Here is a 72,089-nt window from a genome sequence, read left to right as displayed (position 1 = left end):
CTCACACAGTGTTCACTGCACACAACAATATTCCTGCTTTAATGCAGTAACCCATAAGTCTTTGTCAGACATCTGTGAGAAAATTATTCACTGTATCAAATCATATATTTTGTTTACTGCCCACAACAATATTCCTGCTTTACTATATAAACAATTAGGTCTTTAACAGACATCAAAGTAATCAATGAGAAAGTATTATTAGCTGTACAGACACGTATATATTCTGCTGTCTCTCCTGTTGTCACTGAGTTTAATGTGTTGGAAAGTGTGTTTGTTGTTCCAATGATCAACGTTGGCATATTTCATTAGTAATCTTGCCTGAGTCCTCCACCACATAACAGGACCTCTGATTAACTACATCTGTGTGTTGTGATCACAGAATGACTACTGACGGAACGGAATCAATACCGAGGTGCAACTAGGCAGCGACTCACTGAAGCAGAGTGTTGGCCTTGCAGAAGAACGTGTTAATGATGATTGCATTCGTGAAAAACACATGGTCTCAGCATACAGCATGTCCCCCTGCGCAGATCGATATAGGGTTCTAATAAGTGCTTAAGTTATCCTCAATACCTGTTTGCTAAGTATTCAGTGTTTCAGTTCTGTAATTGGTACTACTCAGAAATCAGGAAGCGTGTTCCAAACTTTAATGGCTGTAAAAGAAAAACGTCGTGATTTTTGTCACCAAGTCCTCCACACCGTGAAATGTAATGTTTTTACTGCAGAAACATGACGCTTTGATTGGAATGAAAGTGCCTTTTGAGCTCTTGAGGTTCAGCCATCTCTGATAAATGTACTGCAAAGGAACATAATGCGTTTCTACCTTATTTCCAAATCAAAATTGTCGATCGCCCAAACAGTTAAAACAGTGATCTTACAAGGCTTCAAAGCGCAGTAATTACTATTGATGTTGGTACTTTTTGTTGGTATTCCTGAAGTGTGACAAGTTTAATGTCAGCTTTATGCAACGCCAGTGGTAGATCCGATGCAGGTCCAGCGGCCTGAATGTCAACATGCCACTGGTAATCTGTATTTACACATGAACACGCTGGCAACAGCCGTCATACTGCTGCAGTGTGGATGAAGATCGTGATGCTCGAGACTGAGATGCGTGTTTCACTATTGGTGATGAAAGGCCATGGCAATTACAACGGTGATAACATGGTTAGAAAATACAAATCGACTTCCCGAAAATCAAGTGATATTGAACTATTTTATTGAATACGACAAGACTTTGGAAAGAAACCTGCTTTTCACTCTCGTCAATGGCCGAAAGAATCCACTGAGGCCATTAGAACTGTCATAAATAAGGACCTCGCGTCACAGTGATGAAGGTATTAAACTTCTTATACCTGTTTAATCTAATTTGCTGATTAAATTGGATCAATTGCTAAAAAGGAAGGAGTGTTAAAGTGACAATATGTGATCATTCTTTTAAATGGAATAAAATTTGGGAAATTATCAACTTTCAAAAATTAGAAAATACAGGGCTTCTTTGGTTGTAAAGACAAACGTGTGAAAGTCACGTTGATTATCTGATTGTCTGAAGAAACTGCCTACAATAGAGGTGGATATTACTTTGAGGGATTAGAGCATACTTAGAAAGAAACAGTTTTCCTATCTTGGTTTGAAAACGTTTCCATTATTGATACGAAAGAGTACTATGGAAAGACGCCAACAAACGTGATCTGCGGTGTATTACATTTTGTTTAATCTATGTTGGTTGTTGAAGGCACCCACGCTAATGCAATACATGTTAACACTGTCGTATACTACAATAGGTAGCTTCTGGAGACCAAATGTTTTTTTTCGCAAAAGGGGTTTAGGTGATCGGATGTTATCTCAACAGTAGGAGTTTCTGGTAATAGATACTGAGGTACTGGGGGTCAGATGGCATCACCCAATTTCCGAGGTATTTGGGTGCGATGGTGTGTCAACTGTAGGTAGATACTGGTGATCAACTGTGGGGATGGGTGAGGGATGCAATGGTGGCGTCGGAACAATGGGGACTCTGAGATGTGATGTTGTCAGTGGAGAAGGGAGTTACCAGTGATGAGCAGTCTGCAATATTTTTAATCTCATCAACAAACGCTGACATAGAGATATAATGTTTATTTTAGAGATAATGTTTATTTAAGTCTTACTTTCTGTACATTGTCATATAATATAAACATTTTGGTGAAGTTAAAAGTACAGAAACCACCCGTTAGGTTATCCCACCCGTTAGGTTACCCTCCCTCACTCACTAAGTTTGGAGCAGCGAATTCTTGGCTATCTGTAAACACCTAATGAGATATACGTCACCCATTGACATGGAGATCTTTAATTGTGCGCACTCAAGTCGGTTCTGCCTTTGACATTACTAACAATATCATAGCTAAATGATCTTGGACGGTGCAAGTTCCGGTGTAAAGGTCCGGATTATCAGCATATCTTAAGGCATATATTTTGCTAAAAAGTAGAGGAATTTGAAGTATAGACATATGATTTCGAAATGTATGCAACCCTGGAGAAGTGTTTGTAGATAAAAAGGATACATGTGGAAATGGTAAATTTGATACCAGGTTTAACGTTACATATTACCTAAACACATACAATCTGATGATGAAAACTTGACATGCAAACGCATCCACTGTAACATGCCTGACACGTACAGAACGTAATGTCAACCTTCAAATTTGGGTCCAAGAGTCTACACAGACTGTCGGGAATCACCTACATGTAGTTCACTTGAGGTCACGCCGAACTCATGTTCCTCTACCAATAATCGAACATCACCGCAGAGCCGTCGTTACTGAGGGTGGTGGTGAAACCCCAGTGGTTTCAGTGTCATATTCAGTAACGGTACCAAGTAGACATTATAGACGGACGTGTAAGGTTATGGTGACGGGAAGGTGAACGTAACCAGTCACCTGCTATTGTGCAACATGGTTGTGTGGGGAGGTATGACAGTGCAAATCAGTTCCTTTTAACAATATTCAAAAACTAATGATTTTGTTGAATCACACGGGTATGTTTCGACAACAGTAGAAAGGTCGACTGAGATTGTTTATGGTATACCAGCAGCGAAACGAGAACGGGCCATTAGATTGCCACAAAGGGGAACTACGAACAGCCATCTTGCCAGAACGTTCGGATGTACCCTCATCAGACTAATGAGACGCAGCAAACAGACTGATCAGACATTTGACAGTCCCAGAAGTGACCACGCAAAATCACCATCAGCAGTGTATTCTCCATCTGTGCACCTGGATGCTGACAGTCTTCAGCACCAACAGCCCTTAAACATAAAGATGCCTGATGTCACGTCCGAGCATGTGATTAATTGTCAACATCTACGTCCTTGATTCGTCCACGTTGGGCAAGGAACGTGAGGCGCTGACAACGTCGCAACTATGAAATATGATTTTGATATGATGAACCAATAATGCAAATAATGCGAACATAATGCAAACCAATTAATTGGTTGTATTAATTATTACGCACAAAAGTTGTAGAATGGTTTACCTGAATGGACAAGGAATCCTATTGATAAGAAAAATCCAATACAGTGAAGTACAAATTCAAATTTAAGTTTATAGATGTCAGTTGGTGTGGACATTAAATACTTCAACTGTGTCGTTCCTCTATCTGATAAAGCCTCAATAACATCGACTGGAATGAAAAAGAAAACATCTATTATTCTGTATCTTTAAACAGTGCACATTTCGACGCCCAAATCTCTTAAGTTATTTTATCTTTTAGTCGATATAAAAGAACTGAGTGTCTCTCTTTAAGTCTGGGTCCTGCGACAGGTCGATAGCAATCGCTATATGAATGTTTGATACAAAGTGCCAACACGACACATTAAACCGCAGAGTTCAGTAGTGGAATGATGTTACAACCTGTCATAAAACGAAGCAACAATGTAAAAAGGGAAACATGCGTGTGGAAAATATCTCTCAGGAGAAATCTGCTGTCAAAGTGGCAATGATTGTGACATAAACACCATTCGCTCATTCACATTAAATATAACGGGAGGTCAATATAAAGAGATTGACAAGAAGTCTGTACTAACGTACATGTAAGGAGTGGGTAGATGGGTGGTTGGGTGGTTGGGTGGGTGACTGTTTGAGAAAGTGAGTGAGTGACAGAGTCTCCATCAGTCTTTGCCAAGATGTCCAAATCAAGGGATTGTTCCCAACTACTGTACAAGAACGTTGCCAGGTTTGCTGTTTGTTTGTTGTTTTACACCACACTCTGTAAACTTGTGATATATAAACGTATTGTCTAAATACATTTTTCCATAACTATAAGGCAAGTTCCGGAGGGTTGGAAAAGTTAAAAAGGAATGCGAGTAATCAAACTGCAGCATCGTAACAGTCGAGTTAATTATTTCGTTATCGAAAGACGGGAGAACTGTCTGAAAGAGGAAATTGGTTGGCTTTGGAGACTTAACCGGCATCAGCATGATTCACTCCGACGTGACGCGTGGAGCAAATACTTCACCTACAACGGCCATTTGATTTTTGTACTCATGTCGAAATCCGTGATGTTAAATTGGACATTTGTGTGTCTGTTACTGTTTGTTCCTGAAAAAAGTGATATTTTTGATATTTCACTTCAAGAGGTGATCTTACTAAGGATTTCATATCAGACTTGGGGTAATGCACGCTTGACAAATTGGATAATGACGGATATGAATTGCATTTGAAGGGAATGGACTATTGACAGTACACGGATATAAATCAGTTTGTTATGAAGCCTTGTACAACCTTATATTCTTCAACTTAGACATGTTGCTGATGACATGTTTCCTAAAAAAGAAACATCTATTCGAGGAATCTTTATGAATCAAAGGTACCTGAAACAATGGGATCATTAAATGTTGGGAAGGTGTCCAGAATAACAGGCCCATGTCACTGACGTCCACACCCATGTTTGATTGTTGCTGCATTTGCGAGTGTGGCAGCAATGGGTTATCCAGAATAGAGGCAGAGCCGTGGTAAATTCCTTTGGTCTTGCAGGATTGCATCATTCTTCATAATTATTCATCGACTTCGAAACGTTGTGGTATTTTCTCCAGATTCAGCCAGGTTGCATCAAGAACACTGATTCGTCAATGCGGATGTGGAAAGTTGCAATCAATTTCCACCAATCAGCCGAACTGTGTTTCTTTGGATTAGTGACACAGTTCATCTTATAACTAATGGCATTGTACAAGCAACGAAAACATCATGATCGTAGCAGTAAACAGGTTTGTAAAGTTGTTACAATATTGCTCGACATCAAACGAAATCCAATTAAGGACTTTAAACACAAATTGCTTTTACAAAGATAATACCCTCGTTTCATTCAGCTAAAATGAACGCAGATGAATTAAATTTGTTACACTTGAGGCCTAATGATATTAATCATTTTAATCACTCAGTATTTCAGAGACCTTTTACCAGTGTATTTCGTTGATACTGTCATTATATGGCGCAAATATTTGACAAATTAATATAAAACGACAAAAAATGCTTATATTTTTCGCTAATTGCTGCATACTGTTTAACCAATCACTCACCCTCGTCTTATTGTGCTAATATTGATCCAGATGGATGGAATGTGTCGGTATTTATAAAACGGGAATTGTGATAGCATTAAACATGTTTTGTGTGACAAAACATTTTACCAATGTATTAGTATTTGTGGTTCATATTGTAATTACACTGAGCAAATATTACACATGTCAAAGGACAAGAAATAGCCAAAATATAGTGCAAATAGTTTTTAGTGGTTTAACTGATCACACTGTAACCAACGTTTCGTCTGCATGTACAATCAATGTCAGTGAAAATTGTAAAGTCTGTATAAAGGTATGATGTTAGTAGGATTTGAAAGCTGCCATTAAGATCTGAAAGCAATTCTTCCTTGTTTTATTCCTATCGAGGGAACGTTCGTGAAAACTTTCTTTTAAGATTCCAATACTTCGTGCTGCTTTAGTTTCAACAAAATCAGTACTAATGCGCAGAGTCAGACCCATTTTCAAAGAAATAGGTTGCTGCTGCTGCCGATAGTACCTTCTACTCACAGAATATTCGATGCACACATCAATTCTCTTGATCGTGTAAATTGAATCGTGTAAACACTTACATCTTTATCAGACATTCCAGCAGTATTCGCTGCACACAGAAATCGTAACATTGTCCGTTTTCTTTCGTGTTGACACTGGGTTTATTCTGTCTGGATGTGCGCCTGAATTTACAGGACCTCTGATAAAATCCATCTATGCGCTGTGATCACAGAACGGCTACTGACGGAAGGGAATCAATGTCGAATTGTTAGCATGCAGCGACTCACTGAGGCAGAATGGTGACTTTCAACAAGAACGTGTACAATGATGATTGTATTCCTGGAACAAAACACACCATCTAACTATTCAGCGTGTCCCATGAGCGGAAGAATCAAGGATACACATAATTAACCCTCAAACGTATACCCTTTTTAACATCCTATTCCGTACACCATGGGCCTCAAAGGCCCAGTCATACCATACTTCAGGAAGGTGAAAAATTCAGGCATTCTTTATAGTGTCATGCACTTCCACTTTGGCAACATAATCATGGAGCATCTTGAACAAAAGATTGTGTCCAATGGGTATGTAACATGATGTCTAATTGTTATTTTGATGTGTAATGTGTCATTTTAATATTTAAATCGAGAATGTTTTTAGGCTATACTACATATATTGTATGAGTGGTGAGCATAGGATAGGAATTTCAATTATACATTGGAGGACACGTGTGTGTGTGAGTGTGTGTGTGTGTTGGATGAATGTGCATTGGGGTGTGTGTGTGTGATGGATGCATAGTATTGTATGTGGTGGATGTATGTGTATTATGTGTGGTGGATGTATGAGTATTGTGTGGTGGATGTATGTGTAGTGTGTCGTATGTAGTGTGTGGTCGATGTATGTGTATTGTGTGGTATGTAGTGAGTGTTGGATGTATGTGTATTGTGTGGTATGTAGTGTGTGTTGGATGTATGTGTATTGTGTGGTATGTAGTGTGCGGTGGATGTATGTGTAGTGTGTGGTGGATGTATGTGTAGTGTCTGTGTGTTGGATGTATTTGTAGTGTGTGTGGAGGATGTATGTGTAGTGTGTGTGTGTGTGGTGGATGTATGTGTAGTGTGTGTGTGTGGTGGATGTATGTGTATTGTGTGTGTGGTGGATGTATGTGTAGTGTGTGTGTGGTGGATGTATGTGTAGTGTGTGTGTGGTGGATGTATGTGTAGTGTGTGTGTGGTGGATGTATGTGCAGTGTGTGTGGTGGATGTATGTGTAGTGTGTGTGTGTGGTGGATGTATGTGTAGTGTGTGTGTGTGTGGATGTATGTGTAGTGTGTGTGTGGTGGATGTATGTGTGTAGTGTGGATGTGTGTGTGTGGTGGATGGATGTATATGTAGTGTGTGTGGTTGATGTATATGTAGTGTGTGTGTGGTAGATGTATGTGTAGTCTGCGTGTTTCGTGGATGTATGTGTAGTGTTTGTGTGGTGGATGTATATGTAGTGTGTGTGTGGTAGATGTATGTGTAGTCTCTGTGTGTGGTAGATGTATGTGTAGTGTGTGTGTGGTAGATGTATGTGTAGTGTGTGTGGTGGATGTATGTGTAGTCTGTGTGTGGTGGATGTATGTGTAGTCTGTGTGTGGTGGATGTATGTGCAGTGTGTGTGTGTGTGGTGGATGTATGTGTAGTCTGTGTGTGGTGGATGTATGTGTAGTGTGTGTGTGGTGGATGTATGTGTAGTCTGTGTTTGTTGGATGTATGTGCAGTGTGTGTGTGGTGGATGTATGTGTAGTCTGTGTGTGTTGGATGTATGTGTAGTCTGTGTGTGGTGGATGTATGTGTAGTCTGTGTGTGTTTGGTGGATGTATGTGTAGTGTGTGTGGTGGATGTATGTGTATTGTGTGGTCGATGTATCTGTGTCTGGTGGATACATTTGTGTCGTGTTTGGAGGATGTGTGTGAATTGTGTATGATGGATGTGTGTGTATTGTGCGCAATAGTGTGCAGGAACATCCGATCCATAGTCCATATCTCTCGAAACTTCAATCCTCATGCTGTGTGTGAAGCTATGGCAACCAGATCCAACATATTCAGAAACATGACCAGTGGCCAGCGTTTGATCTTTCTTTTTGTGGTGAAGCAATGTACTTGTCTGGTTTTGCTGGCATGTACTGGATGAACAAACATCTACCACGGAACTGTATAAGTTTCTCGTCTACAGTGAGGTTTTCACCCCGTGTAAAATGTTTCCTCAGAGCATTTTCAAACTCATCCCAGAAATCTCTGATCGGTGGTAGTTTGACTTTTGCGCGTCTGAAACTTCCTTGTAACCAAACTTCAATTTACTCATCAAAGACTTGAATCTGTTTTGAGACATGATACCTCTCACAATAGGAACTCATTACTTTTTATACCATAAAACATTGGTGTCACCATGTTTTGTTTCAGATGTCCACGTGTCAGTTGATTTCATCAACATTTCTGTGCTGTCTGTACTTTCCATTCTGTATCGCCTGTGAATGTTAATACATTTCAGGGGCGGTGGGGTAGCCTAGTGGTTAAAGCGTTCGCTTGTCACGCCGAAGACCCAGGTTCGATTCCCTACATTGGTACAATGTGTGAAGCCCATGTCTGGTGTCCTCCGCCGTGATATTGCTGGAATATTGTTAAAAGCGGCGTAAAACCAAACTCAGTCAGTCAGTAATAAATTTCACAATGGTGTCCACCATGTGTCCTGTAGTATACTTTGTGAACATGTTTTCTTCATGGACAGCGTTGTCAGCATTGATTACTCTTTGGATTCGACCATGGATGATATTTCGTTAAGAAGTACGACTAGATCCAGGACTCGGCCATCTTCCTTCATCTTTTCCAGGATAAAATTCTTGGTCTTCTGAATGAGACGAATGCATTGAATCATCATCAGATGTTTCTGCAGATTCAGAATCAGAAGAGTCCAAAGGAACAAAATCCCTATCGGAAGAACTGTCGTCAAAAGAGAAAATATCACTTTCCTCAACGTCACTTTTAACTGATCATCTTGCACATGGACCGGTTTCACAGTCCGTAGTTAGCAAATAAACATTTACCTGGGACCCCCAGGCCCAGGGTATACCTCACTGTTATTAAAAAAGTTTTTGCTAAATAATTTTAAAACGTTTTACGTCTACTGCCAATAGTTTTGAAGAATTAAAGATTTTGACTTTTTAGAGGAATACATGAACCAAAATTAATGTGCTTCTAACCTTAAAGTTTTTGTATACATGAAAACACCTAGGTGGGCCTGAAAGGCCCAGGGTATACGTTTGAGGGTTAAGGTAGTTATATTACCCTTAAAACCTGTTTGAAATGTATTCAGTGTTTCAGTTCTGTAATTGGTACTACTTGGAAATCAGGAACCGTGTTTCAAACTCCAGTAGCTGTTGAAGGAATTAATATCCTAAACTTCCACACTGTGAAATGTAAAGTTACTCCAGCAGCAGCTTTAAAGTTTGATTGGAATTAAAGTGGCCTTTGAGCTCCTGAGGTTCCCTGATGGAATGAAGTGAAAACAAAACTAAAATGCGTTTCTACCTTATCGCAGTTAGTGACCCCTCACAATGATAAAAATGTTCCAGTAACAAGATTCCTAGGCGTAATAATTACCCTAGGTGACATTTCGTAAGTGTGACAAGTTTAATGTCCACAGGGAGTGGAAGATCCGAAGCAGTTCCAACCGTCTGTATGTCAACACTGGTAATCTGTATTTGCACAGGATGGATATGGAAACATGACTTTTTACACTGCTGCAGTGTGTATGGAGGCACTGGTAACAGTTGTTATACAGCTGCAGTGTGGATGGAGGCACTGGTCACAGTTGTTATACAGCTGCAGTGTGGATGGAGGCACTGGTAACAGTTGTTATACAGCTGCAGTGTGGATGGAGGCACTGGTAACAGTTGTTATACAGCTGCAGTGTGGATAGAGGCACTGGTAACAGTTGCTACACAGCTGCTGTGTCGATGGAGTTCATGGTGATGGAGACGGAGACGCGTGTTTCACTATTGGTGACGAGAGGTGATAACAATTGCAACCACGATGGTAAGTTTAGAAAATAACTAATCAACAGATTTAAGTATTGGTGACGACGACCTGAGTAGGACAAGAACCCACTTCTTACTCATTTCTGTGACAGGAAATGTAACCCTATATTCCCTAAAACTGTTATAATTAAGGAATCCACATCACAAGTGTACCCAGTGATGAAGCTATAAAACGCCAGATTCGTATCAGGTCTAATTAGCTGACAAAATTGGATCAAGTGAAAAAGGAAGGAAGTTCCAAAGTGATTTGAAGTAAAAGTCCAATACGTGACCATTCTATCTCTGAATAAATTCGTTAAACAATCACCTTTTAAAAAATAGATTATTTTCTCGGACTTCATCGGCCGTGCTAAGGAGGAAATTCTAAAATGATGTGTGCCGAACACGAACTTGACTCTTAAAAGAATGTTATTACCCGTCTAGCCTAAAGCCACACATATGAAGTTGGTCGTGATCTGTCCAACAGGAAATTACAACGCTGGCAAAAAAAAAGTGATTCCCTCTTTCACTCTCCCCGCCATGAATGCGGTGCTGATTGCTTGAAGAAACTACTCATGGCACATGCGGAGATTACTGCGATGGATTAAAACATATTTTGATTGAAAGTAACAGTTATTTAGTAATCCGAGTCTTGCCTTGTAAACCTTTCCTTGATTGATATAAAGGATGTATGGACTCACTCGGTACCAGGGAATGATGCCGAACCATTTCTGCAAAACATACGATGTGAAAATATAAGGCGTTTTGAATTTCTTGTCTCTAGAAGGTCCCACTTTGATGAATGAAATGTTATTTTCCCCTTCAAATGCGTAAAACCGTACGTTTTAGATGATTGCAAGAGGCAGCACATTGAAGTGCGCGTAAAATAGAGTGGTTGCCTACTGGAAAGTTTGTCACGTTCTTTTATGAGCTCCGTGGTATACAACAGGCAGGTCAGGATGTACAGTCACCCAACATAATGATACATTGAAGATTGTGTTTTGTGCTGCATACATGTTTGCAGAAGAAACTTTATGATAGAGAGAGCGCATGTACTGACCTATGTAATAGTATTTTTGCTGCTGAGCATAATATGTGAAGGCTTATATTATTGTCGGAAGCGTAGTACATATATTGGAAAAATAATTTTCGTCGGTTTTATAACATGTACTTATCAATAAATATTAAATGTTCATAGATTAACATGATTCCTTTCGAACATTTACCGCAGAACGTTTCAGACTTTGTTGATAGCATTGACATTTCTTTGATTCTGTGGTTAAAGTATCAGCAGGAATACAGATATTCATTGACGACATTGTAATTATTCCACGTAAAACGATACTTATCCTATTGAAAAAATGTGTGTGGATGGGACTGCACTTAAAAACACTGCTTAAACAATACTGCTGTCATGATGAAAGTTGTTTCGAAATCAACAATACTCTGGCCGGATTACAGCCCACGACAGCAGACATACAGACAATTAACAGATGACTAAACCTCATTGAACGTGTGAAACAAGTTTATCAAATTACAGATACAACTAGAAAAACTTTCCAAGAAAACGATTAAATGTCAGGTTGTTGTTAGTTTAATTCTTCTACTCCACTACGTTGTATTATACTTTATCAGGCTTGACACAGTTTCGCTTTGTCGACTTTAAAAACTTTAAAAATAATCAGCAATCAGCAATCAAAATATTCATTGTTGAATAACCCTCAGGGATAGATTGCTTTAGCACTTACAAATAATTCAGTTGAATTTCAAGGGTGGTGAATGCAGTATTTATTGATTTTTTGATAATCCTGGAAGAAAGACACCTTTAGCACAAAAAATAATCCAGATTAATTGTACATATATGTATATAACTAAACCACATATTTACATGCCATATTTTGTGTTTAACATATTCATGAAGACAGAAACCACTGATCCAAACAAAATTTTAATGGGATAGACAATGTACAATGTATCGAAATAAATTCAACATTCCGCTTAACAATTTCAAAATTGGCAAAATCCGTGAACTAAAAAAAGAGTTCAGTATTTTTCTAATGCACTGTTTTACTGTGAAGCTATTCAATTTTGTGTTTAGTAATACCTCTATTGCTTTAAAGTCAATACCTGTACAGAAGGTATCACCAGAACGAGTAGCGAAACGACGAAACTAATACAAACATAGAACTCAACAGTCCATTGCAAATGTGATGTTTAATCATTGTCTGAATACTTACTTCCGTAACGACTAGGAAAGTTCGGGAGAGACGGAAAAGTCGAAAACTTAAGTAATCAAAGTGTAGCATCGTGAAAGACAGTCGAACAAATTTTCATTATGGGAAAGACGGGAGGGCTGTCTGTGAGAGGAAATTGGTTGGCTTTGGAGACTACTTCTGCATCAGCACGAGTCACTCCCACGTAACACGAGCTTCCAATACTTCACCTACAACGGTTTTCTAATTATTTTGTACTTATGTCGATCTGTTTGGTATCAAATCCCAATCATTTTATACCGGTCATTTCTCTGTCTGTTACTGTACGGGAAAGGATTTGTTTGTTGAACACTACATCTGACAGTACCAATCGGTAGACAGCACGACTTACTTTTCTAACCTTCCGATAAACATTGATTTCACGGACTGGGGTAATGTATTTTTATCACACTGGACATAAATGAAAAATGCTGGTGTTGAAATGATTTTCAGGACCAAGGAACACTGAGAATACAGGGATACAACAGAATAGTTAATATCGAAGCTTCGTGTTATCCTGCAGTCATCAGCTTAGATGTATTTGTTGGGGGCTAACAATGACACAAACATTCCATGTGAAGAAGTGTCATGAATCAAAGGCAGAATTTCTGCTTGCAGATGGTGATGTCTGCACCTGACATACTGGAAACATTCTGTGTTGTGGAAGTTTTCAGAACAACTTGCCCACGACGTTGATGTTCATAAACTTTCAAGAAAATTGAAAGTATGCACTTGTGGTGGCAGAGCATAATTGCGACTAGTAATAGTATTTAGCTTGAGATGTATATGATACGAATACCACAGTTGTGCTTTCCATCTTTATTTTCGCAGTCGTACTCAGTGTGAAATTTACCCTAGTAACGTTAAAAATTATGGTTTGTACTTTCGTGGCCAAGTCCATTGTTCAAAAGACGTAAAGGTTCGTTAGCCAGTTAACTGAGAGAGTAAGTCTTAGCACATATCTAAGACAAGCATTTTGTGACTGAATGCAGTAGCTAAATGGATTTATCTGAAGAGGATTAGTCAACAAGTAGGAGCCAATAAGGTGTAGGAATATACAATTATGCCATGTTTGTTTGGAAAGTAAAACCACATCACGTAAATCTGGAATGGTATTTTCTCTTTATATTTTTTTCATAATATTTGAAACACGACATGTTATTTTCAGGAGGATTTTAGCAACTTGAGATTAGCATAAACTTAGGGAAATGTACAAAATGTGCAACTTAAATATCGTGTTTTTTGTGTATGTATTTAAACTCAAAAACACACACTTGTATACGACATCATCATTTTCCATGAAGGGATAATCAAATACTAGTTAAAGAGTGGTCTTAACAGTGGTAGGTTAACATTGCTGGAAAGTGACAGACCTTTGAGTAAAATACTCAATGTCACGTTCAACAATAACCACCATGTATTCATGATGGGACAGGGGTCGAAAGAACGAAAACTTCTGGCAGATGTTCAGCTATCCCCCATATCATGGAACACCTTCTTGGGGGTTCTGTCCCTACTATGACATGGAAAATCTTCTGGTAGGTGGTCTATCCACTATGTAATGGAAACTCATGTGGCAGGTGCTCTATCCACTACATCATGGAACATCTTCTGGCAGATGCTCTATCCACTTTATTATGGAAGCAGCTTCTTTCTGAATAAAGGCAAAGCTAGTATTATCTTGCCTCCCACAAGAATGTCGTTTTCTGATTGGCTGAGCGCTCTTCTGTTATTTTCAATGTACCCCGCTTACAAGCGAGTGACATTTTCTATGTACCCCGCTGGGAATGCCGATCTCATTTGGTACTTCGTAGTGGTACTTCTTTATCTCGAATAACATTTAATCACGTATGATGTACGGAAATTACCGATGTTTTGCGAATGCAAATCGATGAAAGGGAGTTAACTCTAAATTAATTTTTCTTGTCATCTGGTACTCCATACTATGATCCGCTACTCGTGCCTCAAACAGTTCAAAATTACCATTGAGGTGTTCGGTAAGATAAATACGTCGTTCACTAGTCCCTCGGGGCCCATAGGTTGATGTACCCCTCGAGACCAGTGAACAACTTATATCATGACACCTGTTTCTTTGTTGACCTAAATATTGAACCTATAGGGAACCTGCATGCATACATTACTGCGGTATTTTCCAGGTATGCCCAACGTTTGCATCCCTCATTCAAAAGGATATTTTATGCCCCAATTTGAACTCATGACAAAGTAAGCCGTATCTGCATTATCATGTACTGTTTCTTGCTTAGCCATGTCTTTCGGACCCATGCGAGCTTTTATCCGGCCGTGGCATTCAAGAATTCCACCTTGGCAGCAATGGATTGTCCATAATAGAAACAGAGAGCCGGGGTAAATTCCTTTGATCCTCAACGAATGCAATATTCTTCGTATCAATCTACTTCCAATCTTTGTTTTTCCCTTGACATGTGGACGTCATTCTCCAATTTCTCTCTGATTGCATTAAAATCACTTGTGCTTCAATGAGAATATAAAAGGTAGCACTACAATCAATACCCAACAATCAGCCGAAGATTGAACCGTGTCTCTTTGGATTAGAGACACAAGGTTAACCCTGTAACTAATGACTTGTGCATGCAGCGAAGACATCATGATCTTTGCAATTAACACGTTTGTCGTGCTGTTCAACATCGAACAAAATCACATAAAGGATTTAGTACACAAAGTACCTTTTCAAGGACGATGTCCTCCTTTTATCGGCTAAAGTGAATCCAGGGGGATGGAATGTTAAGCTTGTGGTGTATGTTACCTAAACATATTAACGTTATGTACGGGCATGATGGGCGAGCTGTCTTAGGCGCCGACCTAGTAAGCGAAAGAAGATCTATCCCCACTTCTGACCGGGTGTAAAAACCTTGGAGCTAACATTAATTGCAGGCAACCCCTAGTGTGCAGTACACATCCCTGTGGACTTAACAGAACGCACTCATCCGACGGCAGGTGACTAGATGGTGGCCACACGAACACGTGCAGCCACCTAGTTGCGGATATAGTAACGTGCAGTATCTGGGTACCATGTGAAGATGAGGCTGTGTGATAACTCGCTGCGCCTAACAGGCTGCATGAGTTGAACACTCGCCAGGGAGTTGAAATGGTTAAAAGAATGCCAGAAAAAAACACATCCGTTGATCAAAGGAACACTCAAGCGCCTTGAGCATGTACTAGTTGCGTGGATATGTGCTCTATATGAATATCCTATCATCATCATCAACGTTATAAGCAGATATTGGGATTATACGGCGCAAATATTTCACAACAACATAAAGCTTGTATTCTTCGGTTTACACCGTTTAACCAATCACATCTTTATTCATTCAGCCAAACTGAATCCAGATGGATGGAATGTGTTGATATGTATAAACGGTGAGGTAGGATGATATTGAACATATTAAAGATTCTAAGTGACAAGGTATTTCATCAATGTATATGGTTGATATTGTGAATGCAATCCACATCGCAAAGTACGAGATGCTAAAACATTTCGCCAAATAGTGTCATGAATTCAACTAATCACATTGTTGCCGTCATTTCACCTGCATGGACAATCAGTAGCTCTGAAGGCGCAATTCCATGTGAGGACACGAAACAATATACCAAACAGCAAAATGTCGTCAATGTTATCCTTTAAAAGCTTGTCTGTAATTAACCGTTGTAAAAGGTCTGTTAATCTCTGATGTCGTTAAGAATTGAAAGATGGCATTGAGATTTGAAAGCAATACTTTCTTACTGTCGGTTAGAAAACGTAACGTGAAAACAATATAATTTTCAGACAACAATACCTCTTTCGTTTTTCGTTTCAAGTACAAGTGTGCTGAACCAGTCAACAAACACATTTTTCTTCAATTTTGTCAGTACGTCCTACCGGTATTATCTCCCACTCACACAATGTTCACTGCACACAACAATATTCCTGCTATGTTGCAAAAACACTGGACATCTGTGCGAAAACCTAGCATTATTCACTGTACAAAATCATTTATTTTTCTGCTTTCTCTAATGCTGACACTGGATTTAGTCTGCTGGAACGTGTGTTTGTTTTTCCAAGGATGTACGTTGCTATATTTCATTAGTAGTCATGCCTGATTCCTCTCCCACATAATATTACCTCTGATTAAATACATCTGTGTGCTGTGGTCGCAGAATAGCTGCTGACAGAACGGAATCAATACCGAGGTGCAACTAGGCAGCGACTCACTGAGACAGAATGTTGACTTTGCAGCAAGAACGTGTTAATGATGATTGCATTCGTGAAACACACATGGTCTCAGCATTCAGCATGTCCCCTGCGCAGATCGATATAAGATTCTAATAAATAAGGTACTTAAGTTATCCTCAATACCTGTTTGCTAAGTATTCAGTGTTTCAGTTCTGTAATTGGTACTACTCAGAAATCAGGATGCGTGTTCCAAACTTTAATGGCTGTGAAAGAAACACGTTGTGATTTTTGCCACCATATCCTCTACACCGTGAAATGTAATGTTATTACAGCAGAAACGTGAAGCTTTGATGGGAATGAAAGTGTCTTTTGAGCTCTTGAAGTTCGGCCATCTCTAATGAAATGTAATGAAAAAGAAGCTAATACGTTTCTCCCCTGTTTCCAGATCAAAATTGTCGATCGCCCACTCAGGTAAAATAGTTTTTCTTACAAGGTTTCAAAACGCATTAATTACTCTTGATAGGGGTTGGTCTTCCTGAAGTGTGACAAAGCCACTGGTTGATCCGATGCAGGTCGAACAGCCTGCATGTCATCATGATACTGGTAATCTGTATTTACGCATGGCGGCATTTGTAACAGTTGTTATGCTGTTCAGTGTGGATGGAGATCGTGATGATGGAGATTGAGATGCGTGTTTCACTATTGCTGATGAGAGATTAAGGCAATTACAACGGTGATAACATGATTAGAAAAACAATTCGACTTCCCGAAAATCAAGTGAAATGGAACCACTTTGTCGAAGACGATGACAAGAATTTGGAAAGAAATCTGCTTTTCAATCTCTTCAATATCCGAACGAAGTCTCTGAGCTCCTTAGAACTGTCACAAATATGGATCTCGTGTCACAGTAATGACCTCAGTGATGAAGATGTGAAGGTCCTGATACGTGTTAGGTCTAATTTGCTGATAAATTGGATCAATTGCTAAAAAGTAAGGAGTGATGAGGTGACATGAAATAAAAAAAGACCAATATGTGATTATTCTTTTAATTGGAGTGAGTGAGTGAGTTTAGTTTTACGCCGCACCCAGCAATATTCCAGCTATGTGGCGGCAGTCTGTAAATATTCGATGAATGAACATGAACATCGATCTGCGCAATTTGGAACCGACGACATGCGTCAACCAAGTCAGCGAGCCTTACCACCCTATCCCGTTAGTCGCCTCTTACGACAAGCATGGATTGCTGAAGATCAATTCTAACCCCGACCGCCTCCGTGGTGTAGTTGTTATAGCGTCCGCCCGGAGAGCGGAAGGTCGCGGGTTCGATCCCCGACCGAGTCATACCAAAAGACGTTAAAATATGGTACTTGTTGGTCCCTGTCTGGCACGCGGCATCTATGGGCACAACAAGGACTGGTCGGCTCGGAGTCAGTATAATGTGTCTGAGTGGGGTATTCATGCTTCGCTTCGGCATGGTATCTCAGTGGGCTAGCACTATAAAACCAGCTTCAGTCTGGGCTAGTACAAGCAGGCGCTCATACACATACACATACACACGCATGTACGTCGTCATATGAGCGAAATATTCTCAAGCACGACGTTAAACCCAATTTCACCTCGCCTAACCTCAATTCTAACCCAGACCTTCTTGGGTCTCTTTTAAATGGAATAAAATTTGTTAAATAATCAAGTTTGAAAAGTAGAGGATTTCTTCGGTCCTGAAGACAAAAGTGTGAACACGAAATTGATTTTGGAAAGAATGTTATTACGCCACGAGCCCAGAACAAAGTTCATATAAATGTCCATGTCTCACGGAAATAATTTGCTATTTTTCTCTCGTTGGTTTCCGTGAATGCAATGCCAAATGTTTAAGAAACTACTAACGACACACGCAGAGATTAATGTGAGGGATTAAAACATATTAAAATGGCAATCAATAGTTTTCATGTTACCCTTCTTGGCCTGTAAACCTTTCCATAAATGATACGAAATGGTGCTATGGAAAGACGCCAATAAACGTAATCTACAGGTCACACCTACGTTGAAACATCCATATGCATTAGTTGGTGAAGGCACCCAAGTCAATGTAATACATATATTATTGCTGTATACCACAATGCATAGGTAGTGGTGATCAGATGTGTTTTCCAAACAGATACAGGTGATCAACAGTGGAAGGTAGTGGTGATCGGGTGGTGTCTCAACAGTTGGGAGGTAGTGGTGATAGGGTGGTGTCTCAACAGTTGGGAGGTAATGGTGATCAAATTGGGTCTCAACAGCTGGGGACCGCCTCCGTGGTGTAGTGGTTAGAGCGTCCGCCCGGAGAGTGGAAGGTCGCGGGTTTGATCCCCGACCGCGTCATACCAAAAGACGTTAAAATATGGTACTTGTTGGTCCCTGTCTGGCGCTCGGCATCAATGGGCACAACAAGGACTGGTCGGCTCGGAGTCAGTATAATGTGTCTGAGTGGGGTATTCATGCTTCGCTTCGGCATGGTATCTCAGTGGGCTAGCACTATAAGACCAGTTTCAGTCTGGGCTAGTACAAGCAGGCGCACATACACATACACATACACACGCATGCATGTACGTCGTCATATGAGCGAAATATTCTCAAGCACGACGTAAAACCCACTTTCACCTCACCTCAACAGTTGGGAGGTACTGGTGATCAGTGTGCCTGTGAACTGTGAGAGTTACCGGTGATACCGCAAAATAAACTCATCTCGTGAACAAACGCCGTTGCTTGACAACATGAGTAGAGATCCACGCCGGTAGGCTACTATAATGTGCATTCAACTAGATCATACATTATAATAAAAAATGCTTGGATGTTTGGACAGGCATTTCGCAATATATACCAGGTCATTTTAACTTCCAACCGATGACGGTATAATCCACCAAAATAAGCTTTACCTTTCCCTGAGCCATGGAGTCTACCACTGAGCTCCTAACTGTATCATCACACCCACAGAACGTGTTCATGGCGTGTTCCTTTTAACGAAGTAGGCAATCCAAATATTGGTCTTCAATTCTATTCGATGTCTTTAATTGAACGCTAGAAGATTGGTACACACTTTCAGAATATAAATTCTGATTTAACCCACGTTGGCCACGTCTTCGTCGTTGTTACAGACTCACGGACCACTGTGCAGGTTAAATCGCAGTCATGGGTCAATACACCTCAATAATGTAAATCTCTTTCACGTGGGCAATTTTAAATCAGTGATGGTAATGAATATTTTACTGGTCTGCTGGGAAGTGATCTCTGACTAAATGGATCTCTTAGCTAGCTATCTAAGCACGGCAAGATTTTGCTAGTTCTACATGCAAGGCACTTTCAAACACGTATTTCTTTAATGGTACACACCCGTAGAATTGGTGTGAGTGAGTGAGTGGGTTCAGTTTGACGCCACACTCAGCAATATTCTAGCTATATGGCGGCGATCTGTAAATAATCGAATCTGGACCAGACAATCCGGTGATCAAAGCAAGAGCATCGATCTTCGTAAATGGGATACAGTGACATGTGTCAACCAAGTCAACAAGCCTCACCACCCGATCCCGTCAGTCGCCTCTTACGACAAGCATGGGTTACTGAAGATCAATTCTAACCCGGACCTCCACGGGTTTTCTCCCCAGGGACCTGGAAATTAAAATGAAGTGCACGCTGATCCATTGACATGGGTGATAATGTGAACACGTTCAGCAATAACTGAGAGAATGGGCAGACACTCAATAAATACCCATGATATTATTATCATTATTATTAGTTGTCAATGTTTTAATTGAGATAGACCCGTGAGGATCCGGGTTAGAATTGACCTTCAGTAACCCATGCTTGTCGTAAAAGGCGACTAACGGAATCGGGTGGTCAGACTCGCTGACTTGGTTGACACATGTCATCGGTTCCCAACTGCGTAGATTGATGCTCATGCTGTTGACCACTGGATTGTCTGGTCCAGACTCTATTATTTACAGAACGCCACCATATAGCTGCAACATTGTTCAACTCACAGACTTAATGAACAGTTTTATCGTGTGCGAACATGCGAATTCGACAGATTGGTTATATGATATAATAATTGCGATCTGTATACCATAGTTAGGAATACAGTTGTCACGATTTAAGTGGTAAATACCTGGGGGTTCTGTGTTACGGTCGCTGTGGTTGTTGATAGAGGTAACAAAAGCATAGCTCGTGGATCCGTACGGTACACATTCTGTGTGTCTAGTCAAAGAATCATGGGTCTAAGTAGTATACTTAGTCGTCGAATCCATATTAAACAAGTCAGTGGCTTACCAAGGCACTACAATGGGCATAATTCCGATCACAAGTATTTGTTGTATCACGACTCTGTCAGTAATATTGTAATTAACTAACCCTTACCCTACCCCTTTCTCAAACCACGATTAAACACCTGTCAAAGCAAGAGCATTCCCCAGAATGTTCTGAACTTTACAATAATATATTACTAAAAGTCGCATTATGAAGGACTGCTTTTCTGATTGTCATTCATTGATAAGTTATTTCAATAAAGTTAAATACCTCTTTCATTCTGTACATTGCCAAACCACGTCACAATGCGAACTAATACAAGATAGAAACCACAGACTGTGGCCACAGGGAGACACATCAAAGTAAGGACAATAAAATAGGTTAAATCTGCTTCTTGTCAGCCGAGTCCAGTGGTGGCAGGCAGGCGGGGCCAATATGTACATGCTGAGTTACCTGGTTAACAAACATGTTAACATATTATTGTCAGAAATATATCCAGAAACTTTAAAAAGTCTAGCAGTGTATGTATATAAAGCTATGCGCCTTAGCCATTCATTTGTACATATTGTAACATAACCGAACCGTATGTTATTGTTTATTTTGTATACTGTATATACTCTCTCATAGTCAATTGTAAATGTAGAATGGGCCTGTGGCCTCCACTACAAGAAATAAAGATTGACTGATTGATAAGTTATCTGTGCGTCATTCGAACCCATTTACTTCCATGTCAAAAGTTTAAGGTTTCAGATGCTTGCCATTAATTCCTTCGCCATAATAACCTACGGATCAGACGGAAACGATATTTTGTCACACGAAGTCGGAGTAGTCAGCAGCAGGCTGTGTAACGTCACAACTGGAAGGTACTAAAGACAGATCCCTGTACATGTGCCTAACAGATACCACTTACCTTACGAATTGCTTCAGCACGTATTTAACGAGCAAAAGGAGTTTTGAAACAACGAATAAGGGTAGTCAGCAGTTGGCCGTTTAACGTCACAGTTGTAAGGTACTAAAGACAGATTATACATTTACCTTACAAATTGCTTCAACACGTATTTAACGAGCAAAAGGAGTTTTGAAACAACGAATAATGGTAGTCAGCAGTTGGCCGTTTAACGTCACAGTTGTAAGGTACTAAAGACAGATTAAACCATTTACCTAATGAATTGCTTCAACAGAAAAGCGAGTTTTGAAACAACGAATAATCTTTCGTTCCTAAGATAGTGAGTGACGATGACTCATAGTTGTCTTAGGTGAGGCTCCCCGCCACTGTGACGTGTAACGGTCATTCTGAAAGTGCCATAATGAGTCTCAAAGACAGATTTATCGAATAATAAATAATACAGCATTTACCCACTATTCTGTTCAACCATCCCAGACAGACCTCCCAGTCTGGAACCAAACACGTCTGTAATTGAATGATTTGTTGTCGGTAATGTCGGTATGGTCCGTCTCATGGGACAAGAGATAACTTACTGTGATGGATTATTGAATCATTGTCTCATGTTATCTCACATTGGAAACAGGATTCCGACAATAGTTTTATGTTGACGTCTAGACCCGTGCAATAATTTCGTAGACCTACATGTGTGATATTTATATGAAAATTACATTGCCATCGATTGCCTGATCTGAAGTTTGTGCTGTATATGTTCTTTGTTTGTATTGGCAATAGTGCAATATTTTCGTAGACAAAGATGTGTGATATTTATATGAATATTACATGCCATCCATTGCCTGATCTGAACTTTGTGTTGTGTATATGTTCTTCGTTTACTGGTTTTACACAGCAAAACGTACAAAACTCCGTGAAACATTGTAAGCTGGAAGTACGAAAAACAACCATTGTAGGGTCGAATAGATTCAAATTTCAGATTTTGTCATCGCAATGGCGCAATTGTACACACCTACGGAAGAATCAATGACGTCACTCGGCTCACTGATCACTACTCATTCCTTAGGAAACCCTACGCAAAAAGGTTTCTGCCATATCTGTGTGTTATCACGGCCATAACGATGATCAAACTAAATGAAATCAACAAAAATTAATTCAACACTCTAAATGACAATGTTGCAACGTAGATGAAGATGATTTTCTCTCTTGCAAGCATAAAATAATTGAGAATGTGACATCACTGTAACCCGTTTGGAACATTTGCTGCAAGTCAAAACATTATATTGATTATGCAGCAGTCTCGTTTCCTGTTGACTGGGTCCCGTCCTATTGCGCAACTTAGTACAATAACCAGTCCAAAATTTTGCGACCAATTCATTTAACTGGATACATAGATATTAATCAGTATTATTTGAAACATCTAATCACTTCTATATTGCAACACTACGCTCCTTCTAATCCTTGCCAACTCGTCGTGCAGCGTGCTCTGTCGTACAGCGAGCTCTGGCAAACGGAATCCTGGAAACCGTGGAAATCTCAAAACGAGGCTTTGCCGCTAGAAATGTTTGGCGGTCTGGTACGGAATTGATATTATATTAATCACATTGTGCGTTATGGAACTACACCAACTAAGCACAAAATATACATAACAGGTGTAACCAGTGAGCCAGATGCATTGTGAATTATTTTACGACCTCATCAAACAGGGGCAGTCTGTGACGTCTTAGTTAAGGTCATGCTGCCTACACCTCGCCATAAAATATATAAATACGATGTTATTAAAGTTTAAAATTAAAATGTATTTGTAAATACCATTTCCTTATGAATTCAGTGTAAACATAGTTGTTTGTGATGTCTATTTTCATAAAATTCGGATCGGCTGAAAAGTAGGTCATTGTCTGAATAGGTTAATGAGACTCATGTTTCGGTTTGTGTCGCTCATTGAGTTTGGATGCAGTTGTCGTCGGAGGACTGTTTGTATAACTTTGCATACATGCACTTGTATAAAGTTTATGTTTAATATCCTCCTCCCCAATCTCAACTCCCTGAGGATCATACAACTCTTGCAGCCACTAAGCGCACCGAGTTATTGTGGCATTCCCAGGGTTGACTGGGACACATAGTCACAGTACTTTGTTCAAGTTTTACTGCACGTTGCTGTACCCGCAACTAGGTGTTTGCACGTATTCAAGTGGCCACCATCTGGTCATATACCAACGGATTCGTGGGTTCTTTTAAGTGCACAGTGTTGTGTACTGTACACTAGGGGTTGTGACAACACTGAGAGAGTCTGCACACAAAGTTGACTCCAAGGTTTTTACACCCGGTCACGGGTGGGCTCGATCCCGTCACCTCAAGCTCTTTGGATCACTAGCCTGGCGCTTTAACCAGCTCGCCCACCGCGAATCTAAAATAGCAGCGGATAAAGGAAATTATAAACAAAAATTATTGATGTTCTTATGTGAAAGAAATGATTAATGTTCTTCTAAGCTTGTTGTATTGTATAAATACATGTTTAAGATGCAATCGCAAAAATAACACGAATGCAGGTGTCTTGCACGAGTAACAGGTCTGCGTTCAATTGAAGCACGAATAATCAGGAAAGTAAACCGTCATAATCTGACCTTAGGTCATCAACATGGAGTAACAAATCACGATCCTGGAAATCGATCGAACACACGTGTTTGATACCGGTTTTCTCACGTGTGTAAGAAATAAATTAGAAAGAAAAAACATAATCAAGGAGCACTGAGATTCGAGCCTATACTTAAGGGAAGCTACTGTTTAGTGCGAAAGGGAAATATCTTCATTTTCCAGAGACTTTTACAGGAGTGAGTGAGTGAGTTAAAATTCAAAATCACATCGGCAATATTTCAGCCATATCGTGACTAAAACTAGTTCCAAATTCATATAAAATACATATAATTTATAAAACCCTGTCAACGAAGGACAATAAAATTGCTAGGTTATCACATATTTGTTTAAACGAGATCAAGGAGAAGTAAAATAATACACTAACAATTAACGGCACGAAATACAATTTGCAAGAGATCGCCAGCAACGGATGGCAACCATACCAGAAACCGAGGGGACTTTACAATACTTCTGCTTCCTGCACAGTTCTCTAGCTGGATGTATACCCGTCAGCTGCTAGAGATTGCAGGTAAAGTTAGCCATTTACCTTAAAAGAACGACTTTTACACGAGTTAACACACAATATGGAAGATGGGCATGTTTTCGAATTGCTCTACACTGATGACGCCCTACTGTCCAGAGCTCTTAGGGGGCAATCTGGTATCTCTGCTACACGCCAGAGAAATGTGATGAGTTGTCACATCTCGAACAACCAATCTATTCAACCAATCTTTAAATTAAGATAAATCATGATGAAATGAGGAATTTTCGTTGAGCCCCAGGGGCTGGGGAGTGTGACTTGACTCAAGACTGTACAATATCTTGCGAACCCTAAGTTATTATAACTGTAAAAACATGTAGCATGTAGCCTCCCCTCCTACTTCCCCCCCCCCCGTCCAAATAGCACAGTTAGTACATTTCTTAGGGGTGCGTCCTTTTGATGTCCATCCACTTATAGCTGTGATTAGTTTCGCCATTCCTGTTTTTTCATTATAACCCTCCCGCTCAACCCCAATCCCAAAACCCGTGGAGATCCGGGGTAGAATAGGTCTTCAGCAACCCATGCTTGCCATAAAAGGCGACTATGCTTGTCGTAAGGGGCGACTAACGGATCGGGTGGTCAGGCTCGTTGACTTGGTTGACACATGTCATCGGTTCCCAATTGCGCAGATCGATGCTCCTGCTGTTGATCACTGGATTGTCTGGTCCAGACTCGATTATATAGCTGGAATATAGCTGGAATATTGCTGAATGCGGCGTAAAACTAAACTCACTCAATCTCCCAAGCCCCAACAAAACAAATCCCCAGTCTAAGTAAACTTAGGCTCAGTATTATTCGTTAAACTGCTATATTGAGTCTAAAAAACCCTAGAAGAAGGTCGCGTCAGCTAACCTTTTAGCGACCTATGACCGTCCAATCAAACGTGAAACGGCCGAACGGATTTATCCAATCCGACAAGGGCTACTAGTTAGGGTTCGGCGGGACTTACAAAATGGTTTTGGATTTTCTCTTCCCCGGTCGCTGACACTGATCTCTGGACAAACGAAAATCCGTATAAAACACATATTTTTGACCTGCAGTACATATACGCTTTGAGGTTTCTGATGACATAGTTATTTATGGTTATATTTCCGCAAGTTACCATCCTGGAATATTGACAAACGCGACCGTGAATATTGGTGTCCTCCATGTGTTTCAGTCGCAAGCGATCGTGCGGAAATAGCATTCGGACTCGTTCGACTTTTCGAGGTAAAACTTCAAACGGTATGTGCGAATGTTAACTTTCGCGATTTGGGAAGCTGTGCTCTGAATGGTCAGCCCAAAAGGTTAGCTGACGCGACCTTCTACTGGGGTTTGTTAGACTCAGTATAGCAGTATAACGAGTAATACTGAGCCTAAGTTTACTTAGACTGGACTGAACACAACCAAGTTTTCCCAGCCATTTGCCTGGAATCCCCTACCCTTTACCAACTCAGAGTTTACCAATACTTACTTGAGTGGAAAAAACCCCACACAAAACGTTTACCAGACATGTGAACAGGGGAAGGAATGCACGATGATTTCAAGGTTCGGGAACACCTGGTGTCAGGTAATTTAACTCACCAGGCATTTGTAGTTTTAATCAACAAAATACAAATCAAACGTATTCCTTGCTCCAAATTGTATTTATTCACTTGTCTGCGTATAGTAAGATTTGCACACATGAAGGCACATGACTTAAAGGCCAAACCACTGCAATTTCGATATAATCGAAAATGTCGACTTTGAGATAATACGCTGTAACTGTACTGAGTTTTAAGGGCAAGTGCCCATATGGAGGTCGACGTCGTCGATGGCCATATCGCTGTAGTAGCCACTGCCGACGGTGCCCTTGATTTCAATACGCACGCTGTTATGTTGCGGCAGGGTGAGAGCAACAGGGAACCAGCTTGCACCCTTGTGTCCACTTTGCGAGAAGATAGTGGTCTTCGTGCCACTGTACTGAAGAGAGAAAAATGATAGGCTTATTAATACTTTAATTAATCTGATTAATTAATTCACTTTCTCTCATTCATTCGTTCGTTAAAACGTTCACACTTGAGATCATTCGTTCATTAATTTTCCATTGTTTCCTTCATTCATTTTTGCTTCCTTCATTTTTCTTTTATTCATTCGTTTATTCATTCATACCTTCATTCACACATCTATATGTTGAGGTTGGGTGTTTCGATTCAGCACGATGGTACACCAGTTTTTGAACTCTTGCCTTTGTCATGCTCAAAATCAATTTCAGGGAAACGAAAATCCAACGAGACCCTAATTAAAATGTTTTGTGGGCATGTTTTGTGAATTCTTCGTGTACTCTGGGAGTACTATGCCATCAGGAAGAATGGATTATGTAACTTTCGTCTTTTCAAAAAAAATGTCTCTCTGACCTTATGACCTCAGTCGGATTAAACAAAACCGAAATATTAAAAATATATAAACAAAATAATGTTTGGTAAACGCACCCTTGTGATACACAATTCCTAGTTTGTTAGTTTGCTTTTTTGCTATCTAACGCCGTAAATGTTCCAGTCTGGACTAGACAACCCAGTGGTCAACATCATGAGCATCGATCCACGCAAATGGTATACGGTTGCATGTGTCAGCGAGTTTGACTTCCCGATCCCGTTAGTCGCCCCTTACATGCTTGGGTTACTGAAGATCAATATTCTAACCCGGATCTTCACGGGTGACAACAACAAAGGGCAATAATAAAAAATTAGTAACATTGTCCCGCACCATACTGAGCCAATCAAGGAAGTTGTTCCTTACGCTGCACTCATCAATTTTCCATCTGTATGACGGCGGTCTGTAAATAATTGAACCAGACAAACCAGTGATGCACACTATGAGCATCGATGTACGACAGGCATGGGTTGCGGAAGACCAATTCTAACCCGGATCTTCACGGGTCACTATTCGTATGGAGGTGTATATGACTCAATAACCAATAGCGATGACACCAGGTGTTCGTAAATAGGTTTTCGCAAAGGTAATACCACCTATTGATATGGCTAAATCTGGGACTGTTCTGGGTGTAGGAACAGAGAGCATTAACAGTGTACCTCTTCAAAAACCTGCAATGAGCCCATCGAGTTCCCGTTCATGTTCGCGTAGAACCGGAAACACATGTCGCTGTTGACGTCGAATTGTGGAGAGATGAGTGAAGCAGTGTCACCTTGGGATCTCGGACTGGATGCTTCAGTGTACATATATGATCCTGAAAGAAGACTGGTGTTACTTTAAGAATTGCCTTCATTTTGTATAATGGAAACATATAGATGTAAAAAGGTAAACACCGATGACCACTACTTACCTGGCGTACGTCAACTACATAGAAAAGATACTGATGTGATTCTAGAAACGTTAAAAGATATTGAAACCAGGGTCCCGATCCACAAAGCGTTCGTAGACTTACGATATTCGTAAGTCTATGACAAACGATAGAGTTACGACAGGTCGTAACGTTACGAACGCTTAATGGATCGGGACCCGGTTCCCATTCATAAATACGCTAACAGTAAAACCTTCACCGACTTTTGAAAAAAAAGCCCATTAATTACCAACATTCAATCACTAAAGTGAGTGAGTGAGTTTAGTTTTACGCCGCACTCAGCAATATTCATGCTATATGGCGGTGGTCTGTAAAGAATCGAGTCTGGACCACACAATACAGTGATCAACTGCATGAGCATCGATCTGCGCAGTTGCGAACCGATGACATGTGTCAACCAGACCAGCGAGCCTGACCACCCGATCCCGTTAGTCGCCTCTTACGACAAGCATGGCTTACTGAAGATCAATATTCTAACCTAGATCTTCACAACTAAGGGCAATAATACAAAATTAGTAACATTTTTCAGCACCATACTGAGCCAATCAAGGAAGGTGATCCTTACGCTGCACTCAGCAATTTTCCATCTGTATGACGGCGGTCTGTCCTGACTGACTGATTTGGTTTTACGCCGCTTTTAGCAATATTCCAGCTACATCACGGCGGGGGACACCAGAAATGGGCTTCACACATTGTACCCATGAGGGGATTCGAACCCGAGTCTTCGGAGTGACGAACCAACGCATACCCCACCGCTCCCGGCGGTCTGTAAATAATTGAACCAGACAAACCAGTGATGTGCATTATGAGAATCGATCTACGCCATTTGGATACAAACAAGGCATCAACCATGCATGACCACCTCATCTCTTTAGTCGTTTCTAATGGGCTGCTGAAGACCAATTCTATCCAGGACCTCCACGTGTCCAGGAGGAATGAATGTGAGGTAGTTAACATTTACGATTTGGTTTTACGCCGCTTTTAGCAATATTCCAGCGACATCACGGCGGGGACACCAGAAATCGACTTCACTCATTGTACCCATGTGAGGATTCGAACCCGGGTCTTCGGAGTGACGAACCAACGCATTAACCACTAGGCTATCTAACTGCCCTCGTCGGTCTGTAAATAATTGAACCAGACAAACCAGTGATGTGCATTATGAGGATCGATCTACGCCATTTGGATACAAACAAGGCATCAACCATGCCTGACCACCTCATCCCTTTAGTCGCTTCTAATGGGCAGCTGAAGACTAATTCTATCCAGGACCTCCACGTGTCCAGGATGAGTGAGTGAGAGGGAGTTAACATTTACGTCGCACTGGCAATATTGCGGCCATATAGTGAAAAGAAAAGAATTGATTTAACTAAATACTTGTCAGAAATGACACACAATAAAACATTAGTGGTCCAGTAAGACGATATCTGTTGGTGGATGTGGTCTATTTTTGTCCGTTTATAGGAAATATGTAACATGTTTCGTAACATGGAAACATTCTGTGATTGGTTAGATTATCTAATGCAACGGAGTGATGAGCATTCCCTGTCCTATCTCGAGAGAGTTAAAGGCCTTACAGGGAAACTACATTGCGTTACGTTAAGTGTTAACACTATCTGTAAGATAAATTCGCTGATCAATATGGTTTAACATACCCCTAAGTAGTTGTGTATCCGTTGCCTGAACAACATATGATATATAGTCCGTTTGGCTCAAAACATACTCAATGAAACCCAGATCATCAAAACATCATACCCACTCTGTGAGGTTTTTGCAGAATTTTTGTCCTAAAAATAACAAAAAGTTGTTTGACAAACTATCATTAAAATATTGACACAGTTCACTATTTGTTACGAGGGAGGAGTGCAGAGAAAGGGACAGCCAGGTGTGCGAGAACGGATGGAGACGGCACAGCACAGGTTAATGAATAAATAACTTTGTCTGTGAACGTGCTTCGCGAACACCTGGCTGTACCTTTCTCTGCACTCCTCCCTCGTAACAAATAGTGAAGTGTGTCAATATTTTAATGATAGTTTGTTAAACAACTTTTTTTTGTTAGGGGGGGGGGACAAAAATTCTGCAAAAACCTCACAGAGTGGGTATGATGTTTTGATTATGATCAGCGTTTCATTGAGTATGTTATGTTTATTAGTTTTCGAGTTAGATTGCAATTCATCGGTCCGCTTTTGAGCCAAACGGACTTTAGTCGTTCATTAAGGCCATATCATAATATATTTCCTTCTTGAAAGTTCACGAACACTGATTTCAATATTGCAAGGAATTGTACAGGGACATATGATCCGATTTTAAGTTTCAAGTGCAACAGAGTTGTCCAAACTACAAAAATAACGGTTGCTATACAAGTTGGGGCGAACTCTCTTCCTTACAAACCTGATCCCGATGTGTGATCACCCGATGGTCCGGTGTCAGAAGAACTCGTCGTTCCTTTGTTGCTGGTCCAGTCAAATTGATCCTGAGTTGACTGGACCCATCCACACATACCAGCGTCAAAATTACACGTCACTCCGTTATCTGGGTGACAGAAACATGGTAATATGTACACGGATGGATTAGCCGAGACAGAAGCGAAGACAAAGGAAGGATAACAATATATAGATGAACAACGACTGGATGGATGAGCGACGTTTTGGTGTAGGTTCTAACACCGTTAACAGAATAACAGAACAGTGAGTGAGTTGGGTTTTACGTCGACTTTAGCAATATCCCAGCAATATCAGAAATGGGCTTCACACATTGTACCCATGTGGGGAATCGAACCCGGGTCTTCGGCATGACGAGCGAAAACTTTAACCGCTGGGCTACCCCACCGCCCAATAACAGGTGAACAGAATAAAGATTGTGAGGCATATATACAAGTTTTGGGAAGTTTTTATTCCGTACTGTGTGAATTTGGAATTTTAGCATGGGGATGCCAGTTAACTTCACATTGCTTAAGATGAGATATTGTTATCCTTCCATACTGCTCTAACTTTTAATTGCCTCTCAAAGTTAGCAAAAGGTATTGACCAGGTATCGCCAGGTAAATTCCAACTGCATGACAGCCACTTGTAAATAACGGAGACTTGACCAGCAAACAAAGTGATCGATATTGTGAACATCGATCCACGATGTTAGTGAGTGATTTAAAGTTTAAAGTCACACCACGATGTAAGGCTACACACAAATGCATTTCGTTGCTACAAAACTGTCTTGGATGAAATTTGCATTGTGTATTTTCCTGTTTTCGGTGGGTTTTCCTGTAGATCGAACTCAGCAATATTCCAGCTGTGGCAAGAAAATTTGATTTGGAAAAAGAATGAGAAACATACTCAATACGGTACAAGTCTGAACCCAGTCGCCGAAAGCACAGCTTATGCAGTCTATTTCGTTTCACTTTTCACTGGGCCAATAGTTGCGGTGTTTGATAGTTGCTTACATATAGTCTATATCTTGTGGTATATCTATTATCTACCCATTTGGAAGTAGTGACAGCTATCTAAAGTTACCTCTGCAGAGTTGCGTCCCTTAGTGACACACGGATCCTAATGCTGGGTTAGAATCTTAGCTTTTCTCGTAGTTTTGCTACTGTGTCGCTGCAAAATGCTAAGCCTTAAGGACCTGAATAGCGTGGGTTATTTGCCTACATCGAACTGATACGCCATGAAAAATACCACAGTAAAATGTTCCACGTATGCATGATGTCATAGTTGTACTTTGGATCTATGATTACAGCCTGTTAACATTTTGAAAAGTGTGGTGATAGTTTGGCCCAATCTGATTTTGAAGTGTAATCATTCTGCATTTTTATGTTCAAAGGGGTTTAACTCGATTGCTCCCTCACTCTGTCGCTCTCCCATTATTGCTCAAACTTACCACTGAGACATTCACCGTTGTTAGTTCCCGAGGTACAGACGCACCGAAAGCCTCTAGCTCCACGAGGCTGGCACTGGGCAAAGCCTTTACACGTACCACTCAGGCATGCTGGACAGTCCATGCTGATGCCATGGAACTCGGCCACACCATAATTAACAGGAATGAGTACATCAGTGTTGAAAAAGACATCTTCCACGCACCCATCAAAATCGAGTTTGGACAATGTACCCTGTTTCCATGGAGTCACAGGAACCTGACCAATGAAATTCTCTCTTAGTGAACTAGCGGAAGTGGGACCGGGAGAGGATAAGATGCAATCTTCAGTCGTGTTACATAGAGGGTCCATCAGGGATAGGGTGGTGTTACCGTTGTACACCAAACTGAGGCTGTGCCAGTGCGAGTCACTAAGCGGAAGTGATGTCAGAGCTTCCTGGGTGTCATTGTAGCCGGCAGAATCGCCTGATACCAGATATAGAGAGCCATTTGCGATCTCAACGCTGACGAATGCGTTTCCAACCCGATTGTAAAGCAAAATCTGAAAGGACAAACAAGTAAGGCATATTGATTGAAGGCAGTGTAGTTTGTTGATACAAACCGCTGTAATCGTATTGCATTGTTTCTGTGAAGATTCAAAAGCGGGCAGTAGCAGTTGCCGTATTTGAAGGGGTTTTGAGGCAAGAGTAATTTGGAGGTTAGTTGTTTTTTTGAGTAAGTGAGTTTAGTTTTACATACTACATTACTGCATTTCTATCTGTGATATTCTAGTTGTTTTACTGACCTCAGTTGACAAGTTTGTGATGATTTAACTAGTTTTAGTCACGATATGGCTGAAATGATGCCGGTGCGACTTAAAATCGTAACTCAATCACTCACTTAAAGAGTCTGAAAACCTTCCGGAATGTTCTATACAAGAATGATTTATGATTATGCAGAAGCTTCCAAATTACTTTTGCCCTGGTTGACACATGCCATCGTATCCCAATTGCGTAGATCGATGGTCATGCTGTTGATCACTGAATTGTCTGGTCAATTAGTAACAGACCGCCGCCACATAGCTGGAATATTGCTGAGTGCGACGTAATACTAAACTCACTCACTCCCTCACTTACCGCATTAGACTGTGCTGTCCTGAACCTCATTGTGAGGTTGAACCCGGAAGTGTAGGTCTTCCTGATGAAGCTTGACGTCGACAACGTCATCATCGTAGTTGTGTCACAGACCTTGCCAATGTAGCCATGGGCACAAGAACATGTATAGCCATGGAGATTTTTAGCCTCATCCAGAAGAACAGGAACACACACGGCCTCGTTTTGACACGCATGAACATCTTCACAACCCCGCAACAGCACAGAACAATTCTTTCCTCCGTGAGTTATTAATCCCTCTTTAAAGGCAAGACATTCACAGTGGTAGTCGTCGCCATCTTGAACACATGTGCCCCCATTTTGGCAAGGATGTTTCAAGCACCTGTTAATACGAAATATTCACACAGTTGAGCAGTGTACCTGATCAGAATTGCTGCAATCAGTGACGACGAGACATCTAAACAGAGTATGCAACGTTTATGATACACGATATGAAGATAGCTCATCACACCAGACAGCTGATTTAAACGAATCTTTGGCATTTGATTCTGTGACCCGGTTATGTACCTCATGCTGTGAGTTATTTTTACAGTGAGTGAGTGAGTGAGTGAGTTAAAACTTAACGTCACATCGGCAATATCTCAGCCATTTCGTGACAAAACAATTCATACAATAAAGCTGAAAATATTCTGAAGAATAAACATACTATAGTCCGTTTGACTTCATTTGAGACGGATGAATTGCTCATTAACACAAAATGTAATAAATGCAACAAAATATAACTTTGCACAGTCACATAAAATCGACAGACCAAATCTGATGATTTGTCTCATAATTTTGGACACCGGAATAAAGAAGTTGTTTAACAAACGATCATTACGAGGGAGAACAACTTGTTGTTAGAACAGCCAGGTGTGCGAGTTGCACATGTGAAATTGAAATTTCACTGAACGCGCTTGTTGATTACCTGGCTGTTCTACCAGCAAGTCTCCTCCCTCGTAAGAAACAGCGAAAAGTGACAACAAAATAATTATCGTTTGTTAAACAACTTTTTTATTCGGGTGTCCAAAATTATGAGACAAATCATCAGAGTTGGTCTGTCGATTTCATGTAACTGTGCAAAGTTTGTTTTTGTTACATTTATTAGATTTTGTGTTAGTGAGCAATTCATCAGTCTCACATGAAGTCAAACGAGCTGTAGAGTATCACAGATATGAATATAAAACTAGCAAGTAAAACTAAATCATTTTAATTGAAGAAGACAATACAATTTAGATCTCCAACAACTGAAAGTAGATCACCATCCTAGGGACCATAGGGACTTAAGGTGCCTTTGCTACCTGCATGGACCCTAGCTGGATTTACATCATCCCTTCAGCCGGTGGCGATTGTAGTAAAATTTAGTCATAATTAAAAATCAATAAAATACTACGTTGTAAAGTTTTAAATGTTCTTTGAAATGTTCGGGACTTAAGTACCTTCTCAGGATTATCTTTACAGAGCTTTATTTGCAGAAGCTAGTTATTTTTCAACACCACTTTTCAACCTGTTTTTTTTGTTCATTCCTTCCAATCTAATGTAGAATGTTGAAACGTATCTCAGTTTAGGTATTGCCCCATATTTAAGAAATTGTTTAACACATTTAGATGCGGTATATTTAAACTTAGTTCTGAGACCGGTAGATATAACAATGTCCCTTATGATTCAAGAGTCTGTCCATTTTGCCACAAAATTAATGTTTATTTAATTGAAGATGAAGTACATGTTTTACTTTATTGTAAAGCCTACCTAGATATACGGAATAAGCTTCTAGAAAAATATTTGAAACATCCTATTTCACAACACAGCTTTATAAACATAATGACTTCAACAAACATAAATGTTATAAATAATTTATGCCTATTTTTATATAATGTTGGGAAAATAAGAGATTCTGATGTTTTTAGGTAAAACGCATGTAACTTCTTATCATATCTATGAATGTATTTTGGGCCAGTGGCCTATTATTGAAAACAATGTCTGTCTGTCTGCCTGTCTGTCTGTCTAATGTAGACGGGTGCACACAAAAAAATTAACATATGATGAATTGGGATTACTTCCCTCATTTGTAAATATTTTGAAAATAGAGTTTTCATTGTGACGTTCAAGTCTAGACCATTACATGTTCCCATAACACCACAGATAATTTGCTCAGTTAAAGCGTTCCCTCGTCATACAGACGGCCCGGGTTCCATCCCCCACACGGGTACAATGTGTGAAGCCCGTTTCTGGTGTCCCCGCCGCAATATTACTGCAATATTGTGAAAAGCGGCATAAAATCCAACTCACTCACTCAGTCATTCATTCATAGCCTTTCAACATTACTTTCCAATGATATCCATTGGAATATCTTTCAGCGGATAACCGAACCTGTTATCTTCTTCTATTGACGTTGTATATTTACCGGATATGTTATTCGGCGCACAGTTAACGGTTATTTCTGATTCAGTGTTTACAGCGTCCGTTAGAAAACTCCCATTGTAAATTATTGTGTTTAGAAATGGTGGTCCCTAGCGCTCACATGAAAATTGGTTTTATAATGGTAATGTCATTGACACTGTATCATTTTACAAGTACCTTGGAATTATGTTCACTCCTAACTTATCCTGGAGTAAAGCTACATCTTGTCTTGCATCATAAGCTAATAAGGCAAAATTCTCTGTTTAAAATTTCCAAAGGTAATTTGGCAGCATTAATTGTACAGATTTATTTAAGATTTTTTATTGTATGATATCACCCATTCTATGTTATGGGTCTGAAATCTGGGGAACATCCTACTGTAATACTATTGAATCTGTCCATATTAAATTTATATATATGTTTTGAAACTTGGAAAATCCACCTGTAACAACATGGCCTTGGTGAATGTGGAAGAGTGCCTTTACAGTTTACTTATACAACCAATGCAGTGAAATACTGGTGCAGATTTCTTAACATGCCTGACTATAGATTACCAAAACAATGTTATTTTATGCTATTATCTCTAGACAGGGTAGGACGAAATCCATGGGCAACTAGAATTAAAAATATTCTTTTTCAATTTGGTTTTGGATTTGTTTGGATAAGCCAGGAAATTGGTGATCACAAAATATTTATTGAATCATTAAACAGAGACTACATGATAATTTATTCCAATCTTGGCAGTCATCTTTGGACAGTATTTGTAAATGTTTTTACTATAAGCAATTCAAATCTTTATTAAATGTAGAGAGCTACTTGATAAATAGTGATGTCCCTCAATATTTAAATATTATATATGCCCGATTTCGGTGTTGTAATTTTAAACTAGCAGTTGAAACTGGTAGATACATTAATATTGTACATAATGAAAGGCATTGCCTGTTTTGTAAATTAAATGGTATCTTCGTTGTTGAAGATGAATGGCATGTGTTTTATATCTGTGATGCATATTCTCATATCAGAAATAAGTACATATCAAACTATTTTAGTAAATGTCTATCAATTATTAATTTTATATCTATGTTACAGAGTAAAAATGTTAATATCATCAAGGATGTATGTCTATTTTTATACTTTGTTGACAAGAAACACAAATCTAGATGAAATACATATGTGCTCTAATTATCCATCAATGTATGTATATATTGTTTGTGCCGGAGGCCTGTTACTGAAATAAAATTCTGTTCTGTTCTGTTCTGTTCTGTTCTGTTCATTGTAGGGGCGGTGGGGTAGCCTAGTGGTTAAAGCGTTGGCTCGTCACGCCGAAGACCTTGGTTCGATTCCCCACATGGGTACAATGTGTGAAACCCATTTCTGGTGTTCCCCGCCGTGATATTGCTGGAATATTGCTAAAACGGCGTTAAACCATACTCACTCACTCACTCACTCACTGTTCATTGTAAATTCGGAGTGGTTTCCCTTTACCCTGTCTTCATTGTGATAAATGCTTACTGGTTGGTGAGCTTGTGTTCACATAGTACTCCGGAGTAGCCACTACCCGTGCAGTCGCAAGTGTAGGAATTTATGCCGTCCACGCAGGTGCCGTGTTTACAAGGCTTCACCCAGCAGTCGTTGTAGTTCTGCTCACACCGATCACCTATAACATATCGGCGTGAGTTAGTTAGTTAGGACCCGTTAAAGGAGGATATAGTGTCGAGGTGCCATACTTGGAATCAAACTTATGCCTTCGAAGTTATGAGCAAACACTATAACCACAATACTTATTTCCTCACTCGGCATGTAGTATGTTTCTCAAGATTCAGGATCAGATAGACAGAAATTCATATTTGTTATATGTATATCTGTAATATATTTGTGAAGTGATATTTACATTTCCAATAGGAATCACTGGTTTGTCTGGTTAAATTATTTACAGACAGCCGGGGGCGGTGGGGTAGCCTAGTGGTTAATGCGTTGGCTCGTCACGCCCAAGACCCGGGTTCGAATCCCCACATGGGTACAATGTGTGAAGCCCATTTCTGGTGTCCCCCGCCTAGATGTTGCTGGAATATTGCTAAAAGCGGCGTAAAACCAAACTCACTCACTCACTCCAATAGGAATTATTGCTCGGGGCATTGGTGAAGGACTGTTAGTCACAGAATATCGGTTACTGTTGTGTGTTTTGGTTAGCCCGCGCTCAGCAATATTCCAGCTATATGACGGCAGTCTGTAAATAATGGAGTCTGTACCAGACAATCCAGAGATTGCTATCATGAGCATCGGTCTACCCAACTGAGTTAGGATGACATCTATCACCCAAGTCAGAGAGCCTGGCCACGATCAGCACGGGTTGCTGAAGACCAAATCAAACCCGGATCTTCACAGATATATTTAATGTCAAAGTAATACAGGCCGTACAAGTACATCACTTACTGAAACCCATGCGAACAGGTATGGTACTGGGAAACCAACATTCATTATGAGTTAAAGCTTGGATTCGAACTCATAACCAGCTTTCTGGGACTACGACTTGCCAATCCTCAGATATCTATTCCATACCTGCTAGCATAAAATGTTGTAAGACTGAGTTACCTAGCATGGTCTTACAGTTCTTTTAGCAATATTCCAGCAATATCGTGGCGGATGACCAGAAATGGACTTCACACATCACACCAATGTTGGGATCATGTAACCAGAGGGGCGGTAGGGTAGCCTAGTGGTTAAAACGTTCGCTCGTCACGCCGAAGACCCGGGTTCGATTCCCCTCATGGGTACAATGTGTGAAGCCCATTTCTGGCGTCTCCTGCCGTTATGTTGTTGGAATATTGCTAAAAGCAACGCAAACACAAACTCACTCACTCACTCATGTAGCAAGAAGGTAGTACGCACCTGCGATACCCTCAACACACAGACAGTGGAAACCTGGACTTAGTTGACCAGGATTTGACCCAGCAGGTGTGTCGACGCACGTGCCTCCATGAAGACACGGGTTGGACACGCATGCGCTGAGCTCTACTTCGCAGTTATTTCCGGCGAACCCAGGAACACATGTGCAGGTCCAGTTCTGCAATTCACGTGTAGAACAAATATAGATTATATCATACAAGAAGCTCAGAGACATTCTGATAGATGGAAAACTGAAAAAACAACTTGTATAATATGTGACTTTAGTATAAGGATGCAATTCTAACTCGTAAATATGTTATTTTCGAAATACATGTTATTACGAAATGTCGGAGTCGTTTGATGTTAACATTGAGAGATCGTTGATGCAACCTTTCGATAGGCAATTAATCAACTGTATTTTTTCTCAAAAGTACATCATAGAAAAAATCCAGCCATGATGAAAGAATACCTTAAACCCATCAACACACGTGGCGCCGTGGAGACAGGGTTGTGATTGACAGTCGTTGTAGGGCAGGTGACACGTGAAGCCATCGTAACCAGTACCGGTGCAGTCACAGACGTAACTGGAACGTCGATATTGACACAAGGACATGATAATCAACCAAATGTAATTCAAAATGCAGTGTCAGATATCTAGACAGGGTTGACCCTCAGACATACACTGAGAACTGAGGGGGAACGAAATTGTCTCAAAACGTTTTCTCGTATTTTGGATTTTCATTTGAAAATATCTGAATTGTGCGATATTATATTCCATGTTGAATTAGTCGGCACTCAAAAAGAATAAGTCTACAGGGTTTTAGCTTTTGATATAATTTAAATTTTAAATTAATGGACTTAAAATTACGTTTTCTTATTTTTTCAAATGTACATTTTAAACAAAGTAGATATCTGTGGTTGCAAGTTCACGTCTTACTCCCGTTTACTCTGAACTGTTTGAAGCACAACTTTACAAGTCACAGATTACATTTTCAAATTGTTTCAAAGATGAGTGATGTTGAGCTAGATATGATCAAATTTAACTTCTAAATTTAAATTTCTATTACGTATAAAAACTAAACAAACCAGATATATTTTATTTTGCGCCTCAGTTCCGATACAATCTAATACCACCTGCTCGCTACAAACTGTTTAACGTCGAATACAGTCCGACGGCAAACAATTTCACATCATCGTTATGTCAAGGAGAGTGTTTAGTATACCCCTGTGCTAATGCTCAAGTAAGCGTGATGACGTACAGGCGTCGTCTATTTGGTTTAAATATCAATACTATCACATTAGACAGTGTCGGAGAACAGTCTGACGTCCTGTTTCGATGTAAATACGTTTCCAGGACATGCCTGCAGTGCATAACCGTACACCTCAAAACTTGTCTGTTTAACATGGTCAACATAACGGAACGATTGCACGTTACACACTGACTTTGTTCGGAAGAAGTCTTCAGAGTGGTCTTTTGTTTGAAACGGTAGCAATTCAGCTCAACGAGACAACATTAAGCGAATAGTGTGCACTGTTTCTTTTAGAAATATATCAGAAAAGGTTCTCAGCATGTTCAAACTTCATAATGGCTGCTTATGTACAACATTGTATGTGCCATGCCTTCCCTTTGCTTACAGCAGTACCATGGGCCCATCTTGCCTGGATCCATTGACACAAAATCACTTGCTTATATGTTGTGGCAGATCTGTGTTACTGAGCCGAGTGATAACGGAAATATGAAGTAGAAATGCAATCAATTTTAATACAACCCACTGCATTAAATATCACGAAATGATAGGATTTTGAAGTGGGCTGTAACATGTCACCTTCTAAATATAGATACTTCATTTTTAGAGTTATTATAATACAAAAGGGAGGATTGACAGCAGGTCGAAACCTCAGATCATATCGGCATGTAGGTTACATTTCACAAGGAAATGTGTTTCATCCTCAATTATAGAAACCGCCTCTGCGGTGTAGTGGTTAGAGAGCGGAAGGTCGCGGGTTCGATCCCCGACGGCGTCATACCAAAAGACGTTAAAATATGGTACTTGTTGGTCCCTGCCTGGCGCTCGGCATTAATGGGTACAACAAGGACTGGTCGGCTCGGAGTCAGTATAATGTGTCTGAGTGGGGTATTCATGCTTCACTGCTGCAGGGTATCTCAGTGGGCTAGCACTATAAAACCAGCTTAAGTCTGGGGTAGTACAAGCAGCCGCACATACACATACACACGCATGCACGTCGTCATATGAGCGAAATATTCTCAAGCGCGACGTTAAACCCAATTTCACCTCACCTCACCTCAATTATAGAAAGGGTATATCGCATTTATTCTCACATGTAAGTACCTTGTTTTAGTATCGAGACATTTGCCTCCATGAAGACAGGGATCCGAAGCACACATATCCGTAATATCGCAGTGAAGACCAGTGAACCCGGCCGTACACTCACACACGAAACCATCCACCCTCTCATAGCAGGATCCGCCGTTCTTACAAGGGTCCGACTTGCAGTGATCAACGACACCTACGGGAAATAACAAGTCATTGCGTTATGGTCACTCAAGAGATGACTTCGGTAAAGCTGATTTTGGCAACAGCGTCTCTCAACATCTCAAAATGAAGGTTTATGCACAGACTAGAATAGCTATTTCGAAAAAGATAACTGAAAATACGTTTAAAATAGGATAGATGTCAACTTACATGGTCTTCCGAAAAAGAGATAAAAAGTATCGACTTGTCCCTTTTTTTTTAATTATACGTACTTTCAAAATTACATAAGAATCCTAGAATTATAACTATATAACACTCGGTAACCCCTAGCAACGTTCCCGACCAAAACAACCATGGTATTTATGCAAAATACACTATCACCGGTAAAATTGCCAATTAGATTATGCTCCACACTTTAAACAAAACATGGATCGTCTATCAGGGATCTTAGGAATATTGAGAGTACATATGTATATTAGCCAGGCAGCGGGATGCTGTGTTGTGGGATAGGGATATTTCGCAATGTATGTGATATATTTCTGCATTGACACTTGGAATGCTACTGTGTTGAGCGTACGGAGATTATTGTAAATGTACTTTAGACATGTCTTCACTGGCATTATGAAGGCTCCGGAGTTGAGAGTACCAAGATTATTATCTTACCTCACACATAAATGTCGTTTTCTGATTGGTTGAGCCAATCAATGTACCCTGCTTACAAGTACCATTTTCTGAGTTATCCGCTGGAAATGCCAAACTATGGGAATTCGTTTGGTACTTCGTGTTAGTAGTGCCTGGACTGTTGCCTAACTCCGGTACTCATTATGATCCAGTACCCGTGCTTCAAACAGTTCAAAATTAACATTGAGGTGTTCGGTAAGATAAATACGTTGTTAATTGGTTTTCGGGTTCAGGGAAACATAGGTACATAAGTCCCAAAATGTTCAAAGTCAATTTAAACTTGCCAGGATTTTTAAACGTAGCATTCTTGTCATTTTAATTTTGTCTAACATTTCTTACAATCGCCAGCAGCTGAAGGGATGGTGTAAATCCAACTAGGGTCCATGCAGGTAGCCAAGGTACTGTAAGTCCCCATGGTCCCTGGTATGGTGATCTACCTTCTGGTGTTGGCGATCTATAGCCTGTTTTTAGTTTGTATTGTCCAAATAGTGCTAGTAGTTTTAACTCTCCACACTAGTTTTAGTTGTAATTGTGATATTCTAGTTGTTTTACTGTCCTTCGTCGGCAGGTTTTTTATAATATTCATATATTTCATTTCAATATCAAATGTTCTCGTCACGATATGGCTGAAATATTGCCGATGTGACGATAAATATTAACTCACTCACTCACTCAGGGAAACATAAGGAAACATAGGGAATACATCAACCCAATGTCCCCCTCCCCAGTGAAGAACTTATAGTGTACGTTACATATGTCTGCAGTATCAATAGGAAGGTTAATGTGTTGAGTGTATCACGGTTACTGTACAATTAAGTTAGATATAACTGCATTGCCGTTAGGATATCCGCATTGCCACTAGAAAGGTCACTGTGTTAATTGTATCAAGATTATTGTACACTTACTTTAATTATATCTGCATTCCCTATATGAAGGCTACAGTGTTGAGTGTATCGAGAATACTGTACATTCTACGTTATTCACATTACCTATAGGAAGGCTAGTTTGTTGAGTGTATCAATATTATTGTACAATGTATGTTAGAAATATCTACATTACCAACAGGAAGGCTAGTATGTGGTGTTGTCGATGGTTGATGAGCACACAGTCCAGCATTACATTCGTTAGTTCCGCAGCATTGAAAACAACCAGAGGCTGCACGCCGTCCGATGACAGGACCCGCCAAACTCGAACTGCATACCTACATGAGTAAAGGTGGTGCCAGATAGGTTTACAAACATTCATCAGTACTATAATGTTTTGTGACCCTCTCCGTGGTGTAGTGGTTAGAGCGTCCGCCCGGAGAGCGCAAGGTCGTGGGTTCGATCCCCGACCGCGTCATACCAAAAGACGTTAAAGTATGGTACTTGTTGGTCCCTGACTGGCGCTCGGCATTAAGGACTGGTCGGCTCGGAGTCAGTATAATGTGTCTGAGTGGGGTATTCATGCTTCACTGCGGCGTGGTATCTCAGTGGGCTAGCACTATAAAACCAGCTTAAGTCATGGCTAGTACAAGCAGCCGCACATACACATACACACGCATGCACGTAGGCATATGAGCGAAATATTCTCAAGCACGACGTTAAACCCAATTTCACCTCACCTATAAACAACAGTCTCTTGTCTTGTAAATTAGACGTGTGTGTGACCTAGTAAAGTAGTGTCCGACAATTCCATCATCATCATCATCATCATAATCATCATTGTTGTCGTTACAGCGTGTGTCCAAAAAATATTGTTTAAGAAGAAAACGGAATGATTACACAGGAAACGTGATTTTCATGAAATGAAGAATAGCACTGTACATAAACATCATCAGCCTTTCATAAACCCAATATATTGTCAGTATCATAAATGACTCAGTGGTGGTTCAATTGGCACGTCCCTGATGTCAGTTTATTTAACGTGTGACATATTATTACATAGATGTTTAAATTGCTGACGTAACTAATCATTTAGAATGAATCTAGATGGTTCAGGCTGTGTTTGTTATTTTACTTGAAGTGACACCCTGGCACGTTCAAAATACTCACGGTGCTGTTGTCGCATCCCAGCGTGTAGACGACGTCCCCGTTGAGACTCCTCATTTCCCTCGTGGAACACATCTGGTAAATAATACGTGGTGGTGGTGGTGTTAGATTGAAAAATCAAAATATATTGGAAAAGTTCATAACTGGATTTCAGCCGACAATTGAGAATCGGAGATGTAGCAAAATGAAAGTGCTAACAAGTGAGACTGTGTTTGGCGTATTACATCACGACGGCATGTTTTTTGAAAACATGTCGATTATTAATGACTACAGGATAACATTACTCTGACAGCTTTCCATCCATTGGGCACTTAAGCGACTTGATTTAAACGACGTACGATTCATACACGTGCTGGCTCTATGCAGCAAACACCGTCATCCTCACCAGAAAACTTCATCTACCCCATTCACTCCAAACCCAACCCAATCCCACACACATACACACCGTGCTTGAAAGCGGTATAAGAATCTATACCGAAACGTCGCCATTGTGAAAATAAAGAAGTTGATCGCCCATAAAGTTTTGTCATCTCTATACCATCAACTTCTAGAATGCCACTCAAACAAAACACATACACACGCAACAAAAGAAAAACACAACCAAAAGACAACACCCCAAACTCAAAATTCCCTGAAAACTACTTGAGACCCGCAGATCTGAAAATCACCAAGAAATTCCAACCGCTTCAGTTAAAGTATTAAGTTAATGCGACGCCAGACCTCTGTACATACTCTATACTCTGAGCCACCTTGACTGCCTTTTCTGTATAGAAATACGCGACTACAATAAGAAATTACTATCCTCGACGATCTGCCGAAACTAATTTCATTGTGCTAGACTAAAATCTCCTCTCTGAAATGAATATATTTTACAGAAAAAAAACGATAATTCGTTATCAATTTCAAACAAAATCGAATATAAGGAGACAAGATACTTTCTTCATTTCCAAACCTCATTATAGACTAGCATGGCCTGGTCTTATTTGTTTCAGGGTCTGCATGACAGACTACCACTGGACGTAAAAGGCAGAAAAGCGGTGTGCATTATATGTATGAATCGCTGTAAATCTGTAGAGGACCACGGGTGATTGCTACCCAGGGTAAACAGTCACACTTCTAAAACGGTGCGTCATAATTTCAGTACTGTATCACTTCTATTCGAAAACTGTGATATAAACAAATTAAAGCCAAAAATGCAGACGCGCCATTGATAATACATTATGTGGATGTCATGTCACTCAGACAAGACACGATGTTTAAAACATACATAACAAGGTAACAGTGGTTTTTATATTTTGCATGCAGATCTGACGGTTTATGCTAGTTTTCTTAATCAGGAAAGACACAGATGCCTACAAAGAATTGTTAATTCAAGACGTGTGACTGGTATTTTCACCTGAGGTAAAACGTGGTGGTGAGTCAGATCATTACGGAGGCGAAGATCTGATTTAAAAGAACGATTTCCTATTCTAGCGTATCATGCTTCCCATGTGTAAAAATAGATGCCTTTACTTGATTTTCTTTACATGAGCGTATGTTTGTGCAGGACGCAGGGTTGACGACATCCACGCAGCTCCGGCAATACAGGGATGAAGCGGCTGAAATGCAACGTCACGTCAGTTCACAAGTTTTGTATAAAGGAGACACAACTCTTTCCATGTTCGCAAGGGAAAATTGGTAAAGTCTTTGAATGACATTTAGAGTGAGTGAATGAGTGAGTTAATATTTAACGTCACATCGGCAATATCTCAGCCATATCGTGACGAAAACAATTTATGTAATACAAAAATGAGAATGACATTTAGACGTGATACACATTAAGGCAAGAATTTTATGGATGTCAACTTTTTTAAATGTGATGGACACAACTTTTCACTGTGTCTTCTCCATCAAATTCTTGCCTTTAATATTGGTAAAATATTGTGTTCTCGCACTTCTGCATTGCAAGCTTGTTTCGAGCGGTCAAGAAAACTCTTGGCCGCAAGAATGTCCCTTACAGTATTCCATACCTCTCCGTATCTCCAATGTCAAGAACACCTGTTCTTGGTTGACGTCATACCACAGTGCTTAAGGTTGCTATTTCTGATAATACGTATTTCGTTTGCTAGATTAAACACGGTAGTTGTGACTTGCATTAATATATCTGTATCTTGTCTGGCTATACTCATAGCAACATGTATAATAAATGCTTGTGAAAGAAACAACATTCCAGGTGCCATATTTCAAAAATGAAAATAAACCGACTAGCCTGCATGCACGGATGCCAAAACGTCATGCAATCTGATTGGACAGCTGCTGTCATCTACTGATATATACAAATCGGCACTTGCTTTATGAACTCGTGTCACAATATAATTCTAAATTGCCGAACAAAAACTTTCCATCCAAAATACGTCCAGCAATTGTTGAACGCGTACCACCATCATGATGTGTGGAACATGGGTTCTTCTACAACCTACCACCTGTGGGCTCGTGCACAAGCAAGTGCAGCTAAATAAATTCGCTCACACTGCTAGTGACACAGTTAACTAACTCACACGTCACTTCAGAAACGCGGAATGAGGGTGTACAGTCACTAACGCTAGTTATCTCACAAAGGAAGCCTTATCGCTATCCGGACGTTTTCTGAGTGTAACCAAAAAGTTCGGATACACGGGGTTCGACTGTATATACATACCTTTGCTCTGGCCCACACAAAGCATGAGAATGACCTAGAATAAATAAAATACTTGGATATGTAAGAAGTCCAAACCAGAAAACGTTGTAATGGGACTAAAATCTGGTTTACGCCTTATCTGGTGTTCTCACTACATTTTTGTTCATGACCCGTTGATAATATAGTGACAATTCCTGAAGTAATGTACTATGGTAACAGTCATGGTAACATAATACCATATGTATTTTGGTACCCGTTCATCTGATGAACTCAATAGACTCACCTGAGTCACTGTTACAGTAACAACAGCTGCCATGGCTGAAGATACAGGTACGTGTGTGTTTCCCTGCTTATCGTGACTGACGTAGGTCACAATTGAAGGTCCTCGGATAAAAGGACGGTATCTAGATAAGATATACCTTCTGAAATCAGTGCTTGGTTTTGTACACACAATATAACATGAAATAAATAAAATTTCACAAAATGAAGCAGGAGTATTGTAAATTTCATGGTGTGGCATAGAAGACTTCTTGAAAAATATTTTCGCTTTGAATATTGTGCTCTCAGTGAGGGACAGTACTTTAGTTGGTTACCTGGAATAGTCAGTACTCAGTTAGATGACCTTTTAAAAGCAGTGAATGGGAGGGTGACCAGGTGCAGACAGTACTGGGAGACCTGGTGCAGACAGTACAAGGTTGGATGACCTGGTGCATGGAATACCTGGCAGGGTGACCTAGTGCAGACCTTACTGGGAGACCTGGTGCAGACAGTACATGGTTGGATGACCTGGTGCATGGAATACATGTCAGAGTGACGTAGTGCAGACAGTACTTATTGATATGGTGACAACAGTACTTGGTGACTAGGTGTAGAAAGAAGGGTGACCGGATGCACGCAGTGCTTGGCTGATTGACCAGGTTCAGACGGCACTTGGTTGGGGGATCTGGCACAAGCGGTACTTGGCTGAGATGCTTGGTACTGACAGTACCTGGGTGGCCTGGAGTGCTTGATTGGAATTACACGTAAGTGTTGTTGAATGTTCACTAAAATGTGTAGTAGAAGTCAGTAGAAGCAAACATATCAAATCATGAAAATCGATCATATACAAAACTTCCAAATTGAAAACATCGAAAGCTTTTAAAAACGGTCTATTTGACATTTACAAAAACATAACATGCAGCTGCTAAAAAATTTCAGAAATCGATTGTAATTATTGTCCGCGTTCCGATGCCTGCTTGTTCTCGTTCACTGAAGGAAACAACAGAATCGTTGTTTTGGATATCCTTGCCAAGAAGGAATTAAATTTACGTTTTGTGAAAAATCTAATGAATAAATGGAATGGTAAATTGTAAATGAAACTGTGCTTTGGAACACACAAGTTTTTCATATCAAACAAATTGAATTTATTTAATATTTTGTTAAACATTCAAAACTTGAGCACCTGGTGCCTTCGCTGCTTTTCATTGATCCATTGTAATCGTCACCTCTCTTTCGCCAAATGAATCTGTTTCGCCAGATAATTGAGATATCTTTGTTATCTGCACATCTCATTGGGAGTTATTCAGAGAACGTTTCATCTCTTTGGATCTTGTACGTACACAACGAGAATTTGCTTTACACAATTTTGCTATAACCCCGAAGAGTACATGAGAAACTGTTAGTATAATTTAGCTGAACTACCGCAGAAATCGCTGCGTTTAAGGTACTACTGGGAATATCCCCAGAACAAATAACACCCTTGATGTGGCTATAACATTGAAATAACTGAAGGCCAAATTATTTGAAACTGTAGATGCAAAGGCTATCCTTTTCTCACGGTGACAGCCCTAAAGTCCCAGGAGATTGCTAATTAGCGCAATAAAACATTGATTTTAGTTGCTCAAGAAATGTCCTCGTCCTGACTCATCTTAGCTATGTCGATCACGACAGTGAGTGTGTCAAAAGGAATTTGTTAACTCAAAAGGAATTTGTGAATTCATTGAACACTTGAGTGAAATGGATACTGAGTAATGTACATGTAACGCAATATCCTTAAAACGTGTATATAAAAGGAGGATTCAGCCAGATCCTGAAGGAGCGAACGCGAATCCGCATGGTGATTTTTGTGTGGATTAATAACCAAACCTGATACAAGAAGTGCTTGGTTTGGTGTGCTAGCAGTCATTGATGGGTGACCTACTGGAAGAAGTCTTTGACTGGGTGACCAGTTTCAGACAGTGTCTGGGTGGGCTGGTGCATTGAGCACTTGCTGGGACACAGAGGGACTGTTTCCTACTGGGTGACCTACTGGAAGAAGTTCTTGGTTTGCTGCGCTGGCAGTCATTGGCTGGGTGACCAGGTTCAGACAGTGCCTGGGTGGGCTGGTCCATAGAGCACTTGCTGGGACACAGAGGGACTGTTTCCTACTGGGTGACCTACTGGAAGAAGTTCTTGGTTTGCTGCGCTGGCAGTCATTGGCTGGGTGACCAGGTTCAGACAGTGCCTGGGTGGGCTGGTCCATAGAGCACTTGCTGGGACACAAGGTTCAGACAGTGCCTGGGTGGGCTGGTCCATAGAGCACTTGCTAGGACAGAGGGACTCACATCTGCACAGTGAATGTTGTATGGATAAATGTCCACATCAGACACACATGTGCAGTCTTTTTAACCAAGTTCCTCTGAAGTGGTAAATGTTAGCATCTGCATTTCTTCGAACATGAGGCTGATATGATTGATAAAAGCAACATTAGACTCACTAACTCACGAAGTATCAATGTATCTATTACCCTTAAACAACAAAACCCGGAATGTGAAAATACATTTAATGTTACATAGCTTCAATGTGATTTAACGCAAACAGAACACACAAGTGTGAAGAGACAAAAACTGTTAGTTTTTAATTTATTTCAGGGAATGCATCCAGTCTAAATGATATTGAGAACAACGTGTTTTTTCTGAAGCTTCTGTGGACCTAATTTCTCAACCTAACCAAACCCACTCTATGTTGTTGCAGGGCGAAATTAAAGGCGCCAATAATCCTGTATTCATTCCAGCCTTCTCCCGCTGGCACTTCATTTCGCAAAAAGGGACCATTCCTACATATTCTAAAGAGTTAGTTTCGCAATATTTGCACGAAGTACTTGCTACATTTTTATACTGATTAATAACATGTACATCATTCAGGGAAGATTTTCTGAAAATTCAAGAGGATGAAAAAAGTGATTAATTTCAGCAAAACGTACCGGTAGCTCCTTCGATGTAATCTTGTATGTGGGTGCTTTTGGATAATGGTGTCATATAGGAATGGACATATTATACACTCATTTTTGAGAGGAACTCTGTGAAAGTCTCATTCAGTTGTTGATACCATGGACTGTGAAAACCCTCTGATACAGGCAAACTAAATGCTTTGGGGCCACACAACATGGTCACATGAACATCTGGTCCAGATCAGGGCGTCCATGTTGGGTGACATACCAATGGTTAACCGGTCAGTGTATTTGATTTGATCAATGTGAACAACTGACAAGTCTTTGCATGTGTTTATTACTAGTGCCACCGGTGTGGCAGGACACGCTCATAGTTTTGCGAACACCTGGTATCATCACTATTTGACAGTGATTCATAAACACGCTCATCATATCCCATGTTGTCGATCACTGGATTTTCTGGTCCTGACAAATTTGTTTACAGATCTCGATGTACAGCTGTAATACTGCTGAATTGGGCGTCAAACAAACATGTACTCGTGATATAGTCAAAATTGTGCAGTCGACTCAAAGCAGAGATTGGCTGGTCCAAACTCGATTGTTTACAAATCCTCGCCATGTAACTGGAGTACTGTTGGGTGCAACGTTAAACAAACAAACAAACAAACAAAACATTGCTACATTTTCGATATACAATCATAACTTGTAACATAGCTGCCGCCTTTACCTCATCCATGATGGGGGCGGTGGGGTAGCCTAATGGTTAAAGCGTTGGCTCGTCACGCCGAAGACCCGGGTTCGAATCCCCACATGGGTACAATGTGTGAAGCCCATTTCTGGTGTCCCCCGCCGTGATTTTGCTGGAATATTGCTAAAAGCGGCGTAAAACCTAAACTCAGTCAGTCATCCATGATGGAATGTTATAATCGGCCCAAGTGGGTCTTCCACTTTGCTCTTTTTCAAATTGGTTCAGAGCGGTGTATCGGGAAAGCTGTGGGATGACATCAGCCAACATTTCCCCAAAGGGACGAAAACAATCTGGGGAAATCGTTCTCTGTATGAAGCTTCACTGATCACATTGTTGTACTTCCACGGTGTCGCTGTAGCTTATGTTTTAGTGATCTGATTACAGGGAAAAGACAATCAATAAAATGCAATTTGCGTTAAATATGTTTGGTAACTTACCGCGAAACGTGTAAGTTGGAACTTAGAATATATTCCTATATTCAGAGCAGTACACTGGGACGGTAAATTAATCACTGATCAACACAGGCACGATAATCTAATTTAAAATGGTATAAGTGTGTTTGTATGTTTGTTAAGCTAAACACTCTACAGCATGTGTACGAGTGAGTGAGTGAGTTTAGTTTTACGCCGCTTTTAGCAATATTATAGCAATATCACGGCAGGGGACACTGGAAAATGGGCATCGCGCAATGTACCCATGTGGAGAATCGAACCCTGGTCTTCGGCGTGTCGAGCGAACGATTTAACCACTAGGCTACCCCACCGTCCCACTTGTGTACGACAAATATTATTTTGTTAACATTAGATGTGCAATGGTAGGAGCGGCTATTATTTCAATGTCTCTTATTAGATTTAGCGTGGCGGCTTTCGGTGAATTGTACATTTTGTTTCGTCGACTGGCACTCAGTATTTTGACCCTGTATTGTAAATACACTTCGCGTTCTACAATACAAAGTCAGGCGAAACAAATTAAATTACAGTCAGTAGTATTTTTGTAAGTAATTTTAAACATTATTACATATGCCATGTTCCTGGGAAGTTTGAAATATGATTTGCGATTTTGGCGCTTATCTGTGAGTGAGTGAGTTAATATTTAGCGTCACATCGGCAATATTGCAGCCATGTCGTGACGAGAACAATTCAATTTATATCAATGGTAAAATAAATAAATTTAGAACGTAAAAACTGCACAGTAAAAATACTAGATTATCACAGCTCTTAATTAAAACTAGTACGCTATCATAAAAGTATATCACTAGAGACAACAGTACAATATAAAAAACGGGCTGTAGATCTCCAGCAACTGACGGTTGATCACCATACTATCACAGGCGCTTATCTGTCTTCACACACTGATCAATCTCTAGTTATTTTTATACACCTGATTTGATGACGTCACATATACTCTTTCCGGATCAACTGTCTGTCTGTGGTCTTTGTTTGAGAGCCAAGTGAAATAATAAGCGAATGATAATAAGTACATATCACATGAGTGTCTCCCATCATGAAATACGTGACGAGCAGTTGATACAAGTTACATATATCTGATTTAGCCAGTTTCCAAAGATCTTCGTACAGAAAGTATTAATTACATTCTATACACAAAAGAATTAGTTTCAACACTACAATGATTAATGATTCTTCTAGGTATCTTACAGAGGTCACGACCCATATACTAACCTTTATCTGCGATTTTTATTCTTAGCTATCAGCGTTGTCTTTGGCATATATAATGAATGTATTTCTGACCATAATCAGTGCCAGTCTAGAGGTCGCAATGGAAAAGCATATCTCAAGGTGAGTTTTCTCAAGACCACTGTTCCCTAGAAAGTTGCATGTCTAAAGTATAACATATTTTGGCGTTAAGTAGTAAGCCCGCTTATATAGAAATCATCTTTAGAAATAACCAACAGTGGTCACTTTGTGAAGATTAAAACTACAGCGTTATCTTTTGTTTTCATTAAAATGCGCAGTTAATGTCTCTGGTCTGACGAGACGAGAGCTATAATATCCACTTCAGTGATGAGACAACGGAGGCCGCAGTGCATCCTTTTTCAAATAGTTATTTTATTGGGAAAAAAAAGCCTTGTCTAAATTTATATTTTCTGGACATGCTGGATGTCCTGAGAGAAATATGGAGTGAAGACAACATAATACAGTTACCAAAATGTGTGTAAAACACGTTTGTCTTGAAACAATTTTAGAAAATAGCAAGAATTACAGTTCCACACTCCATCAGAAGGTGAAAGGATCAGTGCTTTAATTATAAAATGGTACCACTTTTGTTGGAAAAAGGTACTATGTTCTAGTCAATAGCACTAATTTATGTCCAGGCTGTTGGCCCTTTCATCACTTGTGTGGGCCTCGTATGGATCTCCCGTCGACCAGCATGCCACGCCGGAAACAATGGCGTTGTACAACAGCATGTTGAAGCTGGCCCGTAGTCCTGACAAGGTCATGTTTGGACACCATGAAGACACACTGACCGGTATATCTCCTGGTCGCCATAACTACCAGGTTACCAAGTACGCACATGCCTGGAAACCATTTTGGAAATTTACGGTAAGTAGTACTACTGAATTGTCATAATTTTACCTGGATTGTCTTTCATTTAGCCAATTAGTAAAGATGGCTATATGCCACAGTCAGCACTAAAGGTGGTCTCAGGGGGGTAGGGGAACTCAAAGTCATCCTTGTGAGAGACGAACGTTTTAACCAACTGAGCAGCCTGTCTTAAGTGAAGAGACAGGCTACAGTATACGTTGGTCCTCTAATAATAACTGTTTAGTTTAAACACATTTCATTCACAATATGAAAAAGATCGGGGACAAGTTCTTACCACTGAAATCCCTCTCCAAAGATATTTACAATCACTAATTACATCGCAAACAATTATTAGAAACAGAGACAGAGAAAGATTGACAGTCCAGGGGAAATGTTATAATACAAAATGTGTATAGAAAGTATACTACTGGAATCGTTTAGATTTGCAAATATACTGATGTACATTTTTTAATATAATTTTATTTTTATGATTTGTCAGATCTGCAATGCCGTTTACAATAACAGATAGTGTAATAACATAATTACTAGCACATACATCTTGAATGGCATTAAACATCATATTTCTATGTTGATTGTATAAAGAACATTCTAAGAAATAGTTATGAGCATTTTCGCATGGATCAGTGTTTAGCCTTACTCTGTACAGATCGTAACTTAATCTACTAACTCCACGACGTAGTTGCGTGTGTAATATGTTACATTTTCTAATACCGTAAGAAAAGTACAGTAGAGCTGAGTTATATGATGTTATTATGCTCGATTTTAATTTTAACAGTGAAGTACAATTTCTTACCTCTGTGGATAAATTGTTCCACAATCTAATAGTCGATGGGAAGAACGACTCGTGAGAAACTTTTATTCTTGCTACTCTTACAATATCTGACCTTAGCTGCAGTAGATATCCTGTTAAATCCTAGTAAATGCGTTCGTTCGTCACCTCTAAGGCTTGGTTTCTGTGCTCGTACTCATTAGCTTTAGTTATGTCTGTGACTCTTCCTTGTCTTTTCTAAATTAGACATTCTCATTTCGTTTGAGTTTATATTGTGTACTAAATATGTCTAGCAAACATTTTCGTTAAGCTTTACTTGCAAATAATGATCACTCACCGTACATAATTCGAGGCCGATAGATGTGCAGCATTGCTTTCCAATGCTCAACATGGATGGGCAATCCTCATCAAAAGAATTTCATCGCATGGCTTTATGACTGCCATTATCAATTTTTCTTATTTGTTGTTCTGTTTCTGTTTGTTTTTCTATGTTTAGTTCCTTGAACTGGCATTTCACTTCTGTAAACAGAAATCACTAGGGCGAGTGAGTGAGTGAGTGAGTTTAGTTATACGCTGCTTTTAGCAATAGACCCGAATCTGGGTCTTCGGCGTGACGAGCGAACGCCTTAACGACTAGGTTACATCACCGCCCCTAGAAACAACTAGATCAATGAAGCTGACACTTTAAATACTCGTTCACACCACATGCTGATATCAAAATGTATTCTAAATATTTGAAAAAGATATTCAGTGTTGTGGCTATTCATGACTGTGAATCAAATTAAACGTCATCTAATTTGTGATGTAATCTGCAAATAGTAGGCGTACACATGCGACCTGTCTTTGTATTTTCTCTTTTCGACGAAAAAACAACAACTGGAAATGAATCTGTGTCATGCATGATTTGCTACCTTTACGTCAGATTATATTCAAGTCATTTCAACTGTAATCTATGTGCAGTATATTACTCCAAATATCAGTTCTAATATCAATTACTTAATAACATCACATTGGAAATTTTAGCTTTCAGATGAGCTGCATTGACATTCACCAATTTACATTTGTGTTCAATTGGTGTAGACAAAGATACACATTCACAAATTTCTTCTTGAGCGTAAATATTGTTTGTTATAGACTTCACAAGTAGATCGTGGTGATGAGGACGAGTTATCAGACATACGAAGTGTAACTGGGGAGTATCCTGCTATCGTGGGCTTCGATTTCAAAAACTTCGACGCCGACGAAATGAAAGTTGTGACCTACCTGGTGAAGAAAGCCCACGCCAGAGGTCAGGTTATTACCGTCTGTCAGCACAACAACAACCCAGTGTCTGGGGGATCCTTCAGACTAAGCTGGGACAACGGCACTGTGATCCACACACTCAGACGCTCACTGCCCGGTGGGGATGCCCATGCTAATTACAAGGCCAACTTGGACAAAATCGCTTCCTGGGCCAACACCCTGAAGGACGCTAATGGGAAGTCCATCCCCATCATCTACCGACTGTTCCACGAGATGGACGGTGATTGGTTCTGGTGGGGCATGAACAACAGGTGCCACAACACACCCAAGGATGTACGAGATATTTTGAAATACACCGTTTCCTACCTCAGGGACGTTAAGGGGGTCCATAACTTCCTGTACAACTTTGCCATCGACTGCTATTCGACGACAGACAATTTTCACAAGCTGTACCCTGGGGATGACTACATTGACATCATTGCTGTCGACTACTACTACAAATTTACCCCGACCACAACAAAGGAAGCCTTGAAGACCAATCTTGCAAACCTTGTAGACATAGCCGAAACAAGAGGAAAGATTCCAGCTATAGCAGAGGCAGGTATGTTCGATGATGGAATCTACAACCATACAAATTTCTGGACTGACAATTTCTTAACTATAATGAAGACCGATCCCAAGTTTCGTCGCATCCTGTACATCTTAGGGTGGCATAACATTTGCTGGTCAAACGCTATATGCGAATACTGGGTCCCTTTCAAAGGATTCAGTGGTGCCAGTCAGTTCCACGATACATTCTACAAAGATCCTGTAATGGTATTTGAAAAGGAAATACGTGGTATGAATGTTTATGGTTGAAATAAAATGATTGTGCTTCCTGTGTGGTTTGTATGTTCACCCCGAGGCGCGTCCAATAGGCCTGCAACAAGTGTAGCCTTATCAGCATTATACCTTACGAATGCCTTCAGGTTTCTTTAAATGGTAAACATCTAAGACCCACATCACTTCATCCAACATCAATCATGAGGTGATACAGTGCGAAAAAATGAAACAAAGCGGTGAACCCATTTCGTTCATTCAAATGCATAGTATATTTTACTGCACGAACCTTACTGTTTAATTGAGTGAGTGAGTTTAGTTTTACGCCGCTCACAGCAATATTCCAGGTATATGGCGGGGGTCTGTAAACAATCTGGACCAGAAATGCAGTGAGAAACAGCATGAGCATCGATCTATGCAATTTCGATACCGGGTTCATATTTAAATGTTCACCCCACATACTTCATTCAGACACAATGCCAATCCCTCCAGATAAACACGTGTTATGTTTGTCGGGTCAAGGGTGTTGCAGTTTGATTTGAACATGATTCACGTTCTTCTGCCTTGGCGATACTGGTCTATTTATCGCGGTGATCGGAGCTCATTCGCCAGGTGATTTTGGAACGTTTCTCCAGTTTATAAGGTCCATTTGCCTTAGAGATGTTGGTTTATGTACCTTGAGAATACGGGTCCACTCGCCTCTGTGATGTTGGTACATTTCCCGTGGATGGTCCATTTGCCTATTCGCACCTTTGTGACCGGGGTCTATTGTCAAGTGCATTTCCCTTCAGTTTGTCTATGACAATCAATCGTGTATTAGTCTTTGTGACCACTGATCTCCCTGGATTGATGCTGCCAGCGGTACCTGTCACGGTGTAAACATGTTCTTTCCTATCGTGTTACAGGGTTTCAATTGCCTAAATAGTCTTTTAAACGATTTATATTTAAATTTTCCATGTGTATACTTTTATTTACCTGGCTGTTAAGTCCAGTCACAAGAATCGGTCCATTGGATATGGAAATTGAGACACACATTGCCAAGTCACAGAGACTAACTAAAACTAACAAACTGATTACCATAGACTTGCCTCTTTGATTAAATACCTTTGATTAGATTTATACAAAAGCATCTGAGATACTATTTGATGTTTAACAAAATGATTCAATTAAAATTTCAAAGTAGACCCTCTCGGTAACAGAAACGTTACCCATGTCAAATGAAGAATTGCACAAAATGAAGATATTCTGTTTTAAAGAAGCAAGTCTCAGAATGTGCAATTATGATTTGGCAGGTAACGTTATAACCATGCTCTATATATTCCCTACAATACAGAGGTGGGCATATACCCCGACAAAAACCTGCAATACTTTCCTGCAATATGAGACGATAGCGATGTTGACATTTCAGGAATATATAGAACCTACGTAAATCTGACGAAGAAAGCCGACTTCGCTGCTTCAATGGCTGTCCCCCAAAATAGCATGAGTGCCGCCAGCGAGACGACGGCTTCTTTCACTTGGAAAAGTAAGACCTTCCATAATAAGTGGGGCACGAATTACACGTCGTGACAAATGAAGGCACCGAGAGCAACTTGGCCGGTGGCAAGGTTGTCAAATGTCAAAAGTGGAGAACAGGACGAAACGAAATTCTATAGTGGTATTATTACGTGGTGTCATAGTCCTTATTTCAAATATCAGACAGTGATTACAATTTTTGGAGCAAAGTAAGGCCCAATGATTACCTTTTAGGAAAAAACAACAACACCAGTTCAGATTTCGATTCATAATTAAACCAGAATTTAAGAACAATGATAAAATTTAATTTGTTATGTTTTCGCTCCGACAGGAATCCTTTCAAGGTTGAGTTAGTGACAAAAGACTACACCAAGTGTCAGTGCTCGTATAAGAAAGGGTTTCTCAACAACTGAACATTATTGTGCAATTTTTATCAGATTATCATTATATTTACTAATTTCCGTGTGATACTTCATATCGCCAGCGTATTCTTTCTCGAATGTAAGAGTGTATTCACGATCAAATTGTATCCGATATGCATATTCTCCATAGGATGAGAATCTCAATCCCAATATAATATGATATGTACGACTTTTAAGGGTCCTACTACAAGGATAAAGTCTTGGCAAATGATTGAACTCACAAAATAGACATGTGCATATATACTCTTAAAAAAACAACTAAAAAGTAGAAAACGTGGAAATCTCTGACAGAGTTTTGCAGATATTCATATACAATGACCACCAAATATGGATTTCTCGTGTCTGCATGCATCAAAAGTGAATTGTATGGACAAAAAATACCGAAAATAAGGGTGAAACGCAAATCACATGGGGGCATAGCGGCTAAAAATTCCAACATGAAAATTTTAATGTACGTGTACAACATGAATTGCTGGGTTATGAAAATGATGATACAGCAAGTGAAACCATGGCACAACTGACAGGGGCTCAACGCAACAACGCCATCGGCCAACTGTTGTCGGCTTCGGCAGTAGCCAGGTTTTTTTCGCCAAGCTCCACTACAAGACTATGGAACAGTTCCCCTCGACTGATTGAATTGAATCTGAGGGTAATCAGGACTAGGTATTGTTTTGCACAGACATTACATATTTATCTTAGTAACGTTTAAAAACCGTTCATTTTAATGTTTTTCGGTTCACAACCAGTTTGTCAGGTAATACTTTCTTTTGACAGCTGAGTAGAGACTTGATAATAGAACGATAAAAAAGACCGAGAAATGAGTTCACGCTCATGTAACCAAGTCACTGAGACTAACCAGCCTCTCTGATATTGACGCCATATACCACAAAGAGCTTGCTTCTACTCTAAACCCGGTCCTGTCCACTCGGGGTTTTTTCTTAACGGTATGCGATGCCCTTGCTTCTTTCATCATAGACACATTGTTACTTGTGAAAGCTATGACTCATTTGCCAAACACATTTGATTAAATTAATATATTTTAAAAATATCTTTCAGAAACAGATATGTTCGACAAAAATATTTCTACCGAAATATCAAAGTGGATTCACTCCATCCAATAGCTCCTCCAAGTCAATAAAAAGGACAGTTAACTAGCTCAAATATCGAGTTCCATACCATGAAGAAATTCAATTTCAAGAACTAAGATCTAAAAGTGCTATAATGGACAGTATGAGTCACACACATGTAACGTTAGAACCATGCCATACATATACATTGACAACAAAACACTACACTACCTTTAACGAGCAGCATATTGCTGCAATATGAGACTACAGAAAAAGTAACAGAACCTACGCAAATATCACGACAAAATCCTACTTCGAAGCTTCACTGCCCGTCCTCCAAAATAGCATGAGTGCCGCCAGCGAGACGATGGTTTCTTTCACTTGAAAAGTAAGACCTTTCATAATTAGTGGGGCGCGAATTACACCTCGTGACAAATGAACCCACCGGAAGCTACTTTGCCGCTGGCAAGGTTGGCAAATGTCAAAATTCTACCGGGATATTTTAAGCATCCTCGCCCCTGTTTCAAATTACAGACACTGATTACAACATTGTTATCAGTGAAAAAAGGTCTGATGAAAAATGTCAATATTATATTCCTATCCTCTAACATATTTACGGCAGCGGATGGTCACACCACAAAGTGTAAAACCTTGGTATAACTTATCACTTCCCTGTTAGGGCGGTGGGGTAGCCTTGTGGTTAAAGCGTTCCCTCATCACACGGACGACCCGGGTTCAACTCCCCACTAGGGTATTGTTTGAAGTCCATTTCTGGTGTTTCCAGCCGTGGAATATTGCTTAAAGTGGCATACAACCATGCTCACCAGCATTATTCTGTTCCCACACTAAGTTACCAGGCAGTAATATAACTATGTTTTTGTCAAGAGTTGTAGATATTTTATTAGAAACACACATAATGTATCAACGTACGACGGAAAGTGTCATGCCAAGCGAAACTATATCCACTCAATTTTCCAACTCTGTGGCTTTGTATGGGTTTAAATGCCTTCAAACACAATCAAATAAATACCATGATTGCAATTTTGATGTCTGTAAGATTTAGAGAATACATATTTTTTATCAGTGCTGTTTGCGGACTTTACCCTTCATAGATCCGGACAATGTCCTCAAGGAGAGTCTTAATGGACGACTTGATTACAACAGAACCAGAAAGCCCCATTCAAGGACACCAATGCCAGGAGAAGTCTGGCTATTTTCTGAAAAGATTTAACCTGAAGACATCTCTTTGTCATCTTCATCTCGCGGTTTAGTCACAGTTCGATAACCAGTTTTTTCTTTGTCAAATCCGCTTCTGCTCATAAGGGATCAATATTTAATTTGGATGATGACAAATATTCTTCCTGCCTTCGGCATTAACTATTCATATATATCTAACATAGGAGTCCGCGTATGAAAAGAATCGATAAATCATTATTCTTGATTTCTTCACAGAGTATTGTTGGCAAAAGATCTCGGATATTTGCCAAAAGTATAGCATACTGAAGTTCAGTGTTACGACAATCGACCTTAATTTACATTTCGCCAAATCCCCCCATTGAAAGTGAGTTAGCATTGATAGTTCAGCCGGGTTTTACAAACACTTGTGGAATAAGACATCCTTCCGTCACATCCTATATTCAGACGTAGCACTTCACTCTGACACAGTCATTAAAGTCCTCCGCGAAGTGGAAACTTCAATTTTAGAAATTAGGCAGAGAAGACGTCTGTATTTCCACTTCAGTTTCGTTACAGAAACTGAAAAACACTGTTAAAGCAGGATTTTGTTTTTGTTTTTGTTTATTTTGTAAGTCGCATTTAGCCATATTCCAGCTGTATCACGGCGGTTACGGCGTCTAATCTGGACCAGATAATCCAGTGCCTGACATTACGAGCTTCCATCCACGCCGTCGCAGATCAGTGACATGGATCGTTTGTTAGTGTTTTGGTTTGTTTGTTCAATGTTCAGGAACCCATGCTTGTCGTAAAAGGCGACTTAAGGGATCGGGGGTCAGGTTTGCTGGCATAGACAATATTTCATGTATATGAAGGCGGTCTTTAACGATCGAGTCGGGACAAGAGTGAGTGAGTTAAAATTTAACGTCACATCGGCAATATTGCAGCCATATCGTGACGAGAACAGTTTATATCAATATTCAATAAATGTATAACATAATAACCTGTCATCGAAGGACAGTAAAAATACTAGAGTATCACAGCTATATAAATTTAAAACTAGTACGCTATCGCAAAATTAAATCATTATAGACATTACAAAATATAAACGGGCTATAGATCACCAACAACCGAAGGTAGATCACCATACTAGGGACCATGGGGACTCTCAGTACCTTTGCTACCTGCATGGACCCTAGCTGGATTTACACCCTCCCTTCAGCCATTGGTGATTGAAGACAAATCTAGCCATAAATAAAAAAACAAATATACTACGATAAAAAAAGTGGCAAGTTTAAATTTCCTTCAAATGTGTTGCGACTTACGTACCCTCTCAGGAGGACAATTATTTTACAATGCTTCAACCCCCTTTGAGGGTAAGCCACTAACAATCGAAGTTGATAATCTAAACTACCATTTATAAAACCGTATCTATTTACCAAACATATATCAAAATTCATTTAACAAATCTATCTCTTTTAAAAACCCAAGAATGAAATGAAAATAAACAGTATTAAAAGATCCTTAACAGTTTTAAGATTGAAATATTTATCCCTTATGATGGAGAATTCAAGAAGAGGTGGTCCGATACTGGGACAGCATGGACCACGGCTTTCTAATTTCTTTGATCAATGCCCCGCTGCATTGAAGCCTGCATTGCTGCCCATGGTGATTTGACAAAATACTAACTGTTCACCTGTCTTTGAATCTGAAGTTATGTTCCGCTAATATTCACATTTAATACGTGAGTAAAGAGTTAAAAATATATTAAAACATTACAATCTTTAAATTCTCAATAATTTCTGGTTGTACTGTACATGGAATATTGTAGAGTGAAGCTGGCTGGCTGGTTTGTTTTGTTGTTTTACGCCGCACTCAGCAATGTTCCATATATGTAACGGCGGTCTCTAAATGACCGAGTCGGGACCAGACAATCCAGTAATTGACATCATCGATCTCAACAATACGAATACGATGACATGCCAGCAAACCTGACCACCCGATCCTGTTAGACACGCATTGCTTAAGAGATCTCTTAATGTTTCCGTAATGATGATCAGCAGAAGATCCAACTGGCCTCACCACCACAAGATTGATTTCATTAGCTGTGTATGACAAGGTGACAAATCAAGATCTACAGCTTCGTTATTCAAACAGCATCGGTGGCAAAGGCAATTATGTCGACATTGCAAGTTCATTAGCGAGGAAATAAAGTTTTCTAACATATTGACATCTGCGGAGTATTAAGGGGTATTAACTTTGTCCTTAAAGAAGAAAATGTTATGTTAACAGGATCTATTATATTCGGTTGATGAGCATCATTATCTTAAAGAACATTAACGATCGGCAGTCCACATCGGTTTTCAGTATTCTATATAATCACACGTTTGAAATAGAGACAAATGACAATGAATTATAACAGGTAATCACGCTCTAGTTACATTAGGTTACTTCTCTCTATAGGACTTACACATTTTACCTATGAAATTCAATATAATCAACCGTATATTGCAGATCCAGAAAGGTCAGGAATGAGATCGTTCCTGTAGATAGCCGTGTTCCCAGTCGTAAACATTCTGAGGATTTGTTGCCATGATCCGTTCTTATCGTAAGTCGGAATGGTCAATATGGCGTAGCACCAGTACATTGTTTATCATGGACAATAGTTTTGTCTATTTTAAGTTGAAGGAAACAACTTTCACTCTCCAGCACTAATCTACTTCTCTAACATAGTGGAGATTCCGGGGTTGTCAAAGTCCCCAGTGCCCACTTCCTGCCATTTAAGATGAATAGTGAGGGAGCACGCTATCGTGGCTCCGGATTGGATTTAAGCCACTGGCATGGTAATGATTCTGTGACCAGCAATTATGATAAGGGCAAAAATTGGATTCGAACCTATGATCAACTTGCATATCACGAAAAGCTATTACGTACTCTCCAACCTTTGCTCCACCATATGAATTTGAAATTATGGGAACCATACACCCTTTGATGACAGGTAACGAAATAAAATATTGATGCCATTTGGAGAATTGACATGGTGGTAAACCTCATGAACGGCCCGAATGACCCGTAACCAATTTGGACAACCAAAATAATGTTAGAATTTATAGATGTATTGTGCATTAATGTATATATTAAAAGAAAGAATGGTACACCGCTCGAATTTGTGTTTGTTTTGAAAACGCCGTCGTTAGATTTGATTTTCTCTGTCATTCAGTCCTGCAACAGTTTGGAAAAAGTAGTATTTGACTTTTTATTTTTTGTGTTTGTGTAAAAGTAGACTGACTCAAAGCATACTGAGTTACGAACAACATGATACCTACCATGTCGAAAAGGTAAAAATGGGCCGAAAAACTCAAATATATTGATTTTGAATGTTTCTTTTATAAATGAACTTAATTAAGTCGCAATCAATATGTTTTCCCAGTCATGGACGTGAATATTGGCTCCTGAAAAATATTTATCATGTATTATCGACAGAAAAATTTGTAAATATTGATTATATTTAGATATGGATTGCTAAGATAAAAGGGTGATGAAGGTACATGTATATTAATGTAACGGAACTGGCCATTGTGCAATTTAGGAGTACCACGTTTTGTTTGTTTGTAATGCCTCTAATGCTCTTACATAAAACATATTTACCATTTGTATATTGTCAAAAACCTAAATCCCTATTAACTACTAATACCGAAACACTTCTAAGAAGAGAATGTACTATACCATGCATATGAACTAAGAGCATTCCATTAAGACATATCGTTTTGTTTGATTTCTCCACGTACTGTACCATTATGTCCATGTAAAGTAAACTCATATTTTGTTATTGTATACATGTGTAAATTTATGTAAAATGTGTATATATGTTGTATACGGGCCTGTCGCCTATAGACATTAATGAATTGCCGGCAGCTTGGTATACAAGTTATCAGCTGATGATGGTTATTTTCGGAATTAATTTCTGTCCTTAAATACTTGATCAGCTGCTTTCTGCAGCCACCCTCTACATTATATGTGTAAATGTCCACTTTTCTACTTTAATATATTTGTTAGACACTTTACAACGTTTTTGCAAAGTTGTTTTGAATAATTTAAGGATTTCAAAGAGTGACACATTTCATCTAAGCTTATTATACCGTGCGTGTCTTCATGTTTCGCTTAATCAACATTAGATTGGATAAAATGACAGGAATGTAGACGGTAGTCTTTGTATTTTTAACTAAACAGATACGTTTTCACATTAGATGTCACTTTTGAGATGAACATAAATATCAAATGGAAATTACCGCATCATATTGCATGCATGGAAATAGAAGCGACAAAACAAATGCACATGTCTGCTTGCAAGCTCTGCTGAGATCCTTTGTACCATACCGACTGTATCATAAGCGCGGTGTCTTCGAATCACCATATAATAATAATTTTATCCTGGTGAACTATGTATGTAAGACCACGTCATTCAAAGTATATTTATTCGTTCCATGATTTTAATAGTAGGATATGTGTTCATTTAATTCATGGCTAAATTCGTCAAAATAGCTAACATCAGAAGGAATGGTGTAAGTCCAGCTAGAGTCCATGCAGATGGCAAGGTACTTCAAGTCCTCATGGTCGCTGGTATGGTGATCTACCTTGGTGATCTGTAGCCCATTTTTATATTGTATTGTTGAAGATAGAAATAGTGCTTTATGATTATATGCTAGTATTATGTGTAAATATGTGATAGACTAGTTATTTTACTGTCCTTTACAGACAGGTAAGTATATAAGTTTTTTTTATTCATTTATACATTTACGAATCTACAACTTTCATAGCCACGATATGGTTGAAATACTGTCGATGTTTTTTTAACTTTTGACTTACTCACCCACTCACTGTTGAACTAGTGTTATTCGTCACGAATACATGCAGATGGAAGGTAATTCATGGAACAAACCTAGGTACATGCAGTAGAAAACGTACTTTCTTTGGATACCAACTTCGTCATCGATGTGTCATGTTCTAAATGTCCTCCAAATGTTTATGGTGAAACCATTTGTTAACCTGAATAGAAGTCTTTTGATCAAGCACCATATCAGGTTCGTTAAAACCTTTTTAGTACGTTCAATTGAATCGAAAAATTGTGGAGACACTAAAGTTGATCACGGGTTGTCATTAGCATGGAATTTTGCATGCGTCGCAGTCGTAGATTGCGTATATGCAAGTAACCAATTGCAGAAATCTAAAACTTACCAATGCAGTGTTATTAATCTGCTTCTCAGTATTTCAGATATTGCCGCGTGCGGCTTATACTTATATATACATGCACTCTGTAATCGTGGAACAGACGTTTTACTCATGCAACGTACACCTTATTTCACCGTTTCAGAACCGAAATCCTACTCAAACATGAACGTAAACATATGAAATATCGAAATGTAAAGATTCTGTTAAGGGTTGTCATGATTATTCTGAAAGTCACAAAGTCTCTGCATCTTCCGAACGGTCTGTGGACATATGGTGCACAGAGACGGAATTCGATCGGCGTTTCCAGTCGCCTTTTATATAACTACTACAGCGATCGTACACAACATGGGGTAAGCCTACTGCAAGATGATCGATAGGAACTTCAGTTGTGACATAAGACAAGGATTACCTACAAATCTATGTCTGGTTTTCAGATATGACCATGCCACAGTCTGGTAGCTTCGACAAACGTGGGCCATGCTGTATTATTACTGTCAGTGGTGAATATAGCAATTATCGTACACCGTTGAGCTACACTAGCGGTTGCTGGTCCTGACGAGAAAAGTGACATTGTATAACAACTTTCAGTTTGGCAGGCCAAACATCGCAGCGCGCCAGTCCATAATAAATTCTGACACCTGAAATATTACTGAACTTGGTATGAGTCAGTATCTCTTCATGAGCAAATATATCAAGAAAGGGTTCACTGTGTGGTGGGGTTAAATTGCTCAATTGTGCGCTCGCAGAAGACCAGGGTTCGATTCCCGAGATATGAACAAAGAGGGGAAGCCCATCTCTCGTGTCTCCCTAAGTGATATTGCTGGAATAGTGCTGCAAGCGGCGTAAAACTAAACTCACTCACCCAAGTGTCTTGTTGTACAATTGCCGATATTTGTACTACGGTCTTCCCTGTACCAACTTCCACCACTGGACTACCCCTAAACCGTAGAATAACTTTAACACAAGTGACGTTTGTACAGCATCATGCAATATGATATCGTTGAATAACCTTTTATAACAGGACCTTGATGTGTTCAAATTAATACACAAGTTTTTAAGTGAAAAACGTGAGGATGGTTAAAGTCACGCTGATTTAACCACGTGTAACATTAATACCTATCAATGTCGCCAGAAATGTGGACACTATAATCAGTACGTATTGAATTACACATTGTGAGAAGGGCATCCTTACAGAATAGCCATCGGCGCCTATGAGGGTTTCAGATTTGCAAAGAAAAAGGACAAAAGAAATTAGTCTGATGTTGTTTTGAAACCAGAATGTGTGTTGACCATTTCTAGGGTCCCCCGCAGAGAATATTGCTAAAAGCGGCGTAAAGTTAAACTCACTCATTATCTGCAAATGACAACAGAGTCATTGCCATATACAAAGAGTGCTTCCGTTAACGTGGATGTTAATATCATTGCCAAAAGGGCAATATCCGTTAGGTTGTCTTTAAAAAGTGTAATTTCTTTCATCTGAATCATGTTGATCAGGTATAAGTACCACAAGGTATTATTGAACAAAATACATTCTGTTAAATTTTAGAAACAAACGATTGAAAGACATGGTAGAGAGTTTGTTCGTTGGATGCTTTTATTTCAGCATATTAATCAGATATTGTCCTTATGTGCGGGTACGTATAGTTAAGCATTAAGTCCCAAAACTTTCAAAGTAAAATTTAAATTTACTAGATTTTTGTTAGGGTTCATGCAGGTAGCAAAGGCACTGTATGTCCCCGTGGTCCCTAGTATGGTGATATTTAGTTGCTGGCGATCTGCAGCCTGTTTTCATTTTACATCGTCTTCTATAGTTAAATTGTTTGAAATTTACATACTAGTTTCATATTCATATCTGTGATATTCTAGTTATGTTTACTGTCCTTCGTTGACAGATTTTTTATAATTTATATATATTTATGGTGAATTTAAAACGTGTTTTAGTCACAATATGGATGAAACATTGCCAACGTGAATGTTAATCTTAACTCACTCACTTAGCACAATCAGAATGAAAGTGAGGTGAGGTGAAATTGGGTTTAACGTCGTGCTTGAGAATATTTCGCTCATATGACGACGTGCATGCGTGTGTATGTGTATGTGCGGCTACTTGTACTAGCCCAGACTTAAGCTAGTTTTATAGTGCTAGCCCACTGAGATACCACTCCGCAGTGAAGCATGAATACCCCACTCAGACACATTATACTGACTCCGAGCCGACCAGTCCTTGTTGTACCCATTAATGCCGAGCACCAGGCAGGGACCAACAAGTACCATATATGTTAACATCTTTTGGTATGACGCGGTCGGGGATCGAACCCGCGACCTTCCACTCTCCGGGCGGACGCTCTAACCACTACACCACGGAGGCGGTCCAGAATGAAAGTACATCTGTTACTTCCACTTAAATTCACTTCGCTATCCAGTCGCCTCATCGGTAATGTACGAGAAGTAAAGTTCTGCACAGTCATACATATGAACGCGACACCTGTCGGTGAAATGAAAGAGAAACAACAAAGAAAAGGCAACGGTAAAAATAATCCCGTTGGAAAATCGATGAAATCAGATCGTGATCAGCTGGAATATCAACAGAAATGTCAAATGTATATAAAATAATTACTCTTTGTCTGAGAGATCAGATTTGTGTGTTTTTGTGTTTGTATATTTGGTTGTTCGGTTGATAAATATAACAATATGTTCAATACAGAACTTGATAACGTCTACTTTAAGCGCCCTAAATTGACTTGACAAACTCACGCGCTTTCTAAGGATATACAGAACTCAAAATAAGTTCTCCATTCTGCCATGCCAATTCAAACCCAAACCCTTCCGTGCTGGTGATGATGTTGATGGAATGGACATGCAATGTTGTTAGTAGGTTAGAATTATGGAAACGCCGATAATAGCTTGAAAATGTCTGTTGAAGGGTCTCCGTGACTGTTATTGAGCACTTAATAGCCTCCAAATGTCTATTCAGACACAGGGGTTAATGCGGAGGTCACAATATTCCAGCTTTATCACGATGGCGTGCAAATACTCATTGTCATCATCACCACAACACGAGATCCAATATTGCAATATTCGTAACTACTCTTGTCATTCCGGCCAGCCGGATGGCGACTCGTATCCCTCACGTGGCCATGTTCACGACTGGGCCTTGTCTAGGCGCAAACAGGCACGGACATGAAAATAGTCCAGGACTATTTTCCAAGGAAAGATTACTCTGAATTTCGAAACATGGCTACCGCTAGAAATATATAATACAACACGAAAGCCACTTTAAGTAAGTTTATTATGCCGTTAACAAATATCAGTAATAAGATATATTTATAATAACGTAAACAGAAATAAAAATCGACAAGCGCAAAGAAACCATTTGACTCATTTCACTTTTTATCACATCGCGATTTGATTGGTTTGCCACGATTGTATGCAATAATGGCGTACTATACAAGTACGAGTCTTCTTGTAGGTCAAAGAAAGGGGCTAGTAGTTACGAATGCCAATATTGTTGATCCAACTGATGGTTGTATGCTTAATGTTTGTTCAGTATTCTGTGTTTTGCTTAAGGCCGCACTCAACAAATATCTCAGCTATGTGTCGCGGTTTGTAAAATAAATCATTTTTAACAAAACAATGACAGACATCATGAATTTAGTAGTCAGCCTAAATGACCGAGAGCTTCGTTTTTCGCGCACGCTCCCGATATCGTTCTCTCGTTTTTATAACTGTTCAAAATATGATTAGTTATTATAACACATGTCTTGTATGTTAAAATTATGTATAGTGTAGCAATAAGATCATTCTAATTTATCACTGTAACACTTAGCAGTTATGGATTGTTCCAGTGACCGGCTCGAAATGTCACTGCAAGCGCTAACGTCATCCGAAAATGTGAGGTTCATTCTGAGATTGTTTTATTCTTTAAATCCACTAAAAATGTAATTGGTAAACTACATTTTAATTTAATGACGCGTCCTATTTTGGTGGTTAATCGCATTCTTCAAAAACGTTCCCCAGCCCGTTACAATGAGTATCGATCTATGCGGTAGGTTTGCGATAATTAATGCGTGTTAACCAAGTCAGCGACCTTGACCACCCGATCCCGTTGATTAAACAGCATGTGGCATAGTTAGATCGGTTGGTTGAACCAGTAGTTGAAGAATACTGAATACGCGAAGGAACGTTGGAAGTGGTTTCAAAACAACATTAGACTAATTTCCTTTTTTCTTTTCTTTTCGAATGTGAAAAAAATAACATATAATTAGATGTTGACCTTTAAAGGGTATAATCCTCATAGGCGCCGAGGGCTATTTCATAAGGTTGTCCTTCTCACAATGTGTAATTCAGTACGTACGTACTGATTATTGTGTCCACATTTCTGACGACATTGATGGGTATTACTGTTACATGTGATTAAATCAGTGTGGCATTAACCATATTCACGTTTATCCTTTAAAAACTTCTGTATTAATTTGATATCTGTGACACATCAAGGCCCTGTTATAAAAGGTTATACAACGATCTCATATATTTGATGGTGCTGTACAAACGCCACTGGTGTTAAAGTTATTTATGGGGTTAAGGGTTGTCCAGTCGCTGTGGTTGAAGGTGGTACGCGGAAGACCGTGGTTCAAAACTTGGCAATTGTACAATAAGACAATTGAGTGTAGTTTTTCGCCGCATTCAGCAATATTCCAGCAATATGACTTATTGACACCAGATATGGGCTTCAGGGCTAATCTTAAAACTTGCATAACATTCATATCTAGTGCTAGAAGTTAATATATTTCTCTATTCTTGGGTGTACATATCTTTTAATCTGATTTGAAAAAATGCTAAGAAAACTATCTGTGCATCCTACTTCTAAATAGACCCGATCATAACCAAAATACTGACACTCTCTGCTTGTTTCTGGTAAGGGTGACAAAGTGACAAGGTACCGTATTTTTGCCATTCATTATACTCCATAAACGATATTACAACACGCCCTTGTAAGTCGGTAAGGCCAAATGTAAAATAAGTGAGTAAGTTATGATACGGCAATATTTCAGCCATATCGTAACTATATCAAGTTATAGATTCATAATAATTAAAGGTAATTTATAAAACCTATCTTTACGAAAACTAGATTATCACAGATATGAATTTAAAACAATTAATTAAACCCATATATTTCAACTATCCGTGACAATACAATGTAAAAAACAGGCTATAGATTGCCAACAACTGAAAGTAGATCACCATACCAGGGACAAATGTAAAACATCTCACGAAATTAATTGAACCGGGCGCAAAAGGTAAGACAATGGTAAAGGTTTATTTGAAAGAATCAGCGATGACAGCTGGTCAAGATCTCGTATTAAATATTAGCATTGTCGTATATACAGGGTACCCTATTTTGATATATTTGCTCATGTAGAGACTCTGACTCATACCAAGTTCAGTAATATATCAGGTGTCAGAAGTTATAATGGAATGGTTCGCTGCCAAACTGAACGTTGTTATACAATGACACTTTCCTCATCAGGACCAGCAACCGCTAGTCTAGCTCAACGGTGTACACTAATTGCTATATTCACCACTGACAGTAATAATACAGCGTAGCCCACGTTTGTCGAAGCTACCAGACTGTGGCGTGGTCATATCTGAAAACCAGACATAGATTTGTAGGTAATCCTTGTCTTATGTCACAACTGAAGTTCCTATCGATCATCTTGAAGTAGGCTTACCCCATGTTGTGTACGATCGCTGTAGTAGTTATTTAAAAGGCGACTGGAAACACCGATCGAATTCCGTCTCTGTGCGGGAGTCAAAGTCGCCAGTACGTCAAGTATTTTACCAAATATTTCAATGAGGAACATTTTACATAAATGACCAGGATGACGACATGAACTCTTTATGAACAGAGACAAGAACGCATTATTTGTAAACGTCCGCTTTGGTAGTTAATGGACGTAAAATCCTAGTTAGAATTGAGCTTCAGCAACCTATGCTTGTCTTTATAAGAAGAGACTAACACGATCGGGTGATCAGGCTCGCTGAGGTTGGTTGATGCATGTCTTCGTTTCGTTTATACAGGTTAACAAATGGTCTCACGAGAAACATATGGAGGATATCTAAAAATGAAAGAAATGGTGTCAAAGAACTAACGTTTTTATACTGTATGTACCTAGGTTTGTTCGATGAATCGGCATCATCTGATTCCATGACGGCAAATGAAACCAGAAATTGGCGTGCCTTTGCATGTGTTTGTGACGGGTGCCACTAGTTCGTAAGAATAAGGTTGTTATTTCATAGGTATTCGAGGACACATGCTTATATTACAGTTGGTATTGCACAATGGATCTTAGCAGAGTTTGCTAACATATACTTGCGCATGTGTTTTGTTGCTTCTATTTCCATACATGAAATATAATGCGTCAGTTTCAATTCGACATTTATGTTCATCATAAAAGTGTTATTAAGTGTGAAAACGTATCTGTTTGTTTATGAAATAGAAATACAAGGAATAACGTCTAGATCCCTGTCATTTTATCCAGTCTAATGTTGTTTAAGCGAAACATGAAGATACGCACGGTAAGAAGCTTAGATGAAATGTGTCACTCTTTGAGATCCTTGATGTATTCAAAACAACTTTGTAAAGGACATTTAAAAGTGTCTACGAAAAATGTAACGAAGGCATGTGGACATTTACAGATATGACGTAGAGGGTGGCTGTAGAAAGCAACTTATCGGGTTTTGAGGACAGAAATTGATCTGGATTATAACCATCATCAGCTGATTACTTGAACACCAAGCCGCCGGCAATTCATTGATCTCAGGACCTGCTAAAACCGTCATCAAAGTATGTAAGTGTAAGTAAATGTATTAGTTTATGAATTTGGACACATTAGAGAAATTGCGAGCTGCTTAATAATTTCCCACAGTTTGTATTTTTGAGCTTCGTGACTGACTTGCAGCAAGGACACGATAAGTGATCATTATTAAGGGTCACAATGTTTCAAG

At 39.6% G+C, this 72,089-nt stretch overlaps 2 protein-coding genes and 2 long non-coding RNA genes across 4 annotated transcripts; 2 read left to right on the top strand and 2 right to left on the bottom strand.

Moving 5' to 3' along the window:
* Positions 1-14,268: 14,268 nt before the first annotated feature.
* Positions 14,269-24,694, bottom strand: LOC124281820. The gene is made up of 3 exons (XR_006899985.1): positions 24,684-24,694; positions 20,414-20,416; positions 14,269-14,396 (listed from the first exon to the last, which is right to left on the bottom strand). It is a non-coding gene; the product is annotated as an uncharacterized LOC124281820 (long non-coding RNA).
* A 1,797-nt stretch (positions 24,695-26,491) lies between these two features.
* On the bottom strand, positions 26,492-46,724 carry LOC124281797 (protein crumbs-like). Its single transcript, XM_046717790.1, has 14 exons — positions 46,633-46,724; positions 46,371-46,404; positions 45,206-45,291; positions 43,697-43,768; positions 42,723-42,864; positions 40,839-41,016; positions 38,957-39,071; positions 38,491-38,665; positions 37,114-37,258; positions 33,187-33,544; positions 32,078-32,612; positions 30,596-30,736; positions 27,936-28,090; positions 26,492-26,826 (listed from the first exon to the last, which is right to left on the bottom strand). Exons 1-14 carry the CDS (start codon positions 46,663-46,665, stop codon positions 26,641-26,643), a joined length of 2,355 nt encoding a protein of 784 aa, XP_046573746.1. The 5' UTR covers positions 46,666-46,724; the 3' UTR covers positions 26,492-26,640.
* A 5,889-nt stretch (positions 46,725-52,613) lies between these two features.
* On the top strand, positions 52,614-55,717 carry LOC124281849 (mannan endo-1,4-beta-mannosidase-like). The gene is made up of 2 exons (XM_046717856.1): positions 52,614-52,845; positions 54,752-55,717. Exons 1-2 carry the CDS (start codon positions 52,690-52,692, stop codon positions 55,715-55,717), a joined length of 1,122 nt encoding a protein of 373 aa, XP_046573812.1. The 5' UTR covers positions 52,614-52,689.
* Positions 55,718-59,360: 3,643 nt separating this feature from the next.
* LOC124281827 lies at positions 59,361-70,695 on the top strand. The gene is made up of 3 exons (XR_006899986.1): positions 59,361-59,433; positions 64,673-64,682; positions 70,684-70,695. It is a non-coding gene; the product is annotated as an uncharacterized LOC124281827 (long non-coding RNA).
* The last annotated feature ends 1,394 nt before the right edge of the window (positions 70,696-72,089 follow it).

This window comes from Haliotis rubra, unplaced genomic scaffold, assembly GCF_003918875.1.
Source record: "Haliotis rubra isolate DU_JTF1 unplaced genomic scaffold, ASM391887v1 Scf1080, whole genome shotgun sequence".
NCBI classification, from domain to species: Eukaryota; Metazoa; Mollusca; class Gastropoda; order Lepetellida; family Haliotidae; genus Haliotis; species Haliotis rubra.
The sequence above is the reverse complement of the archived record's forward strand: the minus strand, read 5'-3'. Positions and strand labels throughout refer to the sequence as shown.

What these genes read in the sequence shown, in the direction of transcription:
- LOC124281797 (XM_046717790.1), bottom strand. Translation starts at nt 46,665, where the DNA reads ATGGCAGCTGTTGTTACTGTAACAGTGACTCAG. An exon ending in TGTCTCGATACTAAAACAAG is followed by an intron (nt 39,072 to 40,838) that starts GTACTTACATGT and finishes TCGACGTTCCAG; the next exon opens with TTACGTCTGTGACTGCACCG. An exon ending in CATTGCAGGTTTTTGAAGAG is followed by an intron (nt 26,827 to 27,935) that starts GTACACTGTTAA and finishes TTCTCTCTTCAG; the next exon opens with TACAGTGGCACGAAGACCAC.
- LOC124281849 (XM_046717856.1), top strand. Translation starts at nt 52,690, where the DNA reads ATGGCGTTGTACAACAGCATGTTGAAGCTGGCCCGTAGTCCTGACAAG. An exon ending in AACCATTTTGGAAATTTACG is followed by an intron (nt 52,846 to 54,751) that starts GTAAGTAGTACT and finishes TGTTTGTTATAG; the next exon opens with ACTTCACAAGTAGATCGTGG.